Consider the following 60,000-nt stretch of genomic DNA (forward strand, 5'->3'; position numbering starts at 1 on the left):
TAATAACTGACCTTTTCCAGATGAGGTGAGCTCCTGTTGCTTCATCTCTTTTTAGTTGACTTTCTAGCGGACTTATTTGTAATATAAAATACAAAATATTATTTTAATTTTTTTTTAAATGTATTGTATGTATTTCTGTTATGTTTCTAAATACTGTTTATACAAGTATTTTGACATAAATGTAACTTTTATGTATTTCTTTTCTAGGTATGTATTTATTCATCTATAATTTGTGATTATTAATATTTTATTTCAACTATATTTATCGAAGATTTTAACATTTTAGACAGACAGTGTGAAAAACAAGATAAGGTATAAAAATAAAGAATAAACATCTGAATGTCAGCTCCCTTCCCCACCCTACACACATTACAAAAAATTATAATAATACAAAAATATACATAAATAAATAATAAAATAATTGTGATAATAAATAAAGGGGAAAAATAATAATAATAATAAAATAGAATAAATGTAATTTTATAAATTTATTTGTAGTTATTTATTTTTCTTCATAGTTTATCGTTTGTATTTTTGTAATGTTCTAATTATTTATAAAACTATTTTAAATCATTAATTTAACTTTTCTTTGTATTTATTTTGTATGTATGTATTCATTCATTTTTAATTTATGATTATTTTGTAATTATTTACTTTTCTTTAAAGTTAATTGCATGTATTTTATAATTATTCTAATAATATATGTAAATTTTTTTGATTCATTCATTTAACTTTTGTATTTATTTGTTTAGTAGGTATGTATTTATTTATTTTTAATGTGTGATTATTTTATAGTTATTCATTTTTCTTTAAAGTATATTGTATTGTATTTCTATTATAATTCTAATTGTTATTTATAAGAATATTTTGATTAATTAATTTAACCTTTTTTATCTATTTATTTTGTATGAAGAATTTTTTAGAAAGTATTTGTGCATGACATCTGCCTCTGTGTCTGATGGCTTTTCTATTGTATTGGCTGAGTCTAATAAAGAAGAAACTTACAACACAATGTTGTCTTCATATGTATACATATAGCAGATTACAATGATATATAAGCTGGATAATGCTCATAAAGGTGTCCTTAATCAGGGTGATATGGACTCTGAAAAAACATCTGTCCTCCACTGTCTTCCATAAAACCTTATAATGGACATCTCATCAGGTAGTTACCTTTACATATGATAAATATTGTATTTTTTGCAGGACTACAATATCTTAAAACTCAGTAATGTTCAGGATTCACTTTATACAGTCTTCAAATCTAAAGGAGCAGTTCGTAGAATGAGTCAATTCTCTAATGGCATGTCTATCAGCTTGATTTTGACTTTAAAGGTGACATATCATGCAAAATTGACTTTTTAATGGTTCTCTACCTGAAATCTGTGTCCCTGTCTACAAACCCCCCGAGAATGAAAAAAATCCATTCTGCCCCTGTTCTGATTTCTCCACCTTTCTGTAAATGTGTGTGAAACGAGCCGTTTCAGACTTCTGTGTTTTTGTTACGTCACAACAATATCCGGTCTGTAACAGGAAGTCAGAGCTCGGAGCTTGTTCAGCCCATAGACTGTATAAAATACAACTCAACCCCTCCTCTGTTTTTCATTCCCTGCACACACATGTGTGCTAACAAGGAGCTTAGGAGGGAGGCATGCTAGTTGTAGGCTGTCTTAATAAACACAAAGGTCGGTTTTACTCCCCACGTCTGCAGATTTGAAGATCTAGTGGATGATTTTTATTTGTCATGGATAAGTGCTAGCGCTAATTAACATAGCCACATAGCTATATGTTCATAGCTATAGCTGTAGCTGTAGCTGTGTACCAAGACACACGTCGACATACTGACAAATAAAACAACAAGAAACACTAAATCTGTGACCAATCCTTCAGAAAGGTCCTGCTGCCTTTCTGGCAGAGGTCGGTTTTACTCCCCACGTCTGCAGATTTGAAGATCTAGTGGATGATTTTTATTTATCATGGATAAGTGCTAGCGCTAGTTAGCATAGCCATATAGCTACACGTTCGTAGCTGTGTACCAAGACACACGTCTACATACTGATAAATAAAACAACAAGAAACACTAAATCTGTGACCAATCCTTCAGAAAGGTCCTGCTACAGGCGCCTCTCCGTCAGGATCAGATTCTGGATCAGATTCAGAGGGTTGAAGTAACGTGATCTGTGAGCAGCCGTGTATATTCAGCCAACATGTAAACATTAGATCAACGTGCTGGAGAGCCGAGGCACATCCACTTCCTGAGGGGGCGTGGTCAGAGAGAAAACAGACTGTTCTGAGGACTGCTGAAGAAGAGGGATCTTCAGGCAGACCAAAATCTGATTTCAAAGTGTTTTTTGAGCATAAACTTTAAAGACATGTTTTGGGGACCTCTTAGACCAATATATGTTGATGAAAAAAGCGTGATATGTCCCCTTTAATCTGACAGGACTCATTCTGATGTCCAGATGTTGAACAGCTATGGACGCCTTCAGTGTCAAGGTTGTCCTTCCAGAGTTTGCATGCTGCAGCTGTTGAGACATTATTCCTGTGTGAGCAGCAGCACAGTCATTCAGAGAGCCGTGCTGCTGCTGCTGCTGCTGCTCGCTCGCTCTCTGGCTCTCTGGCGTGGCTGTTAGATCCAGCATGTGGTTGGACTGGCTGTCGCAGTGAAAGGTTTTCTTGTGAGAGCAGATTGTGGAAGGAAACAAAGACTAAAGGAAAAAATGTCCAACATGTCCTTTGTTTTTTAGTAAAGACAAAGAGGAAACCATTAAGTGAGGAAGGAAAGCTCTTATTGGTGACAGGCAGCAGGACAGGATTTATGGGGAATGTGGTCCTGATTTAGAAGAACATTTGGCTCCCAGTCGTCTGCATCATGTTCCTATTTGTTCATAATTCTTTTTATAAAGCAGATCATGAAAGCTTCATGTTTGAAAGTGTAACTCCACATCTTAAACTTTTAACAGCCCCATTTTTTTTATGTAATCAAATCTTAAACTTTATCTCCATCGGATGCCAAAGTAGGCGGTGATTTCCTGCCACTAAGATTTGGGAATGAAAAGTGAATTTCGGGGAAGCTGGATGAAAACAGAGAGGGGGGGTGGCGATGACTCTGAGTCACACAACCCGGGTCCAGTGACCCTCCGAGCGCCCGCGTCTGACGGACGTGACGACGTGCTGCAGCGTGTTTACCGTAAAACAGACGCCACTGTTTGTGTGTTTTTCGAAAACCGTCGTCGGTGGCGTCACCATGCGAGGAGCTGGAGAGTGTGTGTTTGTGTGTATTTATCTGTTTGTGTGGGTGTTGAAGGGTTTGTTTGGCTTGTGGTTTCATTATGATAGATACAACTCACAACATTTCCAGGGGGAAACTGATGTCCCGAGAGACAAATGATGAATCAGAGAGTAGAGACGTGAAAGAAGACTCGTACGTTTGAGAGTGTGTGTGTGTGAGTGTGTGTGAGGAACATGTGTTTTTAAATGTACTCGTACAGTAAGTGTACGTGTCTCCTTCCTGGTGTGTTCCTGTGTTTACGCCTCTCTCAATAAGTGCGTCTATGTTTGTTCGTGTGTGTGAGAATGTGTGTGGCCGTGGGTGTGTGTGTGAACATAAATCCTGAGTGTCTTCTCTCTGTAACAGTGCCAGCAGTGCTGTTGCTGTTTACTGTCAGCTGTGGCCTCCCAATCTGAAGCTGCGTCCCGATCAGAGGAGTCCACAAATCTTTGTCTGGGGAATTTTCCAAGTTGTTCCGTTTCTTACTTTAGCACTCCAGAGTCGGACGGAACATGTGGGCGTGTGTTCATCCACGTGAATCTAATGTAGCATCATCTCAGAAGCTGATTTAGCCTTTGAGGAACACAGACATGTTTTAGGGGGTGCAGGTAAAGCCAGCGGTTCCCGATACGGGACTTTCTTGTCCCTGCGTTGCCCTTTGTTGAAAGTCCGATGAGCAGCTTGAGAAGAGAGAATGAAGTAGGCGTTGAGACAAGATCTCTCAGGGCAGATTTTTGGCTGCCTTGTCATGCAGACGTCTGAGATTTATCAGAGCTAATTCGTCCATTAGCTGACCACAACAGCTCCGGGATTGCGTTACAGTAGATTCTCTTGGTTTCCCCTTCAGTCGATGCCGAAGAGACAGGAATGGAAACCAGCAGCACATTGCTGCAGCTCTTTATAAGTTCAGTCAGACAACTCACGTTTACTTAATAAGTTTATTGCAGCATACAGTATTGTGTTTGGCGTGTGGGCTCCGAATTTCATTACTCCTCGTAGATTATTTAAATGCAGACATTAGGAGCAATGAGAGAGGACTAACCCCCCCGGAGCCCGCAGGTGGAAGCCGGGGAGGAGGTGGGGACAAACTTCACACAGCACTGAGCAGAACAGCAGGAGCACTGCAAGCAGAGGCAGAGACAGGGAGGCTTGCCGTTTAAATAGACCGCCGAATGAGGATGTTGAGATCAGCTGATGGAGAGGTGGTGACGTGTCAGTATGATGAGCGCGGCTCGAGTTGTCTGCCTGAACTAGCTTGCAGGCGGCGCTCCATTTGTGTCTTAAAGCTGGGGTTGGTGTTCAGATTTAGATCCACTCTTTGTTCTACTGGTTAAAATGATCTTTATATCCTGTTCTTAAAAAAGAGGTAAAAAAAGCTGCTATCTACAGCCGGAGTAAACCTGAGAAAACACCAACCAATCCGTGCCATCAGGAGCCAAATCATGAAACCAATCAAGGCCCATCCTGCCGTTCTGCCCGCCTCCTGCAGAGCGTACATTTCCCTGGCGTTCACTCCCCGTCTCCTGCCTCTGCTTCCCCTGCCTCCTACTGACTGCCCCTCTCGCTCCACCTCGGGCCTGTCCCCTCTGACCCCATGAGGGGCTTTGCTCAGGACTGTAGTCCGGATCAGAGTCTAAAAAGCTCTCACCATGGAGGGCTCTGAGAAGCAGAAGAATTAATGACATTTAGTAAGTCCTACAGAAATGTAGATGTACTGTAGAGTCCGTCCAGACACTGTAGGGATGACGAGCGGATTCGTGAACACGTTGAGTTTTAATAACCGGTCACTGTCGGGCGTTACCACGCCAACCAACAAAACAACAATCAATGTTTGAATGAATGAAGAACTTCTCCTCTTGTCTCTCCTCTCTCCCGCTCGCCGTGAGTTGTGAGTGCTAACAGCAGCCATGTTTGTTTGTGTTTTTAACTTTCACGAGGACCTGTTTTGAATCAGTCACCATCATATGGTCGTGAATCAGCGGCACTCATGCATGTGAGCGGGAGGGGGGGAGGGGTTAGACGGAGTCCTGAGGAAATGCTACATTCAAATTCATGCTAGTTTTCCGTCACTACCAACCCCAGCTTTAATTTAGTCCACACTAAACCGTTTGTTGAAACTGGTTTGGAGGTGAAGTTGTGTTTTTGTTTGGTTGCAACATGTAGACGTAAGATTCATGTCAAATAAAGGAGTGTAATATCCACACTCAACAAAATATTGTGGCTGAAATTCAGTTTTTGCGACTGGTTGACTCTTTATCATTCAACTTTTTAGATTGGACATACACTACCAGTCAAAAGTTTGGAAACACCTTCTCCTTCAAGGGTTTGTATTTATTTTAATTATTGTAAACACTGTAGATTAATACTGAAGGCATCAGAACTATGAAAGAACATATATGGAATTATTTAATTTTTTAAAAAGTGTTAAACAAAGCAGAATCTGTTTTATATTTTAGATTCTGTAAAGTAGCCACCTTTTTCCTTCATGACAGCTTTGCACACTCTTGGTATTCTCTCAGTCTGCTTCATGAAGTGGTCTCCTGGAATGGTTTTTCTAATGAACATGAGCCTTGTCAAGAGTTCATTTGTAGAATGACTTGCCTTCTTAATGTGTTTGAGACCATCAGTTGTGTTGTTCAGAGGTAGGGTTAGCACACAATGGAGAGCCCTATTTGACTACTGTTGTCCCTTCAATTGAAGTCCTATCCTCCCACAGGATGTTTTGGAAGCACTTTATAGTAAATGAATGACTGAGTAATTTTATTTTGATCAGCAGCAGAAATCATCACAATCACAACCATTACAAGACAAAATAAAATAGGCAGAGTTAATAGATGCCTTAATGTGGGAACATAGGCACGCCCCGTTTTCCCCTTCCCCCTGTGACGTTTTCCGGGTATTGGACTGTATCTATGAAAGGAATGCATACATACTTGACCATGTAGTTAATTGGCAGGAAGAACTTGCTCCAGATCACGTGTACGGAAGTAACCAAAGACACAAGGATGGTGATGCTAATTGGGGAAGTGCTAACTTCAGGAAATCAGGAATCAAGTACCAGACTCAACTTACAAAATGATGTAACCTCCTCTTTTTATTCCTGTTTTGATGGAGAAAATAAAACAGGTCGGTGTCGTACGGTTCACTTAGCCATACCATCAATTTTTCTTCAGTTTTCAAAATGAATGAACCTCTGACTGTCCAATTTTAACATCAAATGTCATCAAACCACGCCTTTGGGAATAAATCAAGAATTAAAGGTATGGATGGTGTGCTCCTTTTATTCATTTCTAAGATTTTTTTTTCTTCAGCTGAAACTCTTTCAATCAGCCTTTTTTATTTTGTCTTGTAATGTTTGTGATAGTGGGCTGCACGGTGGTGCAGTAGGTAGTGCTGTTGCCTCACAGCTAGGAAGGTTCCTGGTTTGAATCCCCGGTCGGGAAGGTGCCTTTCTGTGTGGAGTTTGCATGTTCTCTACAGGTACTCCGGCTTCCTCCTACAGTCCAAAAACATGCTCACCAGGTTAATTGATCACTCTAAATCAGGGGCGTCAAACTCATTTCAGTTCAGGGGCCACACACACCCGAAGTTGATCTGAAGTGGGCCGGGCCAGCAAAATCATAACATAATATGTTTGTATGCTCTTTTTTGCCATGATGAGTCTCACAGTGGGCCTTTGCTGTTTAAGCACTGAGACCTGCAGCGAACACACCAAACACACAAGTTATCCATTCACCTGACACAGAGTTTAATGTTTACTGCAAAAGAACAGATAGATTAGAATAATGAAGAAGGTAAAGATGACTATTTTGGACTCCTCAGTTCCAGCATGAACAGTTTGCTTGCTGGACAGTGTTGTATGCAGCGGTGTAGTGCTAGTGTTAGTAGTTAGTGGATCATCTTAAAGTGCCCCAAAAAATCTTTATGAATCTCAATCGGATTATGCAAACAGCAAGTCATTTATTTTTTCACTTTGAGAAAAAAAGTCCTGAAAAAAACAAACGCTTTTCAGCTTCTGGTTCACTCAGTCAGCACCATAGACTGTATACAATATGCTGCTGACTGCTGTCGAGCTATTGTGATGTAAAGAGGCTGGCTGACTAGCCAACAACTACAGTGTTCCCGCCTGTCAGTCAAGTCAGCTGTGCCTCTCATTGGAAGACTCGTAATCTCAATATCTTCCAAATTGCCGCATTAGAAAAAAACTCAACCCCTACAGTGTGTGCCGATAGAGAAATGATCTATCCAGACTACACTGGTCTTTTGTACCAGGCTGTAAACATGTTTATTTCTACTGTAAAGATCGTCTTGAGCCATCCTCAAGCGGATCCTCAATGAACTGCAGTTTTTAGCACTTCCACATTGGACTCATATTTTATAGACCAGAGGTTGCCGCCTGATCTCAACTGAATTTTGCAAATAGCAAGTAATCTATCTTCTCACTTTAAGAAAAAAAGCATTGTTCAGGTTATGGTTTACTCCTATGATTTTATGTGACCCCCCAGAGGACAAATCTGAAATAGTAGTTACTTTCATTGAAAAATTCCAGTTTATGTGTTCTCTGTAATTTCTTCACTTTGCAAAGTGGTTCCGCGGGCCGGATTTGAACCTTTGGCGGGCCGGTTTTGGCCCGCGGACCGCATGTTTGACACTCCTGCTCTAAATTGTCCATAGGTGTGAGTGTGTGTGTGAATGATTGTCCGTCTCTGTGTTAGCCCTGTGATAGGTTGGCGACCTGTCCAGGGTGTACCCTGCCTTCCGCCTGAAGCCAGCTGGGATAGGCTCCAGCCCCCCGTGACCCCTAACGGGATAAGCGGTCAAGATAATGGATGGATGGATTGATGGATGGATGGATGGATGGATGGATGGATGGATGGATGGATGGATGGATGGATGGATGGATACTATAAAGTGCTTCCAAAATATCTAGTGGGAGGATAGGGATCAAAATGAAGGGAAATGTAGGAACACAAGACCTCATTTTGAAAATGTGGGAACATAGGGATGACCCCCTTGGAAGTAATGTGCATGGCGATTCAAGGCTCATCATTTCTCATGTCCTCCTCTCCTCTATTGTGTGGTACAGCTATGATGTCATGTTTGCAGGCTGCTGTAATGTCACGAAAGACTGATTTCAATCTGATAGATTTTCATCAGAATAACAAAAAGTGTTGACTGTTCTTGTAATCGAAGACTTTGACTTTCATGTTCTTAGTAAATATCTGTGTTGGTGTGATTGTTGTTGTTCTTCCCAAAATAGAAAAGGTCGCTCTAAAATTCAAACGAACAGAGGAGACAAAAGAGAGACGGCATGCCGATGACTCAGTTAAAGTCCAGAGCGGATGAAGATAAAGAAAGATAATACTTGTATTAACTAATAATCCGATTAAGGTGTTTCCATGAGTTCATTTTCCATTGATTTTCATGTTGTTATGATTTTTAATGGAACACAATGACGTGTGTGAAGAGCTCTCCACAAACCAGCCCCTGAATGGACTCCAGTTTCTTCTAACTTCACACCGTGGGCGTCCCTTTTCTTCAAAACTGTCGGTGTGTAACTGTATCTCTGTGTGTGTGTGTGAGGGCCGTGTGAGATGAAACTCTGGGTAAATCTGATAGCTGATAAACAAGCCTCATCTCAGTTGAGGAAAGCGGAAGGCTGGTCTGACGTTTCAGTAAGGTGTCTCAGCTCGTGGGATATCCCCCCTCCTCCAGTGGAGGTGGATGCTGTACCTCCCCCGGTCAGAAAAGTGCTGTGAAACCCCGCCGCTGTCGTCGTGACGCTGAGGTAGTGGAACTCGCTGTGTCAACGGGTGTCTCGAGAAGTTTCCCTGATAGTAATAATAAGATCGAACAAACAGGAAAAGAGAGAAGCTGTGCGCAAAAGTGAAAGATGCTGAGTCAAAGGGTGGGGGCGCAGCGACTGTTTTTAGTTGGGTGATGAGGTAACAGATCGATACTGCTCGCTCATACGGTGACTTCTAATCTGTGTGGGATCCTTAATAACACTGAGGTGGAAAGTGCTTCATCACTTCTGTGCAGCTTGTTGTCAGTTTGTGGAGTTGGCTTGACACAGTGATCACATAACACCACATCTGGCTGTCCTAACTTTAAAATTAAGTCTCTAACTTATAGGATTGCAGTCTTTTAAACTGTGCATCAAACTCCAGCTTTCACAGAGATCGTATGACTGAACGCTCTTAAATGAGTCATGTTGTCTGCATGTCTCCTGCACACAGGATAGAACACAGACCTCTCTTATTGAAGCCCATAGGGCACGGAGAGAGCTGTGTTCCCATTTCCTGCTTCAGTCTTAAAGCTCGGCATTGAACGGAAACGGACATAAAGATTCACGACTCTCCACCACAGAGCCCCGGTTTACAGCTGAGGTAAAAGTTAGAATATGTGAATGAATGTTTCAGGAGTTAAACATGCGACTCTGGACGTCTGCTCTCAGCGTGTGAGCGTTTCTCAGAGTCTGCTGTTTGCATAATCTGTAGTCTTAGTTTTTCTCAGTTCTTTAAAGCTTCTCTCTGACTGTTACTCATTTATTTATCTTGTTAGAAAGTTTGTACCTGAATGAAAGTCAAGCTCCAGCCTCCAGTGTTTCCTTTTTATCTGGGTCATTACACCTCTGCTTGAGTTTCTCTTTGTAGTCAAGACTTCGGATTGAAGCTTGCCAGTGCAACCTCAGAGAGGTCTCATATAAGACATCCACAGACTTCTTTAGTTTCATATATCTTCACTGCAGATATTTTAACAGTTTTTATGTCATGCTCTTTTGTTGTTTACACCAAAGTTGGTTGAATCTGCTTTGGAGAAGTGCTATAAGATTGACCTTATAATTGAAGTAGGTCCTGAGATGCTTCTCTTGAAACATTCAATTGAACATACTTCCTGTTTCTCTTCAGATTACCCATCAATAAAGGCGAATAATGCCCCAATAAGAAGCTATAAAAATATGATTTTACAGGCATCATGTCACCTCTTCAGGTCGGATAAATCCAGAAGAATCACACCCCTGCTTCATGAATTACCAGATATTTTGCTTACTCCATCTTCAGCTCATATTTGATGCTATTAACCCTAAAGCTACATAAAGTAAACTTTATTTAGACTTACCTTTTTAATCTAGATTTTGATTTGGAGTCATTTATTTTTAGCCCTGGACTGCATCATTATTATAATCACTGCTTTAACATTTATTCATTTATCTATTTATTTATTGTATTCATCTGATCTTGCAAACGCTATCTTACTTTTATTATCTTTTATTTCCACTCTTACTTATTTTATTAATTCTACTGTGTTGATTTTCTTTTATTTTTAAGTATTTTATTTCTAATCATGCCTTTTAAAATTATATCATTGCTGTTGTTTTCTGTCTCTGTTATTTTGTGAAGCACTTTGGGCTGCATGTTTATATGTTTGAAAGGTGCAATATAAATAAAGTTGAGTTAAATTGAGTTGAGCTACAGAGCTAACAATGAAGCTAGCATACATATTATTTTGATATTTGTTACTGTTGGACTATAGACTGTATAATAAATGGTCGTAGTCTCCGTGACGTCACCCATCTATCCCTGAAGCCGATCGTCGGTGGGTGCCATATTGGAAATGCTAAACTCAAGCTAACTTCTGTTGATCTAGTGCGAGGTAAAGAAGCGGGCTTTGAGCCTTTACGCTAACAGCTACAGTGTTCCCGCCTGTCAATCAAGTCAGATATGCCCTTATTTGGGCAAAACTTGTAGGTTTAATATCTTAAAAAATAACAAGTTATAAAAAAAAAAGGCCTAAACCATATTTGAACCAGGCTGTAAACATATTTAGTTCTGCTGTAAAGATCGTCTTCTTTGAATGGGTGTGTATGTGGTTTCCTGTGTTTCTGCAGCCAGCCTCTAGTGGACGCTCGATGAACTGCAGTTTGTAGCACTATTTTAAGCTTCATATTTTAAGACCAGAGGTCTTATAAGGTCTCTTTCAAGACGCCTTGAGACACTTGCCAACTCTAGTTGCGTCACTTGCATTAAAAGATGTATCATAGTATTCTTAATGAGTGAAACACTTGACTAGAAACAGGAAACACTAATGACACATGCACAGAGCAAACCAGCAAAACCTTTTCACAGTGATCGTGGAACCATTCATATTTGTTTTCTAATCATATTTTGTAAATGTATTTGGTTGTCTACAAACTCTGCTATCATTTCTATTGTATGATTGTACTATTTGTCTATTAAATCAACATTAAATTGAAGTTAAATGATAATAACCAAATAGATACTTGTATTAAACTGTGTGTCAAAGTTTCATGGCTATCTTATCTGGAGTCTCCAAAACTTAGAAATGGAAGATAACTTTGGTTCAAGGTTTATGCTGATGATAAGGTGAGTTTAGAAATATCATAAATGTACCTATAAACCTAAAGGACTATACATCTATGAAAAAAAGACCCAAGAGATCAGATTAGGCACTCCACTTTTGGAAGCATTAAAGCTACAAACTACTGATGGTCAAATTATATCAGAAGTTCCCAAATAAAAGAAGTATTCCCTTCAAACATCATCGTCATCACCACTAAAGAGAATGAAACACACGGAGCCACAGGGTTTAGATTAGAGCAGTGAACATTTATATCATAATTTACACTTTTTGACATTTTTGCACATAAATAAGTATGTAAACCAGAATGTAAACAGAGACAGTCCTTTAGGGGATTCTCCTCTGGAGTTAAAGCTCTGATCAGAGAGAAGGAGACGCTTTGGTCAAACATTAGTTCAAAGACAAAGAAAATGAAACAGAGGAGAAAGAGATTCAGAGTTCAGGTTGTTGATGTGCAACTGCTGCAGAAAGTCACAGTTGCTTTAGTGACATTAAGTGACGTCTTAATGCCGTCATGACCAGTTTCATTTCTTTTGTACACAGTGTTAATGGTGCAAGCATCGGCACTGAAGTTATAAAGTAGGACGAGGGGGGGCCAGTGCATAAAAGAAGGCCGAGGTGCTTTGGTTGAGCCAGTTCATTATCAAGATGGCGGACGGGAGGGGTTGAAGAAGGGGACATCGCTTCTCAACCGAAAAAAAAAATATTAACGGGAACAAAAAAAAACATCTACAAAACGAGAGACAACAGCTAAAGAGCAAACACTTCATCATAGACACACAGTACATCTTCCCTTCTTCAGCATTTTTGATTCCTCAAGTCCTTCTTCCCTTGTTTTGATTTTCCTCTTTTTTGGTGTGCGTTTAGAAATTAAAGCCAAGCAAACTTTGGTAACTAGCGTCAAGTGTGAAACCCTCTTCATCTGAGGGTGTTCACGTCCCTGGTGGATGTTGACAGTGTTGTAGAAAAATAAAACAAAAGGATGAACTAAGGCGGCGGCGGCGGGCGGGCGAGCGAGCCGGCCTCCTGAGTCCATTATGTGCTACATGTTGAGCGGGCTGTGCCGCTCCTTTGGACCACATGAAGAGCTGCACTCCAGTTCAGTTTGGTTTCTTCTTCTTCGTCTTCTTCTTCTTCTTCAAGTAGCAAAATCAAATAAATAGAAAGCTCCCACTTCTTGCCGTCCCTTTCAACACTCGCGCACACAAACAAACACGCATTCATCGAGCCACATGCACACTGAGGTAACCGTTGTGAAAAATATACAAAAACGAAATGCCCTTTTTGTTCCTTTTTAAATTATGTAGGCATAAGAGAAGGACACAGACACAATTAAGGGAAGCGGTCAAGCAGAGTTGAAGTAAAGCTCTCGTTGTGAAGTTATCAAATTCATGTGCCATTCTTTGGCGAGTTCTTCAACCCTTTCTTAACCTGCTTTACCTGCTTGTTTAAATTTAAATAGATAAAAACCCTGAAGAGTGGACACCCCTGGCTGTAAAGGTCAGAGGTCACGGGACGGATATAGGCGAAAAGGAGCGTGTCATCTACGAAGAAATGGCCACAGAGGGGGAAAACAAATCAAGAATAAAAAAGTCTTTCCGTTGATTTCACCTCGTCAGTGTAACCATCTCTTCCACTTATTGCTTCTGAAGACAACAAATACAAAGAATAATAAATTAAGGAGGTTATATAAACAACTAATTGATCAAAAACAAAGAAGCGTTTGAAAATAGAGACCAAATTATTCAACAACAATAATGATAATAGCATTATATTAATTACATTAAAGGTAAGTCCTGGGTAGATGATTGTCTCTAAGTATAATAAACTGCTAAGTAGTCATGGGACAGTGTCTCTTGAGCCCTGAGTACGTGAGTCCCTGATAGGTTGAAAAACCTGGAGTTCTCATGACGTCCCTCCTGATGACAACCAGGTACAGAAATCATATTTACAAATGCTGCTCCTTGCAACCCAGTCCACCTTGAGTCATGAAGACTCTTTGTCTCTTGGTCTGAAGGTCACTTAAGCGTGATCCTCCGACTCCTGCTTGATGGTAACGTTGACAGGAAGCGGATGAACAGGGCTGCTGCGTCGGATCTTGATGACCGACGTCTCATTCGGGGACTCGTATACTCCATAACCCGAGGACAGAAGCTCAGTTGGGCTTGCTTTGTGGTGGGGGTGAAAGTGGGACGACTTTAGATCGGTCTCCCTCCACAGCATCCCCAAGACCTGCTTCTCCAACATGGCCTCCACTTCGACTCCTCCCTGGAGCTGCTCCAAGCGCTCGGCGTGCTCGCTGACGTCGAAGCGCTCGATCTCTTCGTTGGCGCGCTGCACCTCGTCCGCCGCCGCCTGGCTGGTGACGGCCGCGCTGCCGGGGTTAGCCGCCATGCAGTATCCCTTCAGGTGGAGACTCAGGCTGCACAGGTGGATGTAGTGGCGGTGGCAGTGGGGGCATTTGTGCGGACGCTCACGAGAGTGCAGGCGCTTGTGCAGCTTAAGGTGGACGAACTGGGTGAACTTGGCCGGGCAGAGTTTGCAGTGGTAGGGTTTCTCCCCTGAGTGGAGGCGCAGGTGAGTTTTCAGGTTGCTGGTGCTGCTGAAGCGCTTGTGACAAACCTGTGAGAGCAGAGGAGAGAAAAATACGTCAGAAGCTTGTAGCAACACACAATCTAAGACTCACATTCAATCCATTGTCCAGGAAACATATTTAGTACCAGTTCTCACCTGGCATTCATGTGGCTTCTCTCCAGTGTGGACCAGGAAGTGCTTCTGCAAGTGAGCCAGCTGGGTGAAGCCTTTGTTACAGGTCTGACATTTGAAAGGCCTTTCTCCACTGTGCACACGAAGATGAACCTGAGCATGATGAAGGAAAGAGAAATGTCGGTTAAGGCACTGACCGGATCATCTTTGTGCATTGGTTTCAAATATGACATTCTTCATGGGGCCTTACCTTCAGGTTCGACAGCTGTCCGAAGGTCTTGCTGCACACGTTGCACTCGTACTTGATCTTGCCGTTCTGCTTCTTCAGCGGGTACGGCAGCGCCTTGTACCCGGCTGAGCCGATGCCCCGCTTCACCTTGGACAGGTTGATGGCCTCGTCATCGCTTGTATCACCCAGCAGGGCCGAGGTAGGCTTGGTGGCCACCCGCTCATTGGGAGGTGCTGTGGCTGCTGTTGGGGAGCCGCTGGACGGCGCATGGGAAGGTCCATGATGATGGGGGTGGTGCCCAGAGTAAGGGTGGTGAGGCCCCGCTTTGTCCTTCAGAGACGTGGCGGCTGAGAAGGCACTGGTGGGCCCAGGGAGGAAGAAGTCTCTGTTGGAGGAGATGGAGGAAGGGCGGCCTGGGTCGGGCATCATGAAGGGCCTCCCTGCTGTGTCTGACGGCAGGATGGGGACATGATGGGGCATGAGGCTGCTGTAGAGAGGGTACATCCTGGGGAAGATCCCTCCAACGGTAGGGACGCCACCACCAGGCAGAGGGTAGGGATGCGGCAGGAGGTAGCGTGGGTAGGGGGCTCCGGGAGGGTAGAAGGATGAGGAGAGAGGGGCGGATGGTGGAGAGTACCCTGGGAAGGACCCCATTCTGGAAGGGTAGAAAGAAGCCGGGGATGGACCTGAGGGGCTCCCATGAGGGCTGCTTTCTGGGCTGCTCCTCGCTGATGGACTGGGTGTTGCTGAAGACTGATTACCAGGGGAACGAGTCACTGGGTACCCAATATGTCCAGGCTTGTGGCTAAGGAAGTCTTCAGGGATGTGATGGTGGGTCCTGATAGCCGGGTAAAGGGCACGGGGGTACACGGGGCGCTCGGGGCTGTCGGCACATCTTGGGCGTGTCGGGAGTGGTCGGCTGGGCTCCCTCTTTGTAGACGGGGAGGAGGAGGTGCCGCGCAGGATGGAGAGGACGCTGTGCTCTCTCTTGGGCGGGTTGGGTGTGACTGCAACGGTGGTTGGACTGGAGGCTTCGACTGATCGGTCCTCACTGGTCACCTGATGCTGCTTTACCTCCAAGAGGGACTGCTCTGGAGAGACAGAAAGAGAGACAAAGAGGTCAGTGGGAGTTCAGGAGACCAAGAAAGGGGGCTCTTGACTACCTCAGGGGCCTGTTAGACAAGTAGTCCAACACTTGCATTTGACAACAACTTAAGATATAGTTTTTCAAGAGTGCTTCCAAGTGCCTCCAATGCAGCCTAAAGTTTGGTATCAAGTCTTGGCACTGAAAGGTCTTCACATGTGATCCCCCTCTGCAGAGATAAACCTCCTCAGCAGTGTTTGAGTGTCACAGGAGGGGGTTAAGGAACACCATAAGTAACCCGGTGGGCCAATTACGGTGACAGACTTGACGAACGAGCGTGAGGGGGCAAGGGTGGGGGGTGCAAGACTGGAAGTGAGGCGTGACAGCTGCCTTTGGGCATTGTGTGTGTTTATATCTGTGTGTGCCAAGATAAAATCAAACTGGTGGCAGGGCTGATGGAAGGTTTCCTGCGAGAGACACCCGGGGCCTCCTCCACCTGCCCCCCCCCCCCCCCCCCCCCAAGGTACACACACACCAAGGCGCCTGCAGACAAAGGCCTCTGTCTTGATTTGTTGACTCTTCCTCTCTTTATGGAGAACACACTTTTTGATCAAGCTCCTATACTCTGCTGATTTTTTTTTTTAACCAGGCTTTTGCTTTTGTTTCTGGGGTCAAAGGTTACATTAGAGAGCTTCCTCCTCAGTCACTCGCACCTTCTGATGAAAGAGGGGGGATTAGGAGGAGAGCTTGCATGCACACGCTCTAAAAGCATCCGGGTAGTCAGTTAGCGGGACATCTCGGCTGTTAAACGGCGGCAGACCGGCCCCTTAAAGGGCCGCTGTCTATTATCTGTAAGCTCATTTACGGCCCAGTCAACTTTTTACCGTGAGGTCGCACAGAGGGGAGCGTGTGTGTGAGCGTGTAAGAGTGTAAGAGTGTGTATGTGAGGGATGGTGGTTGTCAAAGTTAATCCTAAGTGCCAGGGCTGATGAAATTGTCCCCCCTCCCTCCCTCACACACACACACACACATCCAGTGACCCTTGCATCAGTAGTATAGCGGCAGTGTGTAAACACTGAGGTTATCAGCTAGCCTTCTTCTTCCTCCTCCTCCTCCTCCTCCTCCTCCTCCTCCTCCACTCCTTCCCCTTTTCCAGAAAACAAACAGGGCGGCCATCTTGGAGATATCAATCTGTCAACACGGCCCTTCTGCCAGGAAGTTCAAGTAGTCAACAGAGGGGGTAGGAGGTGCCACTCCTCTACCTCTCCCTCCTCCTTCCTCCCTCCTCTACTCTCTCGTTCTGGTCTTTTCAAGTGGCAAATATATCAGAGCAAATGGGCGACACACACTCACACACACACACACACACACACATATGAGCGGTATGTGTGAGCCAGCATGTGTTTGAGATGAAAAGAGCGGGTGTGAATGCGTTGGCATGTCTTATAACTCTGGGTGTGTGTGTGTGTGTGTGTGAGGAGAGAGTGTTTTTGAACACACACATGGCGGACAGGTGCTTCAAAGTGTTAAAACTCGAAGAATGCTAAGTGACGGTGACAAAAAAAAAAGAGAGAGAGGAAGAAGAAGAAGAAGAAGAGAAAGTGCAGAGGGAGGAGTGAGACTCAGTCATTTTGCCGCACACACAAACAGATGTCAACACACTCACACGTCTGGTTTTGCTATGACTGCACTGGAAAGAGCGAAACCAGAGAAAAACATGATACAGATAACAGCAGACGTGCAGCTCTCCTCAGAAAAACACACTGATGTTGATGTTTCAGACCGGTTTAAGATATTCCTGCGATTATACTCAATCAATCAACTTGAGTTCTCCTCCAGGGACGTCCAACACTCAGATTAAAGCTTGAAAACGTCCGCTGAATAAATCACTAGTTAGCACTTTTCTCGAAGGATTGGTGAGCGTGGAGCTGCCTCCTCTTTTACCTTTTGCCCTCGTCTCTGGGTTTCAGTTTAACGTTTGTCAGATTGTGGTTTCTTCTCGGTTTTACTCAGCATGTGAGATTATTTCTGACTCTGGTTTGATGAGCTAAATCTCCAGAGGGGCCACACCAACAGTCAAAAGGTTTCACTCATACTGGGAACATACGGGTAACATACCAAACTAAAGAAATAAGTCAAAGGGTTATGAAGCTCAAAGCAGCGGAGGGAGGAAACTAAATACTTTATTTTATGTTGCTTCATTCTTCCACTCCACCTCTAAACTTTGGATTCTTTTCTTTTTAAGTTATATTTTTGGGGCTTTTTGGGGAGTAGAGAGCGGGCGAAGACATGCAGGAAGTGGTCGACCGGTCGGGAATCGAACCAGCGACCCCTGCAATGAGGACTGTAGCCTCTGTATGTGGGGCGCTTAGACCACTAGACCACTAGCGCTCCTAAACTTTGGATTTCAACCCTGAGAGTTACTTCTTACATCACTTAAAGTCAGCCTGCTGCCTTACCCTGCACATAGCATCTTATATTTTTACAGAACAGCCCTTTAATATTCACCATGAGGCTCCTGTAGCCTCGCAGCCGGCGGCGACTTCTTCTTCTTAAATGTTTGATAACTTCTGAACCGCTAATCCTATCAACACGCTTTAAAAACTCAGTTACAGCTGACATTCACAGATATCTGAATTGTCTCATTCAGCATATTCAATCAAAACGAATTCAGGAGTCTGGCGCCCCTAAAGATGGTCTAGGTTGTAAGCTTTAAAAATCCTGCAGCCAGGCACAGGTGAGTGTTTCTGCTTCAGGTAAATATCAGTATCAAGTCACTGGTGGGTCAACAGGAGCCTGTGGGGCTAAATGACAGAGGAAGCTAATTAAAGACAACACACATACTGTATACACAGGCATTAGAGAGAGAGGGGGTTGTGTGGGGGGGTGGAGGGGGTACCTCCTGCCTCTGTGCTCCAGGTCATGCGCATTTTTTCCCTGGGCAGTGGAGTCGCCCTGGCTGGGTCTGCTGGTTCCTCTGCCACCTTAACACTACTATTAGCCTGCAGACACACCTGGAAACCCCTGAGCTCCCACTCTCTCCCTCTCTCCCTCTCTCTCTGTCTTTGTTTTGCTCTTAGCTCTCTCTCTCTTTGATCAGCTCCAGAAAGTGGATAAGTGCTGGACTGAAAATTAGCGCTGCGTGTCTGAAAAAGGAGATCTCTCTCTCTCTCTCTGTTGTGATGCTTGTTTTCAGGATTACTTCTCTCTGTTGTTATTAAAAAGGTTAAAAAAAAGTCAGGTTTTTTCTTTGAGGCGATCGCCGTTTCCTCATAAAAAGGTCACGACACACACACACACACACACACACACACACACACACACACACAACATGCAAATACACACTGTCTCCGCTCCTTTTATTGAGGTTGAGCAAAGTTGTGTGTTTTTGTGAGCTTTCATGTTAAAAGCGGGTCTTTAAGAGTGTAAGACTGTGGCATTAGGGGCCATATCCCCCACTGTCTGTGTAATTACACTGTCACTGGCACACACACACACACACACACACACACACACACACACACACACACACAAATGCAGCGATGGCACTGACAGAGATGAAAGGTTGGCGGTCTTGTACTCTTGTGTTTTTGTGTGTGTGTGTGAGAGAGAGAAAGATAATGACAGGCTAAAGTTCAGAGAGGAAGGAGACACGGCAACACTGAAGAACTCTGTCAGGGTTTAAGAGCGGCGACAGGACACACTCAAGACACACACACACACACACACACACACACACACACACACACACACACACGTGATGACAGTGGCTATCGGTTTAATGCTTTTACAATCTCTTCAGTTTTCTGACTTCATTAGAATCTTAAAAAAAGTCACATTAAGTCAAACTTACTGAGTTTCTGCATCATCAGCTCTCCGGATGGCGGGTAGTGAAGTCTTCGGGCGAAGTCGTGGCAGTACCAGACGAGGAGCTCGGCGCCGGCGGGGACGGGCTTCACCGTGTAGAAGTATATCTCCATGCCATTCTGACACGCCGCCAGGTTCTGCTCCGCCGCCGAGTGAGCCGGGTTCACGTACCGCATCCAGTTGGAGCGAGTCTCATCCAGGCCGTCCACGAAGTGGTGGAACTCGTCCTCCACGTAGATCTGGAGCACGGGGAAGGGAAAAGGGTTAAAATCAGGCGCTAGTTTGATTTTAAACAAGTAGAAAAATTACTCCAAATATTTAAAACACTTCAGGAACAGCCGAGGAAATTAATGAGGGATAAATAATATGGAATAAATAAGTTTGAAATGATTTAAAATGAAAGTTTTTGAGAGTTTGAGGAACTTCACCACAGCAGAGTTTCCAAAAAGTCAGCAACTTACCAAAACAAAAGAAGAAGAAACGAACTAAGTGACAGATATCTAACCTCAGAACATCCGACCAGCTCAGATAAAAACTGCCTTTTCTCATCCCTCTATCATCCAACCATCTTTTCATCCATCACCATGTCCCTGTCACTTCATCTTCACCTTCATCTCATCAAGAGACGAGGAGGAGGAGGAGGTGATCCTCTTTTATATCGAAAAGAGACACGGCGGACAAACCTTACCCTTACACCTCTCTCTCTCTCTCTCTCTTTCTCTCTCTCTCTCTCTTTCTCAATCTGTCTTCTCTCACTACAGAGAGTGTGTGTGTGTGTGTGTGTGTGTGTGTGTGTGTGAGAAAGTGAGAGAGATAAGCATGAGTGGAGCACCTTTCTGACTCGTCTGCTTGTGGTTGAGTGTTCACACACACACACACTCTAGAGTGGAGGCGTTGGTCAGGTAGGTGGTTTATGTGTGTGTGTGTGTGTGTGTGTGTGTGTACTCTCACTGTCAGTTTACCGGTAGTGATGGAGTGTATTCTGCAGAACGGTTTTTCATGTGTGTGTGTGTGTGTGTGTGTGTGTGTGTGTGTGTGTGTGTGTTACAGGAACCACAGAGCGAACATGCTCTTTTGTGCGAGGATGACATCACATCCCCACTTCGCTTTCTCACACACTGACACGTAAAAAAAAACAACATCCAGCCTGGTTTCCTGTTCCACTGACTGACTGACTTAAAACGTGTGACGTCACAGGAAGGGGTCCCTCCGGCTTCTGAGGAAGTGTGTGTGTGTGTGTGTGTGTGTGTGTGTGTGTGTGTTACTGCGTGTCGGTTTGTGTACTCACCCTCCAGAAGTACTTGCGGTTGGCGTCTTTGGGGACGCTGTCGGCCGTGTAGATCTCGCCCACCAGGGGACCGAAGCGAGTTCCTTTGGGGATGTACTCCCTGCTGCAAACGCCGACCACCTGCACCAAGACACACAAACACACACACACACACAGAGCGGTTAGACAAAGGATCGAAGGAGGCTTTGAAGTGTGGCGTTGGATCTTTGTGCAAAAGGAGCTACGATAAGCTAACGTCTTGCTTTCATAAACTTGTTTTTAAACTGACTTACATCCTTGCAGTGTCACTAAATGCAACATTTAAACATCAAATCCCAGCGTTCAGTCCTGCAGGCGACTCAGGATGGTGTCAAAAACTCTTGAAAAAACACGAACTGTCCCTTTAAAGTTTGAGCAGCAAATTAAGGTTGTATTTTAGTTTGATTGCACTGATAATTTTGCCAAGAAACTGTGTCAGTTTCCTCTAAAATGACCCGTCATGAAGCAGACTCTGCATGTTAAAACTGAAGTTCTGTTCATGCATGAGGAGCGAGTCATTTCTGAGCTCGGGGCTCGTCGTGGATGAGGTTTGCGTGTGTCTTTTCACGCCGTTCTGCACATCCATGACTTAAATGTGTCATTAAGTCTCATTAAGTCTTATTGTCTGCTCAGCACGGAGCAGCTGTCAAGCACAGACACCACGTTTCTAATGAAGTGAAGTCACGCTTCTCTGCGTCTGTAGGCTACGTGTGGTTACACAAAAAACTGCAAGAAATCTCTCCTTTCATATCTCTTTGTGTTGTCACACCTCCACTCTTCACCACATCAAACCTAACCTGCTGCCACTTCACACGCTGCAGGGGAAACATTCAGACGCTCAAGGAAAAAAAAAAAGAACCTTCTCCTTTTTTGTGTCTCAGTTGGAGAACAAAACTTGGAGGAAGACGAAGAAGACGAGGGATTATGTGGCGACTAGACAACAGACGTCTCTCCCAAACCCCTGGTGACGTGGGAAATCCCCATTTTCCCTTTTTCCCTCTTTAAAACCAACAAAAAGTGTGTGTGTTCATGAGCGTGTGGACTTATTAACAGACTTTAACAATGCCAAGACTCTGCCTCTTTGATCAGAGCACCCAGACTCACACCCTCAGCCTTTCCCCTTCTTCCTCTCTCTCAATTATTAGCTGATAGCCAATCAGCTCTTTTCATCTCGCTCCTCAGCTTCCTGTAGATAAACTGATGAGAAAATCTATGTGATAACGCCGCTTTGAGTTTACTGACAAACTTCCAGGTGTCAGAACAAGCAAGTCAAGCTCTTTCAAACACAAGGAGCAGCACAGATTTGCAGATTCCCTACATTCATATCCATAAAATCATCCTTCTTCTTCTGTCCCTTTTCTTTCTCATATCAGCAGAGAGCTGTTTTGGACACCTCTCTGTTATCTAACCTCAGTTTCAACCTTTGACGGTTTGACGTTTTTGATTTGCTCACCTCACGGTTCAATCAATAACTCATCCTTTCAGGGGTTTTGTTTGGGAAGTCACAAGATCACTGTTTGGTGTGTTGAGAAAGACTCACAGAGGAAATGTGACGTCCCTGCCTGATAAGACGAACTTAGAGCCACACATAACCTCCACAAGACAAGACTCTGTTCATAAAACTCATGTTTTTAGGAGTTTTAATGAAGTGAATCTTCATTTTTGAGGATATAAGATGATCATGTCAGAGTGGATTTGGCATAGGAAGCATCTGAGGCGTCAAAAGTCAGATATTAACCCCAATCAAAGCTGCTTAAATCAGCTGAATGACGACGTCTGATGTGTTGAGACGTGGAACAGTGCCCCCTGCCAGGAGACACTGGTACTGCGGCTTGATTAATGACTTAAAGGAAGCAAAGTGAGGCCTTTTTATTACTTTAATCCTCTCATATATTTCTAAATATTATTGTCCAATTTATCTCAGTTGTCTCTACTTCGCCTCCTCGCTCTAACTCCTCTCTGTCATCTACATTTTGATCCTTTCTGTCTGAAGTTCTGCCCCTAATTAATCTCTAAGCATCCTGTTCAAACTTCCCCTCTTTAAAAATATTCTACATTTTACCTGACATGAACTTAAACCTCCTAAGATTGGACACACACACACACACACACACACGCTTGCTTTTAATGAATGGATATGACCTAATGATTGTTGAGTATAACCCACAGCTTCAGTTACAGACTGAGCGCATACACTCTGCTTCAGGCGATTCACACACTCACAGATTTGTCTCTGTAATGTGTGTGTGTGTAATGAGTGTGTGTGTGTGTGTGTGGAGTTTCATGGCGAGACACGACCCCCTCTTCATTACATGACCCACGTCTGACTCACGAGTGTGTGTGTGCGCCAACAGACAGCTTTCTCTGCCCCAGAGTGTGTGAGAACTGTGACTGGAGAGAAAGTTTGCATGTCTGCCAGCTTGAGTGTGTGTGAGAGAGAGAATGTGTGTGTGTGAGAGAGAGAGAGTCTGACCTCCTTGCTGTCAGCCGGGTGTTTGAAGGCCAGGTTCCTGGGCAGAGACGCCTCAGCTCTGGTCGTGGATGTCGTCACCGCGTCACCGTCTGCCCCCGCCTCCCACGCCGTATCCTTGACGATGTACGTGCACTTCTCCTCGAACTCTCCCTCCGTCCAGCGGGTCATGTCTGCCTCCTCCACGTCCAGCTCCATGTCCACGTCCGAGTCCGCCTGCGTCGTCTCGCCGCCGTCTGAACCGGATGCCGTGGTGGCGGCGGACGCCATCTTTGCTTCCTGTCGCGTGTCGTCCTGCTCCATGGTGTGCGCCCCCTCACTGGTCAACATGGCCGAGCTTTGAGAGGTCGCCTGGTGAGGATGGAGAGAATAAAAGAGCCAGGGGGTTAGTTTCTATCTTTCTTTTATCTCAGAACGTCCAGGAGAACTTTTTATTTGATGCAAAGAAAAGAAAGAAACAAGAGAGGATAAAAGAAGAGAAGTTAAAAAATTTAGGAAGAAAAAAAGAAGTTAAGAGAGTAGGAGAAAGGAGAGAGGACACAAAAAAGGAGGTAGGAAAAAGGAGAGAAAGAAAGAAAAATGAGACAAGAAAAGCAATGAAGGAAGACATGAAAGAAAGAAAGTAACATGAGAGGATAAAAGAAGAGTAGGAGTAGGAGAAAGGAGAGAGGACACAAAACAGGAGGTAGGAAAAGGGAGACAAGTAAAATGAAATGACTGAAAACAGAGCAATGAAGGAAGACAAAAGAAAGAAAGAAACAAGAGAGGATCAAAGAAGAGAAGTTAAAAAATGTAGGAGGAAAGAAAGAAATTAAGGGAGTAGGAAAAAGGAGAGAGGACACAAAAAAGGAGGTAGGAAATAGCAGAGAAAGAAAGAAAAATTAGACAAGAAAAGCAATGAAGGAAGACATGAAAGAAAGAAAGGAACATGAGAGGATAAAAGAAGATAAATTAAAATATTAAGGAAGAAAGACAGAATTTAAGAGAGTAGGAGAAAGGAGAGAGGACACAAAAAAGGAGGTAGGAAAAAGGAGACAAGTAAAATGAAATGACTGAAAACAGAGCAATGAAGGAAGAAACATGAGAGGATCAAAGAAGAGAGGTTAAAAAAATTAAGGAAGAAAGAAAGAAATTAAGAGAGTAGGAAAAAGGAGAGAAAGAAAGAAAAATGAGGCAAGCAAAGCAATAAAGGAATAAATGAAAGAAGAAAGAAACAAAGAAATAAATAAAATGAAAGGAGTTAAAAGAATGAATAAAAAGGAGGCGGGAGGAAAAGATAAGAGATAAAGAGAGAGAGAAAGAAAAGAACTATCAGAGCTATCAGACGGAGAGATGAAGGGATGAAGAGTGAGAGGAAGAGATGTGATTATTATGTGGGTTGACTCAGTGAGGAAGGGGGGGTCTGACTAACACTGCTGTCACACACACACACACACACACACACACACACACACACACACACACACACACGCTTGGAAGCAGACGGGAAACACCGTCCTGTGGATTCTTCACTCAAACTTATTCTTGAATAATAATTAATAACTCATTATTTTATTCTAATAATCCGATCAGATTATTTAAACATTATTATTATGTGTGTGTGTGTGTGTGTGTGTGTGTGTGTGTGTGTGTTATCCTGCTTTATGAGCGTGTTTGTCTCTTAAACACATTTAGACGTTCATATTTCTTTCCTCCAGATGTTTTCATTCCTCATAAATCTGTTCATATTTTATAAACCACAGAATCAGGTCCCTGTGATCTTTAAAGGAGGATTACGCAGAATTTATTGAGCTCTTAACACGGCTAATATAAGATGATGGTGCTCATAAATAAAGCTGCTTTTGTATAGATCCTTTTTCAGGCGTTTGACTGGCAGCACTTCTTTTTTGGATCAGTTATTTAAAAACTGAACAAACGAGAACTTGTTCAGTCAAATCTACATTTTCTAAGAAGACTTAAAGGTAAAGAAGAAGAAAAAGGAGCAAAACTTAAGTTTTAATTTGCTTTTCTGCAGGTTTGAGACATGTTTCCTTCTCTCCTTGAACAAAACTGTTTCAAACAAATGTCTAACAATGAGTATTTATTAACTAAAGGGGGAATTGTAGATTAATTTAGCTCAGAGTCTGTTTTTCTCCAGGTTTCCTCTTCTGTCTCCTGAAATCAAACTTCTCTTTTATTCATTTAAGTCAATTTTCAACTTCTTTTTTGTGCTTTTTAAGCAGAAAGAAAGTGTATTATTAGTTCCTATTTTAACAATGAGTTGGATTCACACAGATTATGATCCCACGATCTCCTCTGTACTCCCCCTTCTCTCCCCCTCCTCTCCTCCCCCTCCTCCCAGTCTCTTCCTGGGGTTGAAGACAGAGGAAGGAAACGCTGTCTGTGTCTGAATGAAGCTAAAATTGGAAGCAGAGTGGCACTGCAGCGGAACCGGCAAATCATCCCCACTCCCAGCGTGTGTGTGCATGGATTTATGTCTGTGTGTGTGTGTGATTGTGTGTGTGACTGTGTGTGTGTGTGTGTGTGTTGGTAATGAAGGGGGGGACTGAGATGAGGAAGGGAGCGCCAAAACTTTTCCATTTGGGGGGCCACAGCAGCAGCAGCACAAACAAAACTTCAAACGCGATCCCACCCAAGTCACTCACACACACACACACACACACACACACACACACACACACACACACACACACACACACACACACACACACACACACAGGCAGCAGATATCCACAGAGGGACAAACATGCTGCTCCCCACGCAGCAGCAGATCCTCATGAGCACACTCTGCTCTGTGGATCCTTCTGCAGCCGCAAAGAAAGAAACTTATTTCACATCCAACCAGCTCCTCTCACATCTGACCACTTCTTCTTCTTCTTCTCCAAACAACAGCAAAAAGTGACACAATAAAGTCACTTTTTTGTGGAATAATTCAAGAAATAAAAGCTGAATTTGCAAGTTATCCCATCAAGAAATTACATACAGGACAAAACTTGAATTTAAGAAGCAAAGATCCTTATTTTCTCATTGTGTTGAGATTAATTTTGATCATTTGTGAGCTTTTGTGAATTAAAGAAATTGATTTAAAGTCCCAAACTTTCTTGGAATTGTTTTAGAAATCATTCAAATAATCCTGAAACTTGAAGAACAAAGGAAAAACTTGATCTTTGTTGCTTCAAACATAATCTGCATTCTGATTTTAACAAATTAACTTTACAAATCTGTGAAAAGCAAATAATCTGAGTCACATAAAACAAAAACACTCAAATAATAAAGCTGCAAAATGTCCAGACACACTGAAGAACAGCTTCTTCTTCAATTGGTCTTTTAAAATAATCTCTTTAAAGAACTGATCACTTATGAAAATCTGTCCCAATATTTCACCAGCACTTCTTTTTCTTCTTTTTGCATAACAGCTGCAGCTCTGAAAACTAATAGTGAAACCAAAAACCCAGAAACACTTCACCCCCTGTTACATTTAGAATAACTGAAATCACAAAAGCTGAGTCTGCACGCGCAGTCAGAGGGAATTTAAATTCAACAAGTCCACCAGTGAAGATGAAACTTTGAGGAGCTGTGTGCACAAATCAGGAGAAACATGCAATATGAGAAAGACTGAGTGATCCGTCCAATCCAGGTGGAGGAAGAGGAGAAGAGAAGTGAAGTGAGGGATGTGTGGATGCATTTTCAGAGTTATTTGTGACCTCAAAGTCCAGATGGATTTCTTACAAATAATTTATAAACTCCTTAAAGTATTCATTAAAGCGCTTAAAGGCTCAAAGTGAGGTGATTTGAACACCTCTGGTATTATGCAAAGGAAAACGCTTTATAGGTAAGGTATAACGCATCAGAGGAGCTTAAAATGAGAAGTTAAAAATGTTAAATCAATTATAACACGTTTTTAAAATGTGTGTCATAATTGATGTAACATTAGAGTTCTCCTTTTTGCGCATTTAAACCTTAAAAGCGCAAAAAAAACCAACAAAAAACGTTTTAAAGCAGCTTCACAATAAGATACATTTTGATTCAAGAGGCTAAAGGTGTTAGAAGAATTTTAAAAAATTAAATACCTTTAAATAATTATTAAAAGACAAGTGGATTTAGGAAAAAAAGCTGAAAATAGACGCAAATTGTGCGTAAATTGAGTTTCCAAAATCTGGAAAAAGTCCCCCAGGTGTTCCTTTCTTCTTCTTTTGTTTTAAAACAAGTCAAAAGTGTCCCAGTCCGCTCCGTACTCACCGTGTAACTTTGGTCCCATCCACACATAGGGACGTCCGGGCAGATCCTCAGTCTATGAGCCTCTGAGGATTCACTCTGCGTGCAGGACAGGTGCACTCCCGCGTGCGTCCGTTCCTCCCTGCGCTGATACTCCACACCGGTGTCAGTCCGTGTGTGTGTGTGTGTGTCACAGTGTGTGTGTGGATGCGTGTCACAGTGTGTGTGTGTGTTCGAGGGAATGAGTGTGTGTGATCAAGTCAGTATCCTGTGTTCAAATGCCTGGCTGAACAAGAAGCTGGCGGACTAAGTTGGAAGAGGGCCGCCTCTCTCTCTCTGCAAGCCACGCCTCTAAATATAACTCCGCCCCCTTTCTTCACACACTTTTCTTCAGCATGCGCTTTCACCTGAGGCAATGACACACACACATGCACGCGCGCACACACACACACTTAAGGCACAACTTGTGTATCAAAATAAAGTTTTGTGAGAGTGTGAGGAGTGTGTTTGTGCTTTTCTGTGTGTGTGTGTGTGTGAGAGTGTGTGCATGTTGGAAATGTCTGTTAGCAGCTTCAAATGGGTAAACAACATTTGCCTTCTGTGTGTGTGTGTGTGTGTGTGTGTATGTGTATGTGTGTGTGTTGAAGGGGGGGGGTTGAGTCACTGTCACAGGATGTCCCTCTCTTCCTCAGGAAAACACACACACACACACAATCCGACACACTCACACACACATGCACACATGCACACAAACACACACCCGCTCTGCCTGTAGGGGGCAGGACTGGTCTGCCCTTGCTGCTCTGGCTGAGGGGTTCAGAAGACTCTCTCTCTCTCTCTCTCTCTCTCTCTCTCTCTCTCTCTCTCTCTCTCTCCTTATTGTCTCTGTCTCGTCCTCTCTTCATTAGCTTGCTCTCCCTCTCTCTTTCTCCTCTTGGACTTTCTCTGTCTTTTAAGTGTCTTGATTACAGTTTATTTTTAAAATCTTTACTGTATTTTACAAAGCATGTTTTTTAAAACATGTTGCACCTACTGTAAAGACCCCTCCTCTGTCCCTCCTCCTGAGCTTCCCCCCCCTTCAGCCCTTCTTAAAGTGTGAGCTTTAATTTTAGGACAGAAGTTATCAAACATTGTTCACATCATGAAGCCAGTTATCTTTATTTCTTTCATTATTAAATCAAACATTTATTTAACCAGGAAAAGTCTCATCCAGACTGAAAACCTCTACTACAAAAGATGTCCAGGCACCGGTGTTCTGAAGAGATGTGCTACCTCGTCAAAAAATGCCTGCATGTGCTAATGTTTAGCAGGAAGGAAAATGAGAGCATGTTTCTATACTCTTACAAAACCCAAATTCAAGACCCCTGTAGAGAGAGATCTCATAGACTGATATCATCTGTCTAATCATGCTCCAGAGACACTTGGAAGCACATTTCGTGAGGTAGCAGTATTTGACAGAACATCAGCAACAGCTTGTTATTTTTTAAAGATTACATTTTAGCAACAGGAGCAAGATTCAGAATTTTTTATTTACCACTGCCTTCCAATTTTACCTGATTTTAACTCACTTGAAATGCAAATTTCATTTTGATATATTTTGAATTTTCCTTTTCTTTTCTGTTTTATCATATTTGTCATTTTAATTGTGCTCTTTTATGCTTGTCTGAATGTTTGCAATGCTTTTAATGTTTTAATGTAAAGCACATTGAGTTGCCCTCATGTATGAAATGTGCTTCACAAATAAAGCTGCCTTGCCTTGCCTTGCCTCATGCAGGGGGTGACTGCACTACTAACTAAGCTACACCAGTGCTCCAGCAACAAAGTTACTGACAGACAACACACATAACTAACACAGGTAGACATATCCTGGGTCACAACACTGAAATCATTGAGCAAAGCATCTTCAACCTACAGATGCATCCTCTTTAAATGCTTTGAAAAAGACTGAAAGAGACCGGGTCCCCCAGGCTCAAGTCCTCCTGCAGCTGACTCCAAACTGCACGAGGAGCTGACCTGAAAGTCTGCGCCCAAATTTAAAGAACAGGAACAGAAGTGAAAGAAATAAGAGAGTAGATTCTGAAATGTACATCCAGGCTTATTTCTGAAAAGCACACGCTGACTCAATCACTTTTTATTTGTCTGTGCATGACTTTCTTTATGACTTCTAATCATTCTTTATCACCTCTACTAATTTAGTTTTGCTGCAGTGTTTGAGACTAAAATCTGCTTTGTTCTCTCTCCTTTTATTTCTCCATCATTCTTTATCATCACCCTTTGCTCTACAGACCTCTATCCTTTAGATGAAGCTGCATGATTACACAGCAGATCTTTAAAGTAATTAAACTATCACTTTAATAGATGCATTAAATATCTCACAGCTCTCACTCTCTCTCTGTGTTAACAAAAGCTCGCTCGCCCGCTCACTAACACTGGAAATTCCCTTCTAATTGTCCCCCAGACTTCCTTAATTTACCTCCTACTCACTCGCCTCCTCCTTTCTCCCTCCTTCTCTCCTCCTTCCCTTTGATTTCAGCGCTTGTATTTACAAAAATGATTTTCCACACTGACCTCTCTCACTCTGCATTTTCCATCACTTTTCTCCCCCCCTTGTTTTTTATCCTCCTGAGGCCTATCGTAGAGAATAAAACACACTCATTCAGGAGAGGCTTTGTGCTTCTCTCACTTTGATTTCTTAGTGTTTTAAAAGTCAGATCAACTGAACAGCACATGCATTTAAAAGGGTTTAGGTAAAGTGAGTAAACAAAAACAGAATCCTGACTCCAGAAGTCAAATATCACACGAATAAGGAATTATTTAAACCCTTAGTTGTTGCTCAATCGGTCTTTCTCATGGCGTCAGTAACTCTATCCTTGTTACTGTCTTTTAAGACGTTGCACTGTGTTCCGATTGTTTTCCACCCCTGCATGTTTTCCCGGCATGAGAACCCGACACATATTTTCTGTTGAGCAACCGAGTCCTCTCTCTTTCCCACGAGTAAAAAACAAGCTCAAAAACAAAGAAATGAAATTAAGAAAACAAAAAACACACGACAACAAATATGAGAATAATGAGAAAGAATGAGCGCTCGCTGATTCTGTAAAATTCAGACAATTCAAGCTTGAAACAAAAGGCCTCAATGGAGCTTCAATCATGTCACATTTAATTCACCTCAAACTGATCCTTAGACTAAATGTTGAAGTTAAGTTTTTCATTTTCAAAGATGAGCTTCTTTACAAATCTTGTCCTGAGTCTCTCATCTTTTGGTTTATTTCACTGGAAAGATTCAAAAACATGCAAAAAATCTTAACTCCTGTCTGGCTTTTGCAGAAAGTCTCAAACAAAAGGAATAAGAATCAATTCTGGGAAAAAGAAACATGCATATTTACACATTTCTGTCCCTTTTGGTCAAACTGAAACTGTGCTCGTGATCTCATCCATCGCCACATCTACAATCATCAGTATCAGCCAGTGGGAAGCTGCATGAGTCTGTTCCTGCTTGTGTTTTTTTTCTCTTTCTCTAATGAGGAACGATGATCAGGAAAAGAAAACAAGCAACAGGAAGAAGAAGAAGAAGGAGAGAGAGAGAGAGAGAGAGAGAGAGAGAGAGAGAGAGACGACCTCCTTCCCCTCCCTCTCTTCTCTCTCTCTCTCTCTCTGGTGACAGAGGGTCTGACCACATCACTCGCTGCCTACTGCTTCCTGCCAACGGACGACCCTGACACACACACACACACACACACACACACACACACACACACACACACACACACACACACACACACACACACACACACACACACACACACACACACACACACACACACAGCTGCAGATCTGTCTCACAGCTGTCGGACATGTTGATGCTCTGCGACCAAACGATTCTCTCTGCAAAACAACCAGACACACACACACACACACACACACAGTTACTTTTTAAGAAGACGACACACTGCCTTATGGTAGTGTGTGTTGCGGAAGAACACACACATATAGACACACACACTTATACCACCATATCACTGTACATCTACAGTGTGAGCAATCTTTATGCACTTTATGCAACGTCACCTCTGTTGTGTTTTCATACGTGTGCAGTCACAAAGAGGAGCAGAGGATCGTAATCAAGGAAGTCAAACACTTGTTTGCTTCAAATGTGTTCGCTGGGTAATGTTGTTAACACTTAGTCTTCATTAAAAGTGACAACTCTGAGGTGAAGCATGAAAATAATGAAGCGTTGGACGCTGACGTTTAAAGGTGGCCTTGTGTTTTTAATTTGAGGACTCTTTAAAAGTTGTTTTCTGATTCCTTTATTTTGTGTGGTCACATCTCTGAAATGTGTATTTCTTTTTGTCCTTCAAGGCATCTCAATCAAAACACTTACAGAAGAAGAACTTGGGATGACGTGAGGGATCATGCTAGATGCTCTTATATTTCTCATTCAAGAAATGTCTGTTCAGCCTGTTTTCTTCTTCTGCGTCAAATCTACACATACGCTCATGTAGCCCTGAACCTACGTCAGGTCAGAAATGGAACTATGCGTTGGAACAATGCAAACTGCAAAACCTGTGGTTAGTCTGCTGTTAAAATATCAGACATGCATTTTTCAAAGATGTCTCTCAGTGGCCGAACAAACATAGAAAATCCCCCGTCTCCTCTCTTTTCTTCTCTGCAGTAATTGCAGTATGATTACCTGCAGCTCAAAATTCCTCACCTCCAGCTCCAGAGTACGCTATAGTTCAGTTGACATGGTTTCCCGTGCACGAACCAAGCAGCAACCTCCGGTCTAAAAATATGAGTCCAATGCAAAAGTGCTACAAACTGCAGTTCAGCGAGGATCCGCTTCAATCAATCAATCAATCAATCTTTATTTGTATGGCGCCAAATCACAACAAACGTTATCTCAAGACGCTTTTACAAACATAGGAGGTCTAGACCACTCTATGTCAAATTATGAACAGAGACCCAACACCAAGACAGGGTAAGACTCAGTCTGACCCCACCTTAATCCATCATGAGCATTGCACATCGCAGTATTTAGCTAGTTACAGCGGTGAGGACAAACTTCCTTTAACAGGCAGAAACCTCCAGCAGGACCAGACTCATGTTAGACAGCCATCATGCCTCGACCGAGTTGGGTCTGGAAAGACAGATAGAGGGGAGTAAAAGAGAGAGAAGTGATAGTGATGAGACGAGTCGTAGAAGCTGTTGCCGCTGGAGTCCAGCACGTCTGTATCAGCTGGAGTCCAGATCGTCCGCAGCAGGAGGACGTCTACGGCAGCTCAGAGGAATCTACGAGACAAGGGAGCTCAGGGACTCCAGAAAGGTCTATGGTTAGTAACTTTAATGGGACAGGCACACATGCACACCAATTCAAAGAAGACGATCTTTACAGCAGAAATAAACATGTTTACAGCCTGGTTCAAAGAACGAGTGTAATCTGGATAGCTCTTTTCTTGATCGGCACACACTGTACGGGGGGTGAATTTTCTTCTAACGCTGCAATTTCAAAGATATTAAGATTACGAGTCTTCCAATGAGAGCCTCAGCTGACTTGATTGACTGGAAGGAACACTGTAGCTGTTGGCGAGAAGCCCTGCCTCTTCACCTCACACAAGCTCAACAGCAACAATATGGCTGCCGCCGACGATCGGCCTCAAAACAGCGCTTCTGAAACAGATGGGTGACGTCACGGATTCTGCGTCCATTATTTATACAGTCTATGGGGCAAACAAGCAGAGAATGTTGTGGAAGCAGAAACAGGTGACATGACTAGCAGGGACATCACACTGCCAACTAGTGTTAAGGAGGAGTACTGCAGAGTGATGCAGACAGTCCAACACACAAGTGTGTAATGGTCCTGACAGCACAGGCCACTAAGCCGTGGAGTCCACGTAGAAGTATAAACCAGGCTTTGCGCCTTGGGTGCAATCTTTAACAGAAGCAACATGGGGGTAAGATGGTAGCAATGTGTTGTCTCAGTGCAAGCAGGAAGGAGTGTGTGTATGTGGCGCTCATGCTGTGTGTTTACATGACATGCAACTCACGCTTCCACGGCACCGTTATGAGATGTGATCAGTGTGTCAGTACAAAAGGGAGTGACAGAGGGACTCTGACAGGACTCATGTTCACGGACATCAGAGTTACAGTTGCAAAGTTAGCATTAACAGACCATAAATGCAGCGTAGCTTGAATACTATCAAAGATTTTTCCTGGTTTTCAGAGATCTAAATGTTCTCTTACTGCTTTCAATCCAAACTTTTAAAGTTGTTTCTTTTATGGGGTGCTGGATCATGGCCTAGTGGTCTAAGCGCCCCACATACAGAGGCTATAGCCCTTGTCGCAGAGGTCGCCAGTTTGATTCTAGGCTGTGACCATGTGCTGCATGTCTACCCCCACTCTCTGCTCCCCATGTTTCCTGTCTCTCTTCAGCTGTCCTGTCATAAAGGCAAATATGCCCAAAAGACACCAAACATGCAACAAACATGCTCAAGAACTACACTAAAACCCCTCAAAGGTGAAAACGTACCTGCCTGAGTTATCAACATTCATCCGTGCTCCTCTGCTGCTCGGTCACCTGACCTCATACCTCCATACCTTTTAAGGAAAGTGTGAAATAAAAACAGAGATCTCACTTGGAGAGCTCCTTTAGTCTCTGAGCATCACTGTAAGAACAAATCATGAAAGCATGGCGGTGCATGTTTTGCAGAACTCTCATGTTTCCCCTCAGACGTTAGCTGCCGCTGCTTTTCGATTGTTTGGAGACAAAAAGACACATTCATGAAGATTACTGTGTTTGCCATTCACCACACCAAATCCAAGCCAATTCAGGTTTCCCTCTCTCTCCTTGAAGCTTGTGGCTGCAGGGTATCATCAGTGGGAGGGGAGGGGGGCAGGGGGTGTGTGTGGAGGGGTGGTTTTACTCCCCCCCCCCCCTCCACACAAACAGCTCTGAAGTCACATTAAAATGTGTCTTTTTGTTTCTGTGGTGGCCCTGCATGCATGCCTGCAGGACCCAGAGAGGGGAGACAAAAGAGGGCCCGGAGACCACCTGGGTCTGTGTTAGTTTAACAGAGGGCCTCTATCACACACATGCATGCATATAAGACTGCAAAGGCACACACACTTTCCTCCTACATGAGTTCTCTACTCAGTTACTGAAGTATGACTTTTCTGAAAGATCCACAAAGTGGAAACTGAAGGAGGAGAGGAGAGGGAGAGGGAGAGGTGGAAGAAGGGGAAAGGTGAGGGTGAGACAGGAGAGAGGAGAGAGAAAAGAAAGGATGGGGATGGGTGGATTGGTGGATGAGCTTCAGGTGGGATTAACACCTCACATTCCTTTCGATGTCAATTAACAGAACATTACAAAAGCCAGTGGTCAAAATCTGGTCGTTTGGTTTCAAACATGTAGTTCCAAAAAGTTCAGTGACGCTCACACGCCATGTTCCTCACTGCTGCCTCTCCTCCTTAAGTTCAGGCTGTCCTCCAGATACTTAAACCCAGCTGGCTACAACACCTGTAACACAATATGACACCTTTATTGGAGTTTTGGAGCTGGTGTCACATGTACAGAGGCTGCAACCATCATCAAACTGGGCATATAGGATGGATTCCCTGTCACGACATGATTTGGTACGTCTTCCTTCTTGCTTCTCATGTTTCCTGTCTCTCTCTCAAGCTGTCCCTACAAAATTAAAGGCAAAAAAGCCCCAAAAATAACCTCAATTAACACCAATATTTAGCTGTTGCAGGATCAATGTAAAACTAGGAAGCTGGGATGACAGCTGCACTGCAAAAACTCAAAAATAAGTATTTTATTTCCAGTATAAAATGTCTTTTAAAACTTAATAAGCCACGTTCTCCAAACAAGTCCAGAAAAATAATAATAATAATACTTTATTTATAAAGCACTTTTCAATACAAGTAACAACGTGCTTTACAGTGGGCAATAAAAACAAGAAGAAGTGCAAAACAAAGTGAAGTGATTAAAAATAAAATGAAATAAAAGCTTAAAAACATACAAACTTCTAAAACAGACCCTTAAAACCAGAGCTAAAATGAAATAAAATCACACAATAAAAGCTTTCCTGTAAAAATGTGTCTTGAGTAATGACAGAAAACAGGGGACTGACTCTGCAGGTCTGATCTCCTCTGGCAGGCTGATCCAGAGTGTAGGAGCCCTGACTGAAAATGCCCTGTCCCCTTTGGTGTCAGTCGGGTCCTTGGAACAGTCTAAAATGTCTCATCTTAAGATGCTAAATGCCACAATAAGACCTGAATTGTTTGTAATGAGCAAAACAATCTGCCAATGGAATCAGAAAAATGTACCATTAAAGTTTCTGCAAATGCACTTCTCTTATTCCATTGGCAGAGTTCTTTTTACCCATTAGATGCAATTCAGGCTTTAATTATGACTTGTACAATCTTCAAATAAGACATTTCTCTTGACTTCTCAGATGAATGTTGATTATTTTAAGTCTAAGAAGATATTTTTGACCTGAAATGAGACAGAAGCACTTGCTTAGTTTTGAGTTCTGGCAGTTTGAGCTTCATTGCGGGGCTGATGCAGACTTCAAATATAAAAAGGGACACAGTCTCTCTTTGGGTCAGGGAGAAAACTTGGAATGACGGTCATCCAGGAGGCCAGGGTTTGAAACCCTCTGGTGAACACTGACTTTTTACTGTCCTCAAAGTTTAACAAGTCATTTTGAAACACAAAGGCAACACATTAGAAAAGAAGAAAGCATAAAAGTCTTCCTCTATGGACCCTATCTTGTGTGTTCAGGCTCTACAGGAAGAAAACTAGCTACTACAAAGCTCAATAAATGATGCAAACATTTGTGGAAGATATCTTACAGGCTGTTGAATGATGATGAAATGTCTCTCTCAGGGGTTAAATTATGCGCCCCATGTATGGAGACTACATCCTCAGATTTGACACCAATCCTTGGCCTTAGCCTCCCCTCACTCCTCACTCTCTCCTCCTTGTTTCACACTCTTCCAACCGTCCTATCCGATCAATAACAACTTAAAAACTCCAGAAATAATCTTCCTGATCTGTTGAAATGGAGCAGATGAAACACCAGCTCTTAAACCCCTCCGTTACAAACTTCTGAAAGTTCAGCACATGTTGATTATTTTTGTTCTTCTGCAGGAAATCGTGCCGACGTCTGTGAGCTTCATCCATCCCCTCCGATGAGATGTTTTATCATCACGACGTCTGTTTACTTCTCGTGCGTCCCCGTGAGCCGCAGGAACAAAACACTTGACCCGTCTGCATTCTTCTCTCTGTACGTTTTGTTCTCAGGTCTCTGCTGAATTACAGATCTGGATCTCAGCGAGACGACCTGCTTAGATAACAGACGGGTGACGTGTTCGTGTCTCCCGGTGTGAGAACACAGTCGTGTGAACTGAGGGGTAAAAGGCTGCTTCCTTAAAGTCGACCGGTTGATGAAACGAAAGGCAACTTAGATTTCAGTTTCTACCTGCAACACTGAACGCAGAGCAAATCAGGAGGACTGTAAACATCACAGAGTCTGGAACTGACCCAGTTTTCACCGTTTACAAGCGTTGTACCTGGAGCTGAATGAGTCACAGAGATCTCCTCATCTAAAAAACAAACTGACTCAGCTTTCCAAATGAATCAAACTCTGAATGAAGCTGCTTCAACCTATAAATCAGCTGTTTCATGCTTCTTTCTAAGCAGTATATCATCTGGAGGGATGCAAGCTGAGCTATCACGAGCATGTTTGATGGTTTATCAGCTGATTTTTTTAAGTGTTCATTGTGGAGGCTTCCACATGGGTTTCCCCCTCTCTTTATTCTTTATTCAGATCCCCATTAGCAGCTTCTCTTCCTGGGGTCCACATAAAACAAACATACCTATAGCTTTATAGAAATAAAATACAAAAATCAGAAAAATGCTACAAACATTACATTACAAATGCAACATACAACAACTGAAGATGCTGCAAACATAAAATAGAAAAAATGAAAATGCTTCAAACATGTAATAAAATAAACAAAAAACAAAACAGGATGTTCACTAAAATCCATCTCCAAAGCAGACCTCATAGGTTGGGCACTTTTACCTTAAAACAAATGTTTCTGCGAGGTTCTCTGGACAGCTTTTTGGGGCTGCAAGCCTACATGAACCTTACCCCCAATTTACACAGGATGCACAGCGTGTTTGCACCGTCCGACGGCTTGCACCCTGCTGCACAGGACGCTTGTTTGGAGCATAGCACCAGCTCAGAGCTGCCAGGATCAGCTGGGTCCATCATAGAGAGAACTACATACAAACAACAGGTCACAGAGCCTTTCTGTGGTTGAATCATTTGGATAGTATTCCATTACTTTTGTGCTTTAATCATCACTGAGTATGCTGCAGAACTATAAAGTTGAGTTTAATATGAATAACTCTGCTCTGTTTTGTTGTCCTGTTACCTTCTGACACAGTGATCATCTTAAAGTCCTGTTGTAGTCGACCGTGATCACTGATATGTGGCTGTTTGTAGCTTACATCCATCATCGATGAGTATTTCTGATCTAAACGATCTTTAAACGGTCAGGAGTTTGTATATGATGTTTTATTTTGAGATTGGTGGATGTTGCATGTAATCCTCGTGCCTGACTTCCTGTCCAGGTCGGTCTTTTCTGTGCAGATTGATGCACATCCAGAGTAAATTGGGGGGACCTTCAACAAACAAGCTGACTAAATCCTTCACTGGGCTGCATGATTGAACTGAAAGTGTGGAAATCATGAGGAAGGAGTCTGCTGTAGATGTTTTAATATCCAGTAGGACATCCATCGCTTATAGAAAACTGGATACTTGGGTCTTACAAGCAGGCTGTAAGACTTTCAGAGGCTAAGAGTTTCCTTGGACTCAAACAAAGACCTGAATACATTTCCTAAGATTTGAACTGAGAAGCTGAAGATAAAGCAACCATAAAAACTCTGCTCGACTAAGGATGAGGTCACAAAACACACAAAATTAACTCTCTTGTTTTGACAGAATTTGGGAGTACAGCCGACAGTAGCACAAACAATACGAAGCTCTCACTTCTGGAGAAAACTCCAAAAGAAACACTGAATTCTTTGGATTTCAGGAGCAGACCGTGATCATAAAACATGCAGAGAAAGCCCTGAGAGGAAAGCTCACACACACACGTGAGAGAGAGAAAGAGAGAGAGTTCATCCAGATAAAGCTCTCCTGAGTGTTAAAGTCTTTCCTCCTTTCTCTCCTCCTCCTCCTCCTCTTCTTCTTCTCCCCCCGTCCTCTCCCCTGACTCCTCTCCTGTCCTCCCCTGAGTCCCAAACATTTTAATTGCAGCCCACAGGCCATTTGATGCCTCGCCAAATCACTGTGAAGAGATCAGCTATTGTCCATTTCCTTTGTGTGTGTGTGTGTGTGTGTGTGTGAGTGTGTGAGTGTATGTGTGTGTGTGAGGGACGATCTGTTACCAAATGACGGTTACACTGAGGGTCAGTGCATGGTGGACCTGCTGAATGTGTGTGTGTGTGTGTGTGTGGACTTAGAGAGTTAATCCCTGAATAGAGAAGCCATTAGAGAGAATTAGGCAGGTTAGACCCAACCATGATCCCCTCTCTCTCTCCTTCTGTGTGTGTGTGTGTGTGTGTGTGTGTGTGTGTGTGTGTGTGTGTGCAGGACAGCCGTGAACGCGTGGCATGCGTCAGGGTCGAGGCCCCTCAAAAAAAGAAGGGAAGGAGGTGCATCAGGGGACGGAGGAGGAGGGGGAGGAGGAGGGGGCGAGGTAGCCAACTCTCCTAATCTTGCCAATCCACCCCTGCTGTGGACACACACACACACACACACACTCACACACACCCACAGACACACACGAGTGGAGTGGGTTCATCCTCACACTCTCTCAACAGATGGCCGTAGCAGAAAGGCCGAGGGTAAACTTGAGCAATACCCAAACCAGACAGTCCACTCCCCCGCTGACCCCCCCTCAGAGTCTACGGCTAATCACAGAGTCCTCAGCACGCAACCAAACACACTCTTCATTAAGAGAACACTAAACACACTCAACACACACACACACACTGTTTTAAAAGGTGACTTTTAAATGCATCTACCTGAAGAAACTCCTGCAGGAATTTGTGATTTTGTGACAAAGAATCTGGGAGTGAGCGTCACTGTTTTGATAATCTCAGATAAACAGACGGACGCAGAATCAGAAATGTTCTGGTTGCTTCATCGTCGACCAATCAGGATTGAGTATGCATTGGTTACATGCATGAGGACAGAGGACGCACAGAGGAGGCTGAATGCATTGGAAAGAAGGAAATCCAGGGATCAATCTGCCGTCATGCAAACACAAGTTAGCCTTTTAATTAACAGATGGTGATGGTGGTCATGAAGACATAAAATGAAGCCAATGCAGGAGTGAAAGACTGCAGCGTCCACGTGAGGCTGTCTCCAAATACTGAAAAAGTCTCCATTAAAATATCTGGTGGTTAATTTCTCTCTTCAGGACGATTCATAATTTTCACCTGATGTCACACACTTAATGAATGCCCCCCCCTGGAGGGCAAAAAGAGGCTTCCAACTGCTACGAGCTTACAGGGAAATGACCGGTCTCTGCTGCCAAACAATGCCAGACAGTTATTCACTTTTATGCAAGCTGACAAGGAGGCAAGCTCTGTTCTGCTTCTTAAGAATCCCATCTGAGAAAGAAAGTCCAGAGAGAAGGAGATGCAGATTAATTACATTAGATGCTCTGCTGTCCCTGCTGAGGGAACAAAACATTGACAATGATCAAATGAAGTAAACAAAGAGTATTTTAATTCATGTATGTTTAGTCAATGTCCTGATATGTTTGGTGTGCATGGACCGATGGAAACCAGCGAACACTAGCTTAGTAATAACATATTTGTTTTCACAGCTGGACTCTTTTATTCTGACAGTCTGGTGATAAAGTGTTCTGAGGTAAGGTGAGGAGAAGGTCCATATTTAGTGTTGAGGCTTGACAGTGAACTTTTGGGAGGGAGAGATGGTTTTACACGTCTGCATGAATGGAAACCGTCATTTTACTAAGCTCTTTTTTGACCTCCAGTCTTCTGCGCTGGCCATGTGACTGAAAACTATGAATACCCGTATTATTCATTATCTCATTATCTTATTAGCTCATTCAGTGTTAATTTTTAAATCTTGGTCTGAAGCATAAGAGTGAGGAAATTTGTTCCAGTTCAAGATTGCTGTGGACGCTAATGACGAGAAATGTTGTTATTTACAGTAATGCACGCTTGTCACTTCCAACCCTCCCACCAAGGCTTCAGGTGAGTCCGCTATGTTCCACTAGCTCTGTTAGCTTCTTTAGGGGATGGATAAACAGCTGTGGTCATGCAGCCATCACTACTTTGTTTTAGGAGTCTGCATGAGAAGCAAAAGAGTATTGGAGTTCGTATATGATGTTTTATTTTGAAATTGGCAGATGTTGCATGCGATCCTCGTGCCTGACTTCCTGTAGAGGTCGGTCTTTTCTGTGCAGATTGATGCACATCCAGTGTAAATTTGGGGTAACTTTAACAAACAAGCTGACTAAATCCTTCACTGGGCTGCATGAGTTAACTGAAAGTGTGGAAATCATGAGGAAGAAGTCTGCTGTAAATGTTTTAATATCCAGTAGGACATCCATCACTTATAGAAAACTCATAACTTGGGTCTTACAAGCAGGCTGTGAGACTTTCAGAGGCTAAGAGTTTCCTTGGACTCAAACAAAGACCTGAAGATTTGAACTGAGAAGTTGAAGATAATGCAACTATAAAGACTCTGCTCGAGTAAGGATTGGTCCTGCATGAGGTCGCAAAACACACAAAATTAACTCTCTTGTTTTGACAGAATTTGGGAGAGCAGTCGACAGTAGCACAAACAATACGCAGCTCTCACTTCTGGAGAAAACTCCAAAAGAAACACTGAATTCTTTGGATTTCAGGAGCAGTGATCAAATTTGTTCCAGTTCAGGATTGCTGTGGATGCTAATGACGAGAAATGTGGTTATTTTCAGCAATGCACGCTTGTCACTTCCCACCCTCCCACCAGACTTCAGGTGAGTCCGCTACGTTCCACTAGCTCTGTTAGCTTCTTTAGGGGATGGATAAACAGCTGTGGTCATGCAGCCATCACTACTTTGTTTTATGAGTCTGCATGAGAAGCAAAAGAGTAATACCCTGTTACCTTCTGACACAGTGATCATCTTAAAGTCCTGTTGTAGTCGACCTGGATCACAGATATGTGGCTGTTTGTAGCTTACATCCATCATCGATGAGTATTTCTGATCTAAACGATCTTTAAACGGTCAGGAGTTCATATATGATGTTTTATTTTGAATTTGGTGGATGTTGCATGCAATCCTCGTGCCTGACTTCCTGTAGAGGTCGGTCTTTTCTGTGCAGATTGATGCACATCCAGTGTAAATTAACTTTAACAAACAAGCTGACTAAATCCTTCACTGGGCTGCATGATTTAACTGAAAGTGTGGAAATCATGAGGAAGGAGTCTGCTGTAAATGTTTTAATATCCAGTAGGACCTCCATCGCTTATAGAAAACTGATAACTTGGGTCGTAGAAGCAGGCTGTGAGACTTTCAGAGGCTAAGAGTTTCCTTGGACTCAAACAAAGACCTGAAGATTTGAACTGAGAAGCTGAAGATAATGCAACTATAAAGACTCTGCTCGACTAAGGATTGGTCCTGAATGAGGTCGCAAAACACACAAAATTAACTCTCTTGTTTTGACAGAATTTGGGAGAGCAGTCGACAGTAGCACAAACAATATGAAGCTCTCACTTCTGGAGAAAACTCCAAAAGAAACACTGAATTCTTTGGATTTCAGGAGCAGTGATCAAATTTGTTCCAGTTCAGGATTGCTGTGGATGCTAATGACGAGAAATGTGTTTATTTTCAGCAATGCACGCTTGTCACTTCCCACCCTCCCACCAAGGCTTTAGGTGAGTCCGCTACCTTCCACTAGCTCTGTTAGCTTCTTTAGGGGATGGATAGACAGCTGTGGTCATGCAGCCATCACTACTTTGTTTTAGGAGTCTGCATGAGAAGCAAAAGAGTATTGGAGTTCGTATATGATGTTTTATTTTGAAATTGGTGGATGTTGCATGCGATCCTCGTGCCTGACTTCCTGTCGAGGTCGGTCTTTTCTGTGCAGATTGATGCACATCCAGTGTAAATTTGGGGTAACTTTAACAAACAAGCTGACTAAATCCTTCACTGGGCGGCATGATTTAACTGAAAGTGTGGAAATCATGAGGAAGAAGTCTGCTGTAAATGTTTTAATATCCAGTAGGACATCCATCACTTATAGAAAACTGATAACTTGGGTCTTACAAGCAGGCTGTGAGACTTTCAGAGGCTAAGAGTTTCCTTGGACTCAAACAAAGACCTGAAGATTTGAACTGAGAAGCTGAAGATAATGCAACTATAAAGACTCTGCTCGATTAAGGATTGGTCCTGCATGAGGTCGCAAAACACACAAAATTAACTCTCTTGTTTTGACAGAATTTGGGAGAGCAGTCGACAGTAGCACAAACAATACGAAGCTCTCACTTCTGGAGAAAACTCCAAAAGAAACACTGAATTCTTTGGATTTCAGGAGCAGTGATCAAATTTGTTCCAGTTCAGGATTGCTGTGGATGCTAATGACGAGAAATGTGGTTATTTTCAGTAATGCACGCTTGTCACTTCCCACCCTCCCACCAAGGCTTTAGGTGAGTCCGCTACGTTCCACTAGCTCTGTTAGCTTCTTTAGGGGATGGATAATCAGCTGTGGTCATGCAGCCATCACTACTTTGTTTTATGAGTCTGCATGAGAAGCAAAAGAGTATCTTGTGCACCTCTTTGGAGAGGACAGACACAACAACTGTGCAGCAGCTTCTCTAAATGTTTAACACGACCATGCTGGACAAAACTTGGTATCCAACAAACTAGAAGCAACAAAAATGAGTGTTATTTCATAAACAAGAGTCTCTTTACTTTTGTTTCCCTCGTACATTTGTAGCCAAACTTTCATTTTCAATATTCAAAGCATTTAAAAGTCAAATATAGAATCTGAGTCCAAGAAAGTCAAGTTCTCACTTCCCTCTGCATGAAAATAAGCTTGGAAATTCCAACAAAAATACAGGTGATCATGTGTCAAAGAACAGTCTCGATTCTGGTAGATACAAGAAACAACCGAGCCAAAGCCAACAGCAAAACTTCTGCAGAGTCTTAAAACCTCAAAGGAACAAAACAACAACTTGTAAATGCTTTCTGTCCGTCTTGTTTTGTTCTTTCTCCAGTTTGAGTGCCGAGCAGTCCCGTCATGCGAGTCTGTTTCGCTGCTGCGTGCGTCACTTTCAGCCAACAATGAGCGTCAGTCCTGAGACGAGCCGAAGAAACCTTCTCAAAGAAAACACAAAACAAGAATAAATCAACTTTTATAAAGCACTTAGAGAAGTAAGAGAAGAAAAAAAAACAGAGAGAGAGGAGAGAGAGACCCAGAGGCTTCCCGCACTCGCTCTCAGGTAGCCATTAAAACTTCAGGACATAAACATGTTCCAGCAATATTCCAGTAAACAGCGGAAAAGTGCGATGAGTCACCGCGTGCAACAGCAGCAGGGAGATAACACACACACATACACTCACACACACTTGAACACACACACACACACACACACGCCTGATGTCACGTTACCCCCTGTCCTGGTAGATTCCTCTCTAACAAGAGGACAAACCGCTGTGGTGCAATGATTATCCTGATGTTCAGTGTGTCTGTGGTTAAAGAAGCTCATTAATGGTGACTCCATTCTTCTTCTTAGTATCACTTTAACATCCCTGCAGTGCTCTTAACACAGGGACCTGCATGCATCCTGTATATTATTATGATATTAATATAATCTATGAAACGAAAGCAAAGCTGCAGCACGGGAATAATGCATCAGGACTCCTGTTAATTTGCATCCCTCACTCATTCAGGCAATTGGAGTTTCACTTTCAGGTCGTGTTCACACATGCACAAAACGCCTGGAGAAATTCCCCAAACATTTGTGTTGTGCTGCATGTGGAAACTCACACAACCAAGGTTTTCACCTAGACTTTACCTGGACTTTTTTTCTGCTGCCCACACAATTTGAATATCCAGTTGAAGTCAGGGTGGGACAATGTGATGTCGCAGCGTGAGATGTTTCCTGCAAGTGAGGGTGAGAGTGATGGCGTGGGATTAGTGTGGTCCGAACACAATCAGAAGTTAAGGAAGCAGATTCATTTTCAAGACATGACAGCTAACATGGGACTTCCACCAGATCGGTGTCCGGTCCGTCTCTGATCCGCTGCGGTCTAAAGCAGGACCGCCGGACAGCTGGAGTCATGTGACCGAGGTTTTCCCCTGCAGTAATCCCTGAATCAAGGATTCTCCTCCTCCTCCTCTCCTCATCCATGTTGTCTTCCTGGTCCTCTGAAAACCTCTGACCTGTTGACTCCAGGCCTGGCTCCGCTCATCATGACTTTGGTTTGTTGTTGTAGTTAAGTGAAATACGATCTGGTGATAACACAGAGTGTTTTATTCTGAAAATTAACCGGATGTTTTCATTTTGTTTTGGTGAAACCTGACTTCCTGTCCCCGCTCCATCTGCTCTGTTGAGATTGATGCGTCATGCAGAAATAGAAGTCTTGAGTATCTGATCTGGAATGGGCTCCGACCTGCCGGATCAGAGACGCAGCCGGAACAGGGAGTGGATCCAGTGGAATTTAACACATTGACTAGAATAGAAACCTGTCAGATCTGGTGCTGTGACGGATCAGAGATGGACTGGACACGGATCTAGTGGAATCTGGCTGTTAGGCTTTGGATGCACAGCACAGCAGAGAGTGTGGATACAAACAGCTCATCTCCCCAATCCGTTGCAAAACTGGAGCAAACTGCATTCAATTCAAAACCTTTATTTATTCTGGAAAAGACATTCCCTCATTTCCAATGTCGTCGAGACTCACAGGCACATTAGAAACAACAAACACACAATCATTCACAAAACAATAGATTCATTAAAACAGATACAGTTTGAAACGCAGTGGTCTGAGATCAAAGTCTTACACTCTGCAAAAGAGGGAATGGATATCAACTTCAAGGTCTGTGAGTGTTTTATTCTGAAAATTAACCGGATGTTTTCATTTTGTTTTGGTGAAACCTGACTTCCTGTCCCCGCTCCATCTGCTCTGTTGAGATTGATGCGTCGTGCTCCGGCATCCGGCACAAATAGAAGTCTTGTGTATCTGATCTGGAGATGCAGCAGGAACGCAACGGAGTGGATCCAGTGGAAGTTAACAAATTGACTAGAATTGTAACCTATCAGATCTGGTGCTGTGACGGATCGGAGACGGATCTGGTGGAATTTGGCCATAAGACGTCTGCACATCCAGACATTTTCACCTAGCACATCTGTCACAAACATTACACTGCATGCAGTGTACCTGAGACCCCTGCAACCCAACCACCACCCTTGTCTTAAAGGAGAGACTTCACTTCATGTGAATGAGCAACTTTGAAATCAGGAGTGTGTGGGTGCAAGGAGCGTACGTCAATCAAAGGTCATCAGACTGAGGAAGAGCTAAACAAACCCTTTAACAGGAGCTTCCTGGTGTGAGGACTTTCATATGTTTTTTTTGATATGCTTGATTGTTTTGGATCCTGGATTCACTGGGGGATGTGCAGATCTGAATTTGACTTAACCAAAGCCTATCAATGAAGAGGTGCTTCAGACATCTTAAGGTTGCAGATCCTTGTTCTTCTCATCATGTAGAAAGACCTGTCAAACCCTCAAACACAACTGGACTTGGAGGTTATCTTGATGCACAAATGTTTTAATCTTCAGAGATGATGTAAGAACTGTTGTCATCATTTCCATGTACTGGACTGCAACCTACAAACATTTCTTTATTTAGTTTCTCTCCTACTTTCAAACCTTCTCTGTCTTACTTCCCTCTCCTCTCAGGGTGTCGTTGGTTTCTGTTCATGTCAGTGAAGTTTCTAAATGATCTTGTTCACACTCAAAACATGCATGCCCCCTTTTTTTTTAGCTACAAGACGAGGGAAAAACTTGTGACAAGAGTAAACCTGAAACTATGACTCAAAATGATTTTGTACAAATTGAGTGCAAATCAATGAATCAAAGAATCTTTATTTAGAACTAGACCGTACTCTGTGTTCTATTATTAACAAAGACACAACATCAAGACCGGATCAGATCCAGTCCCATCTTACAGACAGGACTCAGTCTGATCTCATCTTAATCCACCATGAGCAGAGCACTTTTCAGCATTTAGCAAGTTACAGTGGCAAGGACAAACTTCCTTTAACAGGCAGAAACCTCCAGCAGGACCAGACTCATGTTAGACACACATCTGCTGAGACCGTGTTGGAGAGAGGGATAGAGGGAGATGAAGAGAGAGAGAGATGATAGTGGGGAGACGGATAGTAGTAGTTGTAGCAGTTGGAGTCTGGCACGTCCACAGCAGCAGAGATCCAGAGGAACCTACGAGACAAGGGAGCTCAGGGACTCCAGAAAGTTCTAAGAAAAGAGAGAAGAGAGGGAGACCAGAAGAAAGAAAAAGAGGAGAATAAATGGTGATGGGATAAGAAAAGGAGACATAAAGGATGAAGAAACATGGAAAGAACCAAGAGAGAAAGAAAGAAGGAAAGAAGGAATAAAGGAATAAAAGGACAGACCCCAAAAAAGGAATCTAGGGCAGAGATCCAGAGGAATCTACGAGACAAGGGAGCTCAGGGACTCCAGAAAGGTCTATGGTTAGGAACTTTAATGGGACAGGAAGAGTTAAAGTGAGAGATGATGATGTTTGTTGGAGACCCACAGAGACGTGTGTGCTCTCTTTAATGAAAACAAACACTGAATACACAAACGATTCTGTTATCTGTTGAATGTGATGCTAATTCGTTCTCACACCCTCTGATATTAACGGTCCAATTAACACTTTCACTAATGTGATCACCCTGAGCACACACGCATACGTTCACAAACAGTTTGTCAGAGGAGGGAGGGAAACTGTTGATGCATCGTTGACACCTCACAACTTCAGTGTCTCAAACTTTAAAAAGACACACACAGGGCTTTAAATCAGGGGTTCCCAAACGTTTCAGCCCGCAACCCCAAAAATATAGGTGCCAAAGACTTGTGACCCCCACTGTCTCTCAAAGTGATTTAATGTGTCTTCATTTAGCTGGTCTGCAGAAAATCAGCCTACCTATATGAGCATGTGTCTGTGTTTCCTGTGCCGTTATGACTTAACCTGCTGCTACTGATGCTTTTGATAATTCACTGTTCACTAACACTAAACTTAGGAGTCATCTGGAAACAAAGAAAGGCAGAAAACTCATTACATTTTCTATTTTCAGGTTTTATTTCAAGTTTAACTGCTATTTTTGTTGATTTTTTAAATCTATAATGGGTAACATTTACTAATTTGAGATAACTTTTGTCATTCAACTTTTTTTTGTACATTTTTTCAGTATTTCTTTGTTCACCACAAGTTAACAAATGAAATATAAGTAATAAAAAACCAACAAAGAGAAGAAAAAAAGAATAAATACAAAAGAATAACAAATAATCATAATTAACAGTTCAAACAAAAAGGGAGATAAACATAAAAGAACAAGGTAATTAAACAGAAATAAATAATAATGGTAAATATTTTTAGATAACTTAAAAAAAAAACATTCTGGAAGACATCTCACGACCCCCCAGGGCGTCCCGACCCACACTATGGGAACCCCTGCTTTAAAGGACCTGTGTCTTCTGTTGTGTTTGGCTCTTTTTTTATTTTGAATCATAACTTTCCTCTTTGTGTCAGGATACACACTTGATTTCATACTTTAATACATCTGTGAGAACTTTATTGCTGCATGTCCATGATCTTACATAAACCATTCTTCATCAGAGAGTTGTGGATGGGGGCTGCACGGTGGTGCAGTGTGTAGCGCTGTCGCCTCACAGCGAGAAGGTTCCTGGTTCAAGTCCCTGGTTTCTGTGTGGAGTTTGCATCTTCTCCCCGTGCATGCAAGGGTTCTCTCCGGGTACTCCAGCTTCCTCCCACAGTCCAAAAACATGCTCACCAGGTTAATTGGTCACTCTGAATTGCCCGTAAGTGTGAGTGTGTGTGTGAATGGTTGTCTGTCTCTCCATGTTTAAACTGTGATAGGTTTGGGACATGTCCAGGGTGTACCCTGACTTCCTCCTGAAGTCAGCTGGGATTACCTCCAGATCCCAGATCCAGATAAGTGGTCAAGATAATGGATGGATGGATGGATGGAGTTGTGGATGCCCAAGACCTTGGAAGATCTTATCATCAACTTGTGTTGGCCCAAGCCATGGCATATATAAAAGGGGTGCAGAAACATGCTTGGGTTTGGAGCTGGCTCTCGGCCTAATGGACAAGATAATCTACAAATGTGAAAAACTAGTATGTCAGAGCAACTTTTTCCCCCTAGAGGGTTGGCCATGATTTGGTTAAAGACACAGAAATGTAAAAAGCTTGCAGGACATTAACTGAGAGGTGCTATATATGAAGCTAACACACACTCAACAGACACACTCCTTTGCCTAATGAAGCAGAATGAAGTGAAACAATGACCCCGGTCAGCAGAAAGTGGGTCACTCTTGAGTTTGTGCAACCGACAAAAAGTGCAGCTGAACTTCTCAACTCATATATTTGTGCAAAATAACACATTTAAAAAAAAACACACAGAGACAGAAAAAGGAAGCAACACTCAGTGAGACTTTGAAATGATTATCTAGAACGTCTGACATTCAAAACACGAGTATCAGTTTGATGCAGCTGTTACTGAACTCAGAGTAAACACTGATTAAATCAGATGTGTCAGAGTCTGCAGCAGCTCAGTGCACTCAGCTGTGACGGCCTCAATTTCATCTGCTGCTACAACCAGCCCTTTAATTGTGCCTGAACTCCTAATGTTCATCTGTGTGTGTGTGTGTGTGTGTGTGTGTGTGTCCTGATTGAGTGACCGGTCATTAGGGGGTTAAATGGGGTCTGTTGTCCGATAGCTCTGCTGATTAAGCTGGACTGGTCAGGGCTGGTGGGCACCTGCCATAAGCAGCCTCAGCCTCATCCATCACCCGCTGACCTGGCCGCATCCTGGCCCCTGGACACTGCAGAGGCCCCCGGGGCGTGGAGGCTCCCCTGGCCAGGAACTGACCACTACCATTACCCTCCTCCACCCTTTGGACCTGGAGCCAAGATGACCCACAGAAACCCCCTTCTCCTCTTTAACCTCAGCTTCAGCCCTCACGCTGACCCTCTGAGATGACCACCAAAAACCTTGGATAAATGTAGCTTTCAGGGGTCCATAAGGGGGTGACTCCAAAATGCTGACGAAGACAAGAAGGAACAGCAAGTGTCCTCTCAGATTGTGGCTCCAAGCAGACTCCATCCTGACCTGAAGCTGACCAACACTATTAACCCCCAAATTGAGCGCTGAGTACACCCCTGAATGCCCCCTCACCTCTCTTACATCTAACCCTCTGAGCTGACCTGGACCAAGATTATGTTACCCAAGACGTAGGGACATTGAAAGACTTTGGAGATCCTCTTAGTGTGAGGTTTAACACCAAATTGGGATAACCAAGTGGGCACAACTCTCTAGTCTAGGACAAATTTCCCCAAGGAAACTCTGACGAACATACGTCGGACATTCAGACTCCATGTTTCCCCCTGTGCTGTGCGTCTTTAAAGTTGGCGTGATGACTTCCTGTGACAGGCTGAGTTCTTATCTGAGGAGCTCAGTGTTAGCTTGGTCTCTACCCATAGGAAAATAAATTTAGAGAGGAGATCTCAAAAGTGTTTCATTTCTGTCTCCTAGACAACAATGAGATCTGTTAGAAAGCAAAATGAGACTACAGCTTATGTCTCCTGTTTCTCATTCTTGCCTCCAGAAAGAAGTTTCAAAAAGTCTTAGCTTAGTCTCCCTTTCAGGTCAAAAGGAGATCTGGTCAGAATCTGAAATGATTCTCAGGTATTTCTCAAGTGTTGTGACTCCTTTTGAGCTCAGGTGGAGAAATCAGGGAGCTCTCTCAACTGTCTCAATCTAACCTCATCCATTTGTTTTTGTCAGACTCAGTTTTTGTGTCTCAAGTTGAGCTCAGATGGAGCAAAGAAAGAGCCTGAGCTCATCTTTTCATCAACATTTATAGTGCCCTGCAAAATTAAGATTTCAATGAAATTGTCTACAAACTTACAATTCTCATTTAAACATTTGAACCACTTGCAAGATCAGCTATTTAGATGTGAAATGATCTCTTCTTTGACTTCACAGTCTGGTCCTTCCTTTACAAGTCTGTTTGAGAACAAAACAACTTCACAAAGATTTAGTGGATTTGAGAGAAACTGCAAAAGATAGAGATTTCATATCTCCAGGTATGACAGACCATTTATTTAAAATCTGGGCCGCTAAAAGAGCTGACCAGATTTAGCCAGATTATTACAATTAAAGGGGTGGATTCTGTTGCGCGCTGGTGGCCTAGAGGTCTAAGCGCCCCACATACAGAGGCTACAGTCCTCGTCGCAGGGGTCCCCGGTTTGATTCCCAGCCAGTCGACCATTTCCTGCATGTCGTCCCCTGCTCTCTACTCCCCACATTTCCTGTCTCTCTTCAGCTGTCCTGTCAAATAAAGACAAAAAGGCCAAAAATATGTTTTAAAAAAGAGAAGAAAATGAGCCATTAATGAGATCTCTCATTTAAGTCTCAAATAAGACTCATGTCATGGTCTCAACTATTTCTCCTAGTGAATTTTAGGAGAAATGAATGAGAACAATTTGAAACTTGAATGAGGCTGAAGTGAGAATCTCAATTTTGTCTCCTGAGACTTAGAAGAGAAAGCCTTGAGCAGTAAAATTTTCCTCTAGGTACCTGCAGCAGGTGTGCTTTATGAACCATGCTCTCCTCACCTCCATGCATCTGTCTCTTCTTCATTGAGGATTTTTACCCCCCCGGTGTGCGTTAGTGACAAAGACACAACCGGGGGTGACGTCTGTTTAATATTTGATGTTTCACGTTGTTGCCGTGGTTACCGTAAAAAGCTCGGCGTCTACAGCTTGATTTAATCCAGTTTGGTGAAACATCAGACACATTTAGTAAGTTTGGATCAACTCCTCGTCATCAGAGATGCAGATGCATTTCAGAGTGCCGTGAACTGACTGTCTCTCCAGTGCGCCTGTCACTGCGAGGTGCATTCAAGGACCGTCGTAAATGTGCAATACAGTCCTTTCTTGTGAATCAAGAGAATCAAAATACAGTCACAGTGGTCACAGAGAGAATGTTTTCTTTTGACATTTTAGCAGCTGAATTATTTAATTTAAGATATTACACAAAAGTGTTAAAGGAGTGTTGACGATTTTAACACTTGGTATAACCCTGATACTGATATCTGATCCACTACATGAATTATTTAAAGAGTGAAGATGACTAAAATCAATCAAAACAAAGACTAAGATTTGTTGAGTTTCTGCTGACTAAAACCATAAAGGGCTGAAAAGACTAATATGTGACTAAAACTAACAGACATTTCGTCTAAAGGCTAAGACTAAATCTAAAATAGCCGCCAAAATTAACACTGTTTCCCAGAAATGTACCTGTGGTGTTAAGAATGGATTACTTTGGGACCTTTTAGGACCGACACCAACAGATCCCCAATATTCAGATTGAGATGCTTTCCACTTTTATTCCTAAACATGTTTTTCCTTCTGCGTTAAAGGTGACATATCACGCTTTTTTCATCAACATATATTGGTCTAAGAGGTCCCCAAAACATGTCTTTAAAGTTTATGCTCAAAAAAACACTTTGAAATCAGATTCTGGTCTGCCTGAAAATCCCTCTTCCTCAGTCCTCCTCAGAACACTCTGTTTTCTCTCTGACCACGCCCCCTCAGGAAGTGGGTGTGGCCACGGCTGTCCAGCACGTTGATCTAATGTTTACATGTTGGCTGAATATACACGGCTGCTCACAGACCCGCGTTACTTCAACCCTCTGAATCTGATCCAGAATCTGATCCTGACGGAGAGGCGCCTGCAGCAGGACCTTTCTGAACCATTGGTCACAGATTTAGTGTTTCTTGTTGTTTTATTTGTCAGTATGTCGACGTGTGTCTTGGTACACAGCTACCAACATGTAGCTATGTGGCTATGCTAACTAGCGCTAGCACTTATCCATGATAAGTAAAAATCATCCACTAGATATTCAAATCTGCAGACGTGGGGAGTAAAACCGACCTCTGCCAGAAAGGCAGCGGGACCTTTCTGAAGGATTGGTCACAGATTCTGTTTCTTGTTGTTTTATTTGTCAGTATGTTGACGTGTGTCTTGGTACACAGCTACAGCTACAGCTATGAACATGTAGCTATGTGGCTATGCTAATTAGCGCTAGCACATATCCATGACAAATAAAAATCATCCACTAGATCTTCAAATCTGCAGACGTGGGGAGTAAAACCGACCTCTGTGTTTATTAAGACAGCCTACAACTAGCATGCCTCCCTCCTAAGCTCCTTGTTAGCACACATGTGTGCAGGTAATGAAAAACGGAGGAGGGATTCAGTATTATTTTATACAGTCTATGGGCTGAACAAGCTCCGAGCTCTGACTTCCTGTTACAGACCGGATATTGTTGTTACGTAACAAAAACACTGAAGTCTGAAACGTCTCGTTTCACACACATTTACAGAAAGGTGGAGAAATCAGAACAGGGGCAGAATGGATTCTTTTCATTCCCTGTTTGTAGACAGGGACACATATTTCAGGTAGAGAACCATTAAAAAGTCAATTTTGCATGATATGTCACCTTTAAGACAAACAGAAAAGACTCACAGAAGCAGATTTGAAAACATCCACTCCACCAAGACAAAGCCCAAACCAGACAAAACAATCTCAAGGCGGCACTCACCTAACCCAGACTCCTTTCTTTAATACCATCCGCCTTAAAGAGGAAATCAATAAAAAATAATCAGCGGCCTGTGTCCTTCACAGCCACAAGCTGTCAGCTACAAATCAGAACCAGATTAATAACCTGATTAATAACAATACGTCTAAATTAAACTGACTCTGCTTTTGTTCGTCGTGTAACTGGGACAAAACACTCCGGGGGGTCGCACCAAAAGAATAACTAGCGAGAGGTGAAAGTCGTGTTGTTTTGACAAAGGCTGGACGTCACAGCCGGACAGTTTGTCTTCATAACAGAGTTCAGAAGAACAGCTTGTCTTGGACGGAGTTTAAAAAAGACGGTTAGGGGTCAGATACTGGGGGGCGACATCCTTCCAAAACTGGGATCTGATGGAAACTCTGACTTTATTGTGTAATATCTGTTGTTTAGTCTTAGCTGGAGCAGGTCTGGGTGTGGATGTAGCTGTTAGGAAGTGTGAGTTATCTGATCAGGGGCCGGGTTTAACTGGTTCATGGTCTACGGAGATCTGATAGGAGATCAGTCCACTCTCTCTCACACACACACACACACACACACACACACACACACACACACACACACACACACACACACACACACACACACACACACACACACACAGACGTATACATTGCCTGTGATCTCTTATCAGCCTGCAGAGAAGCTGCAGTGCAGGTAACACTAACCCACTGACCTGCAGGCCTTGAAAAGTGAAATGGATTTACTGCTTTTCTGTTTTCAGCCTTTTCCTCTCACATTGTCAGGATTGCTTCATTGTTGCTGTAGTGAGGTTTTATTGCAGCTTGCAGTGTGTGTGTGCGTGTGTGTGTGTGTGTGTGTGTAGGGAAATATCCACTCAGATTATGGATCATTATGGGGTCGTCAAGGCCGGTGCTGAAGTTCATAAAGAGTCAAAGTGTGACAGTGTGCACTTTTTCTGTTCAGGCCAAAATGTTTGTATTAATGAAATAAAACTTGCCTTGAGATACTCACAGGAAGTTGATATTTCCATCATTTGTTATGAATCTGTGTTTAAACTTCACTGAATGACTCTTAAAATGAAGACTCTGTAATTAGGATTGGAAAAAATAAATATGCATGGGTGCAAAAGCTCTTGCTAATATTCCAGTTGATGTAAAATTTCAATGCACACATGACGCCGTAATAATTGGAGCTCCCCTTACTGACTGGCTGCAGTTAAGGTCATAAACCCCGCCTCCTCCATGTGAACAGATGGGACATGGGTTAAACAATAAAATAAAAAAACAACACGTTTAGTTCTTAGCATGCTGATTTGTGCCACAGTGTTTATTTTTTAGAGATATAAACTTTTTTTTTTTTAAGTTGTATTTTTGGCCTTTTTGCCTTTATTTGAAAGGACAGCTGAAGAGAGACAGGAAATGTGGAGAGTAGAGAGCGGGGGAAGACATGCAGGAGATGGTCGACCGGCCGGGAATCGAACCGGCGACCCCTGCAACGAGGGATTGTGGCCTCTGTATGTGGGGCGCTTAGACCACTAGGCCACCAATGCCCCAGAGATATAAACTTTTAAGTAGTTATATGATGCTATAAATGAAAGTACTACAACACCATGATTGACAGCTCTGTTGACAAACGATGCTCCTGCAGAGCTTTGTGCACCAAATTAGCAGTGTGGAAAAGGAACTGCAATGAACGTCCTCAGAAAAGATGTCACATAAGAACCATATCTCCACCAGCCAGTCTTTAAAGTTCAGATTCTAGGGGGGGGGCGGGCGCGGCGGATTGTGATGCAGTAGTGCACTGCGGCTCTCCCCCCTCTCTCCCGCCTCCCTTCCTGCCCCCCCTATTTCAATCCACCTCACTAGCAAACATACATACAACAAAAAAACAAACAAAACAAAATTCAAATCATATGACACACACACAGTTCAGGTTTGGCGGGGCCTTAGTGTTTGGCTCGGCCCTACTCGTTGGGGGTCCATCGGGGCTGGGTGGGTGGCTGGTGTCCCTGTCACCCTCCGTCCCCCTGCTGCCCCCTCCCCTGTGGGGGCCTGGTCCGCGGCTGCCCTCGGGGCCGGGTTTCCCGGGGTTCCCTCGCGGTCCTCTTGGGGGGGTGGGGTGGTGCGCAGCTGGGGGGGTGTTACTACGGCAGCCATTGGGGTGTCCCTCCATGCCCCCGCGGCCTGGTCCATCAGTCGCAGGGCGTGGGTGGGGGGCGTGGCGGGGGGGAGTGGTCGGGCCGTCTGGGGGGGGCAGGGGGGATTGGCCCTGCCGCCTCCGCCCTCCCCCCGCTCCGGCGCGCCGGTTGGCGGGCTCTGGTCCTGGTCCTGCCCGTCTGCCTGGCTGTCTGCTCCTGGTGCCGGGCCCCCTCGGCCCTGGTGGCTCCTTTGGCTCCGTCTTGGGGGGCTGTGGGGGCGGTGTTGTGGGGGTGTCCCTTGGGGGGGCTGCGGGATCTCGCCCCCCTTTCCTCCTACTGGGTGACCTGGGGGTCGCCCTGGGTGCTCCGGCGGTACCTGCTTGCTTCCGGTCTGGGTCCTTGGCTCGTCCCCTGGCCTGGGTCTCCCGCGGCGGGTTGGGTCCTTCGGTCTGACTGCTCTCGCGGCCCGGGTGCCGGGCCGTACCGCTCGGCTGATCTGACCCAAGTGGTTTCATCTGCACCAGTGGTGGTCTTGTTACACAAATAGAACACAGCACGGCGGCAACCCTCTGCGACCCAAGCTTCAGTAATGATTGTGGACACTAAGGGTTGCTTCATCATTAGTATCACCACACGGATTTTTTTTTTTTTTGGCGTCATGGTGAGATGGTCCCTCTCCATCTAAGTGTGTTAGGTCTCTCTCTCCTTCTCTCTCCCTGTCCCTTTGTATATCCTTATGTAATCTTTCTTTTACTTTCTCTTATATATATATTTTTAGTCCACCTAGGTGTGCACGCCCTCTTTTACAGAACATGATATTAGCTGTCAATAAAAGATAGACCAGAGTTCTAAGAGGGATGGTGATGGTTGCATGCACACAGTCACAAGCACAGAAGAAAAAGGTTTTCTTTCTTTTCTTTTGCTGCAAGAATAAATTGCATTAATATTTGACAGTTTGTGACAAACATGACACAAACCAGAAATATATATGCAGACAAGAGGAAAAAGAAGAAAAGAAAGAAAAAAGAAAAGAAAAGAGAAAAAAAAAAAAAAATAAATAAATAAAAAAAAAAAGATTCTAGCTCCAACAAGTTTACAAGTGCAAGATATCAGTGCCCGTCAGGATACTTGGCATCACTGTGGAGGTGGAAACACGTCGGCCATCTTTAAACAGACAATGTGTGCACTATGACAGGTTGTTGGAATCAAATTGGCTAATGCAATTTCAGGGACTGTGTCCACTGACAGCTTTTATTTGTCAGTAAGTAAATTGTATTTATAAAGTCACAAACAAGAAACAAAATAAAACCGATAGGCAACAAAGAAGTGCAGCGGTTACATGATCCATTAAAAGTATTAACAGTGTGTTTTTAATAAAGACTGAAGAGCATCTACAGATTCTGCAGAGTGCAGGGATGTTGGCAGAGCATTCCAGAGTCTAAGGGCATTAACCTGGAAAGCTCTGTCACCACGAGTGGTGAGGTGTGTACGTGGAAGAGTTAGAAAGTGTAACATGTTTGACCTTTGAGCTGGCAGAGCCTTTCATCTATGCACAACCAATGCAGCACAAAAATTTCCTTCGGTGTCAGCTTTCTTTTTTTTGTGTTGCTGTGCTCAGAGTTCTTGAAAATAGATCAACTTTTGGAACAATGCATGTGTCATTTCTCCAATGCTGAGCAATCAAACCAAGATGGTATAACTTCCAGGTCTAGAGCTGCTGCTTATGCTGCGGCACGGATTCAATCAAAGAAACTTAAATATGAAGCATATCATTTGAAAAGAAGACTTAACAGTCACTACTAAGGAGAGTGAAAGTGCTGCACAACCTTTTATAACCTGGCAAAAGTAGGAACCTGTGCAGGAAGGCTCTGAAATGAAGATCAGGAGCGCTCCAAGTCTCTCTTACATTCAAAGATACTTTCTCTCAGGATGCATTTTCACCGACACCCACACTGAATGTAAACTCTGTCCCTCAGAAGCCTCACACACTCTCTGAAGAAAGAGAAAGGAGGTGAAAGATGACAGTGACACACATTCTGCAACCAAACATCCCCGTGTACATGTGTGTGTGTGTGTGTGTGTCTGTGTGTGTTTGTGTGACTGTGAAGTGGGACACTTCTCAGCACAAAGCAACTCGTTCCAGGTGCATTTGTTTACCTGTGTGTGCACTAAAGTAGGGAACTATTCACAGACGTGCACTCAGAGGATCACAGGGATATAAGGTGACATAGAAACCTTTATATACCTGCACATACACACACACACACACACACACACACGCACACACACATTTATCAGCTGACCCCATAAAGGATCACAGATTTATAATCCATGTCTTCAGTTAATTCAGATGATTGTCTTTTTATTTGTTTTTCCAAACATGTTTTGAATGAAGGGAAATTGCTTCCTGCAAATATGTTAACTGGCAAACTTTGTTTCCTGTGAAGAAAGTTCCAAGTTTAGAGGAAGGTCACGGTTTTGGTTAAATATTTGAAAAGTAAAAACATCCTGTCTTAAGTTTCCAGTTAGGCTTTAATTTTTATTATTTAACCAAAACCACAACCTTTTCCTAATCCCCACCGAGTGCTGTGAGAGCCTGAATGCAACCATTAAAACCAGGAACACGTCTGTCGTTCCTGCAGGAGGACAAAACAAACTCAGCGTGGAGTTTTGAATATATGATATACGCATATTTCAGAATGTGTGGAAGTCTTTCCATGTCTCAGTCTCACCCTCAAACATCTTGACATCACATCCTTTTTGTGATGTCCTTTCCTTTTTGATAAAGCTTATAGTTAGAGCTGGATCAGGCTTGGACCAGGTCTTAGTTATGCTGCTATAGGCTTAGACTGACACACTGGGATCCTGTCTTTCCCTCTCTCTCCTCTCTCTGCCTGTCTCTCACTTTAACTCTTCCTGTCCCATTAAAGTTACTAACCATAGACCTTTCTGGAGTCCCTGAGCTCCCTTGTCTCGTAGGTTCCTCTGGATCTCTGCTGTAGATTCCTTTTTTGGGGTCTGTTATTCATCCTTTCTTTCTTTCTTTCTGTCTTTCTTTCTTTCTTTCTTTCTTTCTATCTTTCTTTCTTTCTTTCTTTCTTTCTTTCTTTCTTTCTTTCTTTCTTTCTTTCTTTCTTTCTTTCTGTCTTCACTTCTTTCTTTTTCTTCTTTATTTCACTCCTTTCTTTCTTTATCTCTATAATTCCTTCTTACCTGCTGTCCCTCTTTCTTCCTTCCTCTCTTTCTTTCTTTCTTTCTTTCTCTTTCTTTCTTTCTTTCTTTCTTTCTTTCTTTCTTTCTTTCTTTCTTTCTTTCTTTCTTTCTTTCTTTCTTCTTCTTTCTTTCATTCATTCTTTTCTTTCTTTCATTCCTTGCTTCCTTCCTTCCTTTCTTTCTGTTCTTTCTTTCTTTCTTTCTTTCTTCTTTCTTTCTTTCTTTCTTTCATTCTTCTTCTTTCTTTCTTTCTTTCTTCCTTCCTCTTTCTTTTTCTTTCTTTCTTTTTCTTCTTTCTTTCTTTCTTTCTTTCTTTCTTTCTTTCTTTTTCTTTCTTTCTTTCATTCATTCTTTCCTTCCTTCATTCTTTCTTTCTTTCTTTCTTTCTGTATTCACTTCTCTATTTTCTTCTTTCTTTCTTTCTTTCTTTCTTTCTTTCTTTCTTTCTTTCTTTCTTTCATCCCTTCTTTCTTTTTCTTCTTTATTTCAGTCCTTTTCCATGTTTCCATGTTTCTTCATCCTATATGTCTCCTTTTCTTATCCCCTCCTTTCCTTCTGTCATTCCTTCACCATTTATTCTCCTCTTTTTCTTTCTTCTGGTCTCCCTCTCTTCTCTCTTTTCTTAGACCTTTCTGGAGTCCCTGAGCTCCATTGTCTCGTAGGTTCCTCTGAGCTGCCGTAGACGTCCTCCTGCTGTGGACCTTCCAGATTCCAAATGATACGGGCGTCTCATCACTATCACCGCTCCCTCTCTCTCTTATTCTCCTCTATCCCTCTCTCCAACACGGTCTCAGCAGATGTGTGTCTAACATGAGTCTGGTCCTACTGGAGGTTTCTGCCTGTTAAAGGAAGTTTTTCCTCTCCACTGTAACTAGCTAAATACTGCGAGGTGTAATGCTCATGGTGGATTAAGGTGGGGTCAGACTGAGTCTTGTTGTGATTTGGCCCTAAACAAATAAAGATTGACAGATTGATTGATCCGTCGGTGTTTCCAATTGATATTAAATGTTCAGACAGCAGACAAGTGAAGGAAACAAACCACCTAAGGGATATAACAAACAGTGCATAAGATATAAGGCTGTCAAATGATTCATGTGATAATCAGGAGGAGGAGCAGACTTAAGTTTGGTCTACCGAAAGGTACAAG

At 43.1% G+C, this 60,000-nt stretch overlaps 1 protein-coding gene across 1 annotated transcript; it reads right to left on the minus strand.

The window, feature by feature from the left end:
• Nucleotides 1-13,371: 13,371 nt before the first annotated feature.
• On the minus strand, nt 13,372-27,921 carry prdm1a (PR domain containing 1a, with ZNF domain). Its single transcript, XM_034697075.1, has 7 exons — nt 27,555-27,921; nt 23,319-23,666; nt 20,828-20,947; nt 19,526-19,778; nt 14,610-15,679; nt 14,384-14,512; nt 13,372-14,275 (listed from the first exon to the last, which is right to left on the minus strand). The coding sequence occupies exons 1-7, from the start codon at nt 27,579-27,581 to the stop codon at nt 13,676-13,678; spliced, it is 2,547 nt and encodes an 848-aa protein (XP_034552966.1). The 5' UTR covers nt 27,582-27,921; the 3' UTR covers nt 13,372-13,675.
• Nucleotides 27,922-60,000: the final 32,079 nt, after the last annotated feature.

The sequence above is a fragment of the Notolabrus celidotus genome, chromosome 12, assembly GCF_009762535.1.
Source record: "Notolabrus celidotus isolate fNotCel1 chromosome 12, fNotCel1.pri, whole genome shotgun sequence".
Classification (NCBI taxonomy): Eukaryota; Metazoa; Chordata; class Actinopteri; order Labriformes; family Labridae; genus Notolabrus; species Notolabrus celidotus.

What these genes read in the sequence shown, in the direction of transcription:
- prdm1a (XM_034697075.1), bottom strand. Translation starts at nt 27,581, where the DNA reads ATGTGTGGATGGGACCAAAGTTACACG. An exon ending in GCTGATGATGCAGAAACTCA is followed by an intron (nt 15,680 to 19,525) that starts GTAAGTTTGACT and finishes CTGTCTCTCCAG; the next exon opens with AGCAGTCCCTCTTGGAGGTA. An exon ending in AGAAGCCACATGAATGCCAG is followed by an intron (nt 14,276 to 14,383) that starts GTGAGAACTGGT and finishes CTGCTCTCACAG; the next exon opens with GTTTGTCACAAGCGCTTCAG.